Source organism: Salvia splendens, chromosome 12 (assembly GCF_004379255.2).
Source record: "Salvia splendens isolate huo1 chromosome 12, SspV2, whole genome shotgun sequence".
NCBI classification, from domain to species: Eukaryota; Viridiplantae; Streptophyta; class Magnoliopsida; order Lamiales; family Lamiaceae; genus Salvia; species Salvia splendens.
In genome coordinates this window covers 7,263,420-7,334,179 of record NC_056043.1, presented here as the reverse complement: position 1 = coordinate 7,334,179, position 70,760 = coordinate 7,263,420, and the positions used below count along the sequence as shown (strand labels likewise).

The 70,760-nt window shown below is 37.0% G+C and overlaps 4 protein-coding genes and 1 long non-coding RNA gene across 7 annotated transcripts; 3 read left to right on the top strand and 2 right to left on the bottom strand.

Moving 5' to 3' along the window:
- Positions 1 to 22,722: 22,722 nt before the first annotated feature.
- On the top strand, positions 22,723 to 28,731 carry LOC121758749 (lysine-specific demethylase JMJ706-like). 2 transcript variants are annotated; one of them, XM_042154143.1, is made up of 11 exons: positions 22,723 to 23,129; positions 24,447 to 24,825; positions 25,147 to 25,303; positions 25,395 to 25,614; positions 25,952 to 26,005; positions 26,081 to 26,160; positions 26,241 to 26,518; positions 26,598 to 26,996; positions 27,079 to 27,437; positions 27,542 to 27,784; positions 27,968 to 28,731. In XM_042154143.1, exons 1-11 carry the CDS (start codon positions 23,127 to 23,129, stop codon positions 28,268 to 28,270), a joined length of 2,475 nt encoding a protein of 824 aa, XP_042010077.1. In that variant the 5' UTR covers positions 22,723 to 23,126; the 3' UTR covers positions 28,271 to 28,731. The 2 variants fall into 2 exon arrangements, with proteins under 2 accessions (XP_042010077.1, XP_042010078.1); XM_042154144.1 differs by lacking the exon at positions 27,968 to 28,731 and having other exon boundaries at positions 27,079 to 27,462; positions 27,542 to 27,724.
- On the top strand, positions 28,422 to 30,834 carry LOC121757466 (AP2-like ethylene-responsive transcription factor SMOS1; the record flags this gene model as incomplete). The annotated part of the gene is made up of 8 exons (XM_042153007.1): positions 28,422 to 28,575; positions 29,469 to 29,637; positions 29,715 to 29,797; positions 29,895 to 29,903; positions 29,983 to 30,071; positions 30,140 to 30,213; positions 30,275 to 30,328; positions 30,407 to 30,834. Coding segments are annotated over 8 exons (969 nt in total), but the record flags the coding sequence as incomplete, so codon positions are not given.
- A 2-nt stretch (positions 30,835 to 30,836) lies between these two features.
- Positions 30,837 to 35,242, bottom strand: LOC121758752. Its single transcript, XM_042154145.1, has 13 exons — positions 35,086 to 35,242; positions 34,936 to 34,997; positions 34,378 to 34,452; positions 33,890 to 33,968; positions 33,745 to 33,815; positions 33,485 to 33,586; positions 33,050 to 33,139; positions 32,870 to 32,944; positions 32,368 to 32,400; positions 32,121 to 32,198; positions 31,726 to 31,767; positions 31,252 to 31,346; positions 30,837 to 31,125 (listed from the first exon to the last, which is right to left on the bottom strand). The coding sequence occupies exons 1-13, from the start codon at positions 35,138 to 35,140 to the stop codon at positions 31,104 to 31,106; spliced, it is 879 nt and encodes a 292-aa protein (XP_042010079.1). The 5' UTR covers positions 35,141 to 35,242; the 3' UTR covers positions 30,837 to 31,103.
- Positions 35,243 to 42,315: 7,073 nt separating this feature from the next.
- Positions 42,316 to 44,644, bottom strand: LOC121759604. Its single transcript, XR_006041689.1, has 3 exons — positions 43,988 to 44,644; positions 43,813 to 43,864; positions 42,316 to 42,501 (listed from the first exon to the last, which is right to left on the bottom strand). It is a non-coding gene; the product is annotated as an uncharacterized LOC121759604 (long non-coding RNA).
- An 8,721-nt stretch (positions 44,645 to 53,365) lies between these two features.
- Positions 53,366 to 57,902, top strand: LOC121758162 (homeobox-leucine zipper protein HDG5-like). 2 transcript variants are annotated; one of them, XM_042153599.1, is made up of 12 exons: positions 53,366 to 53,538; positions 53,927 to 54,147; positions 54,229 to 54,386; positions 54,470 to 54,587; positions 54,949 to 55,137; positions 55,360 to 55,851; positions 55,940 to 56,041; positions 56,131 to 56,343; positions 56,444 to 56,612; positions 56,683 to 56,951; positions 57,032 to 57,127; positions 57,209 to 57,902. In XM_042153599.1, exons 2-12 carry the CDS (start codon positions 53,992 to 53,994, stop codon positions 57,614 to 57,616), a joined length of 2,370 nt encoding a protein of 789 aa, XP_042009533.1. In that variant the 5' UTR covers positions 53,366 to 53,538; positions 53,927 to 53,991; the 3' UTR covers positions 57,617 to 57,902. The 2 variants fall into 2 exon arrangements, with proteins under 2 accessions (XP_042009533.1, XP_042009532.1); XM_042153598.1 differs by having other exon boundaries at positions 54,226 to 54,386.
- Positions 57,903 to 70,760: the final 12,858 nt, after the last annotated feature.

Here is a 70,760-nt window from a genome sequence, read left to right as displayed (position 1 = left end):
CGACGGGCAACAGCTCCCGCGACGCGAATACTCATCGTTGAGGAACTCCTTCCGTAACAAAATGTCTGAGACATAAAACAACATTTCACAATTTTGTAGTCTAAAGTTTCAGGTAGTGCATCTTGATGCTCACTTTAAATTATATTTGATGATTTAACTTTTCATTGGGTGGTTTACATGTAGTTTGCTAATATTTTGTTAAGGGGTTTAATCCATCAACAAGGATACGAACGATAAAAAGGAGTCGCGATGACATAGAACCTCGACGATCAACCGAAATTGTAGAGAAAAAAAACAAGATATAAAATTAGGCAAACTTGTTATTTCATAAAAACGAAGAGATAAATAACAAGGCCTATAAATACTAAGGATCCTAGGGTTGATTCGACCTACGATTCGGGAAAGAATCAATAAAGAAAATCCGAAATGGAGCCCATAATGGTGCTCGACCAAAAATAGCCTTTAATTAAAAGGAAACAATCCATGCATAAAATAATTAATAAAAATAGATTAAGGAAATTAATTAAATAAAGTCTTCTAGATGCTTTGGCCTCTTGCTAGCTCGTTGGAGTCTTGAACCCCTTGCCTCCCTTGATTTCTCTGGAGCCGACCTCTCCACCGTGTCGAATGACGCCACCGGCTCCAGCTCCGCCGACGGTGACTCTTCTATCTCGGCTGCCACCATTGATCTCGTATCATATTTTTTGTCCTTGTATCATAAAGACAAGAATTATATCTTGTGAATGAGATACAATATTTTAATCAGTTATACAATTGACAAAATTACTTCTTTTTTTTTTGCAGTGCATAAAATTGAGAAAAAAAAAATTGATGGAGCAATAATTTTTGGGCCATGATGCACCTTAATTTATCTTCTATGAAGTAGTAGTTGTTTTAAGAATACTCAACGAGTGGAAATAAGAAATGATCAATTGGTCTATGTCATATGCTATACATGTATGTTTGTGTATGTGAAAGACAGTACAATAGATGAGGTCATCCATAACACCGTTCCTATACCGTTCCTAAACCGTTCCTTAAACTACTATTTGCGGGCTCACTGTACTTTTTTACTCCATTCCTTAACTAAGGAACGGAACCTGCAACCCTCCGTTCCTTAACCGTTCCTTAAATTACTATTCATTCAATTTCATTTCTTATTTTTATTTCCAACTCAATTCAATTAAAACAAACACACTTTATTAAAAAACACACAACATTAAAAAAAATTACAACTTAAACTTAAAAAAAATAAAAAACACACAATTAAAATCCTAAAAAAAAAACACACAATAAAAAACACACAATTAAACGTGGGAAAATAAAAAAACTACTCCGCCGGCTAATCATCCTCCGGAGGCGGTCGAGGTTGAGGGGGAGTCGGAAGGCCAAGTTGTGCTGCCATATGCACAATTCCGTTCCACCAGGCCGCGAATTGGGCGTACGAGAAGCGGGAAGTGTCCGCCATTGTGGCGATCATGTACCCCACCATAAGTGTGTCCGAGCCTCCCCGCGAGCCCGATCCTGAGGCCGGCTGGCTTGATTCGCCTCGGCCCTTTCTCACTCTAGCCGCCTTCCACCGCCTCGGCCTCCTCCCTGGGTGGGTTCAACGGGGATATCCTCCCGAATCTGGGACAATCCCTGAGAAGGCCGCGAGGCGGAGGGTCGAGCATATGCATCCACATCGAAAGTGGGTGGTTGGTAACCACCCGGCGTCGCCGACCCCTGGGTGCCCGGCGTCGACGAACCGGAACCACCAAGTGTGTTGTACATGGTCTCCCAATCGCCGAACGCGTTGAGATCCCACCCACCGGAGCTGCCATCGCCGTAGTTGCCGTCGCCGGACATTTTGTGAAGAGATTGAATATGAAAATTGGAGAGTAAATGAAGTTGATTTAGGAAGAATATATGTCTAGTTGTGTGTGAAATGATGATGAATTAGGAGTATTTATAGAATAAGAAAATAAAAAAATATAAAAAATAAATAAACGGTAAAAAAACGGTAATAATACCGTTAAATTTTTTTTTATATATATAATCGAATTTTTTTTAAAAAAATAATTATTGCGTCAGCACGTGACGTCGCCCACTCTCGGGCCGGCGAGTGGGTGTCACGCACGACGCGGGGGAGAGCCGCGTCGCCGAAGCGCGTGGCGGCACAGACCGTGCCGCGAGTCGTGCCGTCGGCACCCGGCACGGCATGGGAACGGAACCTCAACGAAACCATGCTCCGCAACGCGTTCCGCTGCAAAGTCGTTCCGGCGGAACGGCACGCGGAACGCCGGCGGCCCTCGTTGCGGGTGCTCTCGTACTTAAAGTATTAGTATTGTAGACGGGAATAATTAGAGTAGGAACAGTGTATTTGATTGAATGTTCTTTTGATAATAAAAAATGGAGGTTGTTGTTGTTGACCAATTCATATTGAAGTTCACTAATTTCTGAATTTCTTCACAAAAGACAAATTGCAGATAATTAGTAAGGAGATTAATAGTAGCATCTTTGGAGAGATTTTGAAATTTCCCTTGTTATACATATACGTTGTTGCAATATTATTCTTAGTCAACTAATAGCAATAATAATTAGGGATATTGATATCTAATATCACAAAACTTTCAAAAAGTTGGATTTTCCCACGAACTTTAAAATTGGTAAATAATATCACGAACTTTACCCCAAGTTTATTTTTTCCCGCGAATAAAAAAATTCATGTTATGTTAATAGATTGAAAAACAATTTTGGAGGGTGTGCTTCAAGAAAAACTATCTTCAAAGATTGAAAAACTTGAAACTCTCAAAATTGTTGTCGAGAAATTCGAAAAAAGTTCGTATCATAATATTATTTGTGGGAATTTTTTCATTCGTGAGAAAAAACAAACTCAGGGTAAAGTTCGTGATATTATTTGTCAATTTTAAAGTTCGTGGGAAAAAATCAACTTTTTAAAAGTTTTGTGATATTAGATGTCAATATCCCTAATAATTAATACTCTTATAATCCTAAAAAATACCAATAATACACTTAGTCAAATGATATATTCGAATATTCTATAGGAAATAATGTGAATTGCATTGGGATTTGAAGATTCTGAAGATGGGATTGAGATTCTATAATCACAAATTACTGTAATCTTCTCTGGAAACGTATTCACAGAAGGATAAAATATTCAAAATGAAATAATACTATATACTAAAAAAGCCGACTATAATAACCAACGGATAGTAGCACAAGATTAATCGGATTCTGTCAAAGGCGGGTTCGGTACACCTTTAGTCAAACCAAAAATAAAAGACGACTAATAGTGTATAAGTTCTATTGATTTTTTTACTTACAAAAATACTATCCAAGGGAGTATCGAATAAATAAATATTGTCGCAAAAATTTTTGTCAGATCATTCAAAGTGAGAAGATTTATGAATTATGAGACTATTAATGGGGGACGGGGAAAAAGGTCTGGCCGCGATGTAAGAGGTTCAGTCCGGCTTAGCGTGTTTCTAAGTGAAGCGAGGTCTATTGCTCGGGGTCAATGTCAAAGACTGCTTAGAGAATTTAGAAATAAAATACGTATTTTGCAACTAAATCAAGATCTCAAAATATGTGTAGTTTGATTTTTTATTTAGTTGTTAGGATTTAATGTAGTAATTAAGTGACCATTAGTTATTTTATTATTTTTAAATTATTTAATAAAATTAAGTTGTGTTGTTATCTGAGGTATGACTTATGAGGTCACTGAATTCTAATTTGGGGAAGTGGAAATAATGATTTAGCAAAATTATGGATAATTGGATATACCGATGCCTGTAGAAGTACTATTACCATTCAACACTACTCCATTTAATAGTATTATCTATTAATTAGCATCATTATGTTCATATCCAATCTAATTAGAAAAATTGAAATGAGATTTCGAGAATCTATGATTGTGGTGACTGATAAAAGTAAATGATTGGGTCAAATAAAAATGATACATATGAAAGCCGAAATTACCTCTAGTCGTCCATAGCAATTTAGTAAGCGACAATAAAGCATTCTTCCTCTTTTGGTGTGACCGAATTCTTTATGTTAGTATCTTTTCAATGGTATTTCAAACTTCAATACATCTTGTCTTACACCATATTGTGCAAAAAATATTAAATACTAAGAATCTCGAGAAATTTATTGACCACTAGGCACTACCTGCTTTAGAAAATTACTACAACTTTAAATAAAATGAGATATGAGTTGGACTCTTTGTATTACAGACATATTTTTCTCATACAATAGTACTTGAACTCTTTCTATTTGGAAACCTTTCCTAACGTAAGAGATGAATATTGAATATTGAATATTGAATATTGAATGTTGAATTTCACCTACTCGATAATGCCGCAAATCTACCACTCATATTTATTTATGGATAGTGATAAATTACAAAATTGGATATTTTGGTATTTTACATTTACAATAAATTTATGGTGATTAACTAATTTTATGTATTACATAATTAACCTTCTATGACCATTTAGGAAACACTACGTTTTCCATAATTATCATTTACACATTTAGGAGTCTTAATAATCAATTATGTAAGATACCGTTGCATAATTTCTTCTTCTATTAACAAGAATGTGGATATTTTTTTTTCATTCCACTTAATTTCTTAGTGTTACCATTAAATGAAATAATCATAATCACTCACATCAAATTATTTTAATATTAAATAATTTTTAAAATTTCAATATAAAAAACGACTACATCCATATATACTTAATTTTTTAATGTATCATTAAATGAAATCCATTTGAATCAAATTATTTTATTAGTATTAAACAATTTTTAAATTTGTAAAGTATAAAAAATGACTACATGTATACTCAATCTCTTAGTGTTACCATCCAAATAAATAACAATAGTATTTCGCATCCAATCATGTATTACTATTAAATATTTCTTAAAACTCTAAGTTATAAAATGACTAATGCGTATATACTTATTTCTTAACTAGTGCTATCATCAAACAAAATAATCATAGTCATTCGCATTCAGTTATTTTATTATTAAATAAATTTTAAATTTCTAAATAAAAAATGATTGCATCATATGTACCTAATTTCACATCTAGTTATTTTATTATTAAATAATTCTAAGTTATAAAAAACAATTATTTGCATATATACTTAATTTCTTAGTGTTAACATTCAACAATTTAATCATATAATTCAAAATCTAATTATTTTATTATTAAATAATTTTTAAAAATTTCCAAGTTATATAAACGACTACATATATTTATATATACTTAATTTCTTAGTATTACCATCAAATGAAATAATCATAGTTATTCGCATCCAATTATATTTAATTATTAAATAATTTTTGAATTACTAAATTATAATATGACTAGATGCCTATATACTTAATTTTTTAGTATTATCATCCAAAGAGATAATAATAGTATTTCACATCCAATTTTTTATTGTTAGTAATTAGAGCCAAATTATAAACTATAAAAACAACTACATGCATATATACTTAATTTCTTAGAGCTATCATCCAACAATTTAATCATAGTCATTCACGTCGATTTATTTTATTATTAAGGAATTTTTATAATGTTAAATTATAAAAATGACTACATGCATATGTCCTTAATTTCTTAGTGTTACCATCAAACGAAATAATCATAGTCATTCATTAAATAATTTTTAAAATTTCAAGTTATAAAAACGACTACATGCATACTAGTTGGAGATGGGTGGATTGAGTTTCGCGTGAGTGGATCAAGCTATATGGAAGATAATTGAACCGGATGGATCAGTTAGCAAATGTCGTTGCCACTTGATTAAGGCGATCTCGCCCTCGCCAGCCAACCAATGTAATTTATATAACTCCCGATTTGCACTACTTTAACAATAAAGTGGCAAGTTCGGGGTCGATCCCACAGAGAAGCGAGTGTATCGAGTGTATGTGTAGTGAATAGGGTTCGGCTGCTGCCACGCTTTAATTTTGGGAGTTTTAACTACTGAGTTTACACTAGGCAACAAGTAAACTATCTACTGGATCAAGTCACTGATTACTACTGGATCAAGTAAACGGCATGCTGAAAATAAGAACTCAACTAACTAAGCATGCTACGGAAGACATGAAACACCTTGCCACTCAACATGATTAAACGCTTGGTCAAGATTAAAAGGCTAAACTGAACTTGAAAACAGTAAACACGAGAACAAAAACAAAACAACTCGATTTTATACTAAAAACTCAGAACAGTACAGCGAACATGCGGAATGTAAAAGGATCGAAACTTTAGCTAGAATGCGAGATTTAAACTAAGCTAACTCTTCGGAGAATAAAGCAAGCAAAACCGAGAGGTCCTCGGCGGGAAACTTGAGATAACGCCGACAGATATCGAGAATTCTGTAGCGCTTCCTTCGGTCGCCCTTTCTAACCAAACATTTCTCTATCTAAACTATCTCTCGAACTGGGAAACTAAACTAAAACGTAAACTAAAACGTAAAAAGGAGATCTCTTTATTATGGTGGCACATCCTCTATTTATAGGCACTTCACACAATCTCCAGCTGGATAACGATCTTGGTAGAGGATATTCGCTCACGCTGTGAGCGAGCGACTCAGCGATTGCTACGTGCCTTCCTTCTAGAATGACGTCGCTTTTCAATAACAGATTCATGACTCAGCTCCGTCCTTGCGTCTCATGTATCAGCATGTATCCCTCTTCTAGAACGTCGTCCTTGCTAACAGAATGATGCCCACCATCCAGCTCATTAGCCTCACGTGTCCTCCTTCTAGAATCTAGTGGTCCCCTCCTTAACTGCTTGATTACTCCCCTTGATCAACTCCCCGATTTTGGCCTTTTTTCGCCTGTTGTACTTGCTTGATCAGTTTGGCCTTGTTGCCTTGGTCAAACGGCATTCCTGCACAATTAACACTTGCTTTTGCGTGATAAACCGATCAAGTAGCGTACTTTTGACCCCTAAACCGATGCATGAAATAGGTCTTATCACATACATACTTAATTTCTTAGTGTTAGCATCAAACGAAATAATCATAGTCATTTGCATCCATTTTATTATTCAATAATTCTTAAATATTTTAAATTATACACACGAATACATGCATATATACTTAATTTCCTAGTGTTATCATCCAACAATTTATTCATAGTTATTCACATCCAATTATTTTATTATTAAATATTTTTAAAGTTCTAAATTATAAAAATGATTACATGCACATATATACTTAATTTCTTAGTGTTACCATAAAAAAATTATCATAGTCGTGAACATCCAATTATTTATTTTAAATTTATTTTTAAAATTTCAAGTTATAAAGATGACTACATGATTATAAACTTATTTTCTTAGTGTTATCATCCAATGAAATAATAATAGTATATTTCACATCCAATTATTTTATTATTAAATAACTCATAAATTCGAAGTTATAAAAACGACTACATGCATATATATACTTTATTTCTTAGCGCTATTATCAAACAATTTAATTATAGTCATTCACATCCAATTGCTTTATTATTAATAATTAAAAAAATTTAAATTATAAAAATGACTATATGCATATACATAATTAATGTGTCAAGTGAAATAATCATAGTCATTTACATCCCATTATTAAATATTTTTAAAAATCCCATGTTATAAAAATGACGACATGAATATATACTTAATTTCTTAGTGTTATGATCATTAAATGAAATAATCATAATCATTCGCATCCAATTACTTTATTCCTATTAAATAATTTTCTAATATCTAATTATAAAAAATGACTACTTCATATATTTTTAATTTCTTAGTATTTTTATCAAACAAAATATATCTGTATTTCACATCTAATTATATTATTATTAAATAATCTTAAATTCTAAATTATAAAAATTACTACATGTATATATACTTAATTTCTTAGTGTTATTATCCAACAAAATAATAATACTCCTACCATTTTGCATTCAATTATTTTATTATTATAACTATTAATGTTTAAGGCAAATAATAGTGTTATCATCCAATTTCTTAGTGTTGCCTCAATTTATGAGATTCCCCATAAATAAATGTCACCGTTTTCTTTTTGCATTGATCATCCATGTTTAATAGCATTTCATATTTCCATATATAAACTATATAATTTGATATTGATTAACTTTACAAATATAAAAAAAGGGTAATTAAGTAAAGGAATAGTAGTTAATAAGAAAACCGGTTTAAATAAAAATTCGGTTTAAAATTAAAGGGCATTTTGTGTGTACAAATTTTGTTAATATATCTTTACTCTTTATTTATTATGTTCAAGTTGTTAGGAATATTTCTAATTCATGATAATAAGATAGATAGTACGTAGTTGACTATTTTTATGTGATTTACTAAATTTCTCCATTTTACCTTTTAATAGGATAAAAATTAAGTATAATTAACTTAAATTATAGGAGTACTACTGTAAGTGATCACATACAGTGGGACAGCCCAAACTCTAATCCTTGAAAGTAAACAATGAATTAACTTATACACCCTCCGTCCGAGATATTTAACCGTGTTTTGACTTAGCGCGGATTTAAAAAATGTGAATAAAAGTGAGAAAGAATATGAATAATAGTAGTATTTGACAATAGATAGACTTAAAAGTAGGTCTATGACATATCTTATCTCACATGTTGTCCGAAAGCATGCCACAACATTTACACACTTTTTAAATATTCTTTCCATAAAATTGCTTTCTTTCTTTGAATACTTCGTTTGTAGTTCAACCACATAATATAATTTGGAATATATAATAATTCGTTCAGTACTTTAGATACATTAAGATCAAAATTATATAAACTATAAAGTAACCTGTAACTCTCGAATATATTTAGTACACCCAAAATACATTTAATTAAAAAGCGAGATAGATTCTTTGACTTGAAGTTTTGGAAGCATTCATTTGTACCAATATATTTAGAGAAATAGGTTTGGTCATATTCAAAAAAGGATAAATAATTGGAAATATCCAATTATGAATTTTTCTCCATTGTCTCATATCCAAAAATTCCCACATCCTATCCATCTTTGGGCATTTTTTTTCTACCAGAGTCTCTAAAGAAAGACTTACAAAACAAGCAAAAATGTTAAGACATAGTACTACAAAAAATGAAGACATGTAAGGCACTACATTTTGGTTATGGAACAATTTAGAAAATTGTCAATATTATAATATAATTTATTATATTTTAAAATTGCAGCACTGACCAGAATTTTTCCAAATAATGATTTTTCTGACAATTTATCCAATTTTTTTTTTCTCATTCTTGTTTTGGATGGATGATACTCTCGATGGAGGATAATAGTACTACAGTAGTAGCAATAATAAAATAATTTTGAGCTGTTTGTAGTCTTTTAATTACTTGAATAATTTTGAACTGTTTGTTAATGTAATCATCCAAATAATCAAGTATGCACAAGGTCAATTTGATTCCAAAAAAACTGTACTTGTAAATTATTTTCACTCTTTTTCAGTAAAATTCGTTCTTGTTATTGTCTTGTGCCAAAATCTTAGTATCAATTTAAACGACAAAGTACATCAATCGATTCAATCCAATTAATCTTGTTATAAAGTATCAACAAATTGCCTACAAACAATACATTATTATTATTAACTATGATTGAAACCTAATCATAATTGGAGCTATAAAAGAAACTAAATTAAATGAAAATGTGAACTTGTAGCTGTTGAAATTATAAATTTTATTTAAATCCTACTTAGAGCATCAGCAATGGCACCCGTCTCGGCAGAATTCTGACCGGCGAGCCGGAAGTCCGCTCGGGACGTCCGCCATTGTGCAAGGGAGGCACGGATACGGACATCCGCTGCGGACATCGGAGTTCCGCGGCGTTCCGCGGATATCCGTCGTCCGTGCAGACGTCTGCCATTGCGTTGACTCCCACGGACGTCCAAGCGGACGTCCCGATTATTGCATTAATTTTTTTTATTGTGGGAAGTCCGTCGGGATGTCCGCCACTGTGTAGTGGGATATCCGTATGACGTGGCATCCGCAGTGGTATGTTCGTATGACGTGGCAGAAGGTGTTTTTGGGATATCCGCCGGGACATCCGTACCACTGCTAATGCTCTTATAACACATTCTTCAGGGCATCTACAATGGGACGCCCGATGGCACGCCCGATGCGTGCCATCGTCCGCCCCATTGTGGGTGTCCGCCATCGTCCGCGCCTACTCCCACGCCCGATGCATCGTCCGCGGTTGAAGCGCGGACGATGGTATATCGTCCGCGCCATTGTGGGCTAGGCGGACGATGGGCTATCGTCCGCGCCATCGGGCGCCCCATTGCGGGATCGGCGGACGATGCCACACGTTTTTTATTTTTGTATAAATACTCCTACCCCGCCGAAGCCGAAATTCTCTGGGGGTTGATCGATGAGTTGCGCCGGAAGTTGGGAATTGCGTAGATTAGCTAACTTGAATCGTGTAACTTTTGTGTATTTATTAATGCAATATTCGCCGGTTTTTGGTTACTCGTTGTGTTTTTAAATTAGTTTGCATTATATATTTGAAAATATTTAAATTAATTAATAAAATAATATTAAAATATATAGGGCGCGCCTTAGGGTGCCCCATTGCAGGTGGGAGGGTAAAAAGATAAAATTGCTGACGTGGCGCGCCATAGTGCGCGTCTTAGGGCGCTCCTCGTGGATGCCCTCATTAGTTAATTATGCCAATAGAATACAAGCACATTTGCGAGGTTGGATAGCCCCACGTCACCAAATCTTGTTTATCTGTACTTAATTACAATACTATTATCCACATCCATAGGAATTGAAACCAAATAGTCAATCGATCATAAAAATTGGGATTCTCTTATACAGTAATGTTTTAAAATCATTAGAGCATCTCCACTAAGACTGGACGTCAAATAGCCCTCACATAGCCATCACACTGCCACATCATCAGCACTACAATTCTCCTGCCACATCAGCTTGCCACATCAACTGGACATCAAATAGCCCTCACATAGCCTTCACACTACCTATCCACATCACTAATAACAATTATATAATTTAATTTACACTCGTATCAACATACGAAATTTAATTTACGAGACAAATACGGAAAATTCGAATAATAATATTAAAACTTAAAAAGTACATTAATTTTTAAAAAAAAGTACAATAATTTAAAAAAAGTACAAAAATTAAAAAGTACATTAATTTAAAAAATTTAAAACAAAATCACTACTCGCCGCCGTCCTCGTCTCCGTCGTCGCCCAGCGCTTCTTCACCGTCGTCGCCGCCGCCACCTACGACGCGGCTATTCCCGCCGGTGTCCCTCCTCATCGCCTCCAATTCTTCACGCTGGCTCTGGAGCAATACACGAAGAAAATCCTTCACCTCGGGGTCCACCGCCGCTTGGAAGTCGGCTAAGGTCTTCACCATTTGAGCGCGCGTTTGTTGGCACGCGAAGAATTTGAGCTCCTCGGTAGACCTGCCGAGGGGGGATGTCGAATGGACCCCCTGGGAACTCGGGGTGCCCCCCCTCGCAACCTGTTGCGCCCGCCTTTGGCCAACCGGGCGAGGTCGGCGACCGAACGAACGAGGAGTCGGGACCTCCTAGGCCGTCTCGGGGAGGTCTGTCGAACCACCGCTGCTGCCGCTATAATCTCCGGTATAGTTCAGTTTCTGCCTCTTCGGCCAGCCAGCGTCGACGCCTGCCCGGAATTTCTCCACTCGTTGAGCACAACGTAGCAGTTCCAGTAGGTGAACTCATAGTACTTCTTCTGCGGATCGGGGTAGGCTCTCTCCGCAATCCTCCTGCAGTCTTCCTCTGTTTGGCCACTGGTCTGCATGCGGAGGGCGTTGGCGTACAAACCCGAAAATCGAGAGATGCCAGACCTGATTCGGTCCCAGCACTTCCGGACCTCCTCCCCGGTGCACGGTCTCCCTTCAGGGCAAAATGCCTTGTAGGCTGCGGCTATCTTGGCCCACAAGTTGACGATCCTCTGGTTGTTCGAAACGAGAGGATCTTCGCAAACACTCACCCACGCCTTGGCAACCGCAACGTTCTCCGCGTCCGTCCACTTCCTCCGGCCCCGGATTTCGGCCTCCGGCTGCGACTACTCGCCGACCTTCTTGGCCTTGCCCTTCTTCTTACCCTGCCCTACTCCCTGGCTTTGAATGAGAGTTTCCGGAACCTCGTTCATATCAAAACCCAAGTCCGCTAAGGAGAAGGTCTCCGTATACTGTGCATCCGTTGGGGTCGATGTGTGCGAAGAACCGGTGGAAAAATCAAAAGTCGGCCGATAGGCGTTGTCCCCCCGTGCGTCCCCTGCGCCGGGGGAATCATCTGCTGCACCGGTGGAATCATCTGCTGCGCCGGTGGCTGCATCCCGGGTGCCCACCCCGGCATCATCTGCATAGGGGGCTGCATGCCGGGTGCCCACCCCGGCATCATCTGCTGCCACGGGTACATGTTGTAGTACCCGGTCATCGGAGGCCAACCACCTCCCCCAGGAGCCGGGGAAGTATGGGACCCTACCCCGGGAGTCGGGGGCGTCTGAGACCCTACACCGGGAGGCGGGGAGTCTGAGACCATCCCCCGGGAGTCACTGGAGTACCTTCGTAGTTGTTCTCCATTGCTCGTTATTGATCTTGAACAGAAAGTAAGGTAGAGAGAGTACTCGTTAAAACAAGTGGTGCGAATGAAAATGACGTTCAAAGCGCGTATATATAGTGTTTTCAAAAGAAAAAAAAATAAAAAATAAAATCTGACGCTGATCCGGGACCCACAATGGCGCCGTGAGGATCGGCGTCGGAACCGGCGTCATCGCGCGAATCGGCATGGCCACGCCGATTTTGCCGACGCCGGTTCTAATGGTTCGGCGTCAGAACCGGCGTCGGCGAAAAATCGGCGTCGCGATTTTGACGCCGGCATTGGAGATGCTCTTATAGATAAAATGAAAAAGTTGGAAGAAATGGAAATCCATTTAATTTCTTTTCTGTAAAGAAGTACTCCAGATTTCACGCACAAAAAAGAGATTACACACATACACTATATATATATATATATATATATATATATAGATGATCAAAATAAAAATACATTTAAATCTTGAAACACAGCCCAAATCTTGGCATTAGGATTAGATGATAATGGTTAATAATTAACTAAAAATACATAAGGTCATAATTAAGTAATTTTTGGTCATATTATAATATTTGGTTTAATGTCATGCTAAGATCATTTTAGAGCATGACCTAAAAATTAACTAACTATGAGCTAAAAGTGCCCTACGTATGATATTATTCTTCGTTTCTATATTTAAATCTAGTTTTGCATACATAAAAATATATATATATAAATAAATTAGGAGAGAGAATATGTATTGTGGTGGACTGGTGAGAGCTTTTCAACAGGATAGGGAGAGAAAGGAAAAGGAGCCACGCGCAGCGTTCGTGAAACCGCTTTTAACGGCCAGCTATATCTGTCCCAGCAGTCCACAACACGCACGCACACAGTTTACAACGCAAACCCACCGCCACTTTTCCCACTGCTTTTTCTCATTGGTCCACGTCACCTCAATCATTTCTCGTAGTCAGAACTGCTTTCAACCAATCCGCCGTCAGTATTCAATTTTCTAATTTTAAAATTCATCACGCTTTCTATTTAATACAACTACTATTGAGTTAGCAATTAGCTCCCCTCATAAAAGTTGGCGTCTCTCCATCATTAATGAAACCATCTTATGCCGGTTTTAGAAGTTTAAAAATGGGGAGGGGTAGACCTCTTTCTTGTTTATTTAAGACCACAAGGGGTATAACTTAAAGTAGCAGCCTAATTACTATGGGCGGTGGTTACTAACATTTATTTGACTTGATGGTTAACTAGTCATTCTTCATTTAGAGTCTGTGTTCTTATTTTTGCAGTAATTACTCAATTATTATTGCTGCCAGTTATTTAAAAATCACCCATCCCATTAAATTACTCTTTTTTGTTAAGTGTCCCAAAATTTTAGTCCGGTCTATTAATAGCATCCACAATAAAGATGGATGTCCTGGCGGACAAGCCCACGGACATCCCAAAAATACATACGGTCATGTCATAAGGATATCTCATTGCACTGCCACGTCATAATGACATCCCACTGCACAATAACGGACATCCCCAAGGACATTCCGACGAACAAGAAAATGCAACAATTTTTTTTTTAAAAAAATACCTAATTAGATAAAAAAAATGCATAATTCATAAAAAAATACATCCCAAAGCTTCGACACACGCGGCCCCCGTCTCACTCCTCGTCGTCCCCTTGGCCAGTCCCGGCGACACTCCCGGGTAGGGGTGGGAGCCCCAAATCGCGCCTCTTACTGTTGATGACCCCCTTCAGCATCTCCTTGTGTAAGGGGTCATACGACGTTCTCCACTTTTCTATGACGTCAATCATGCTCTGCTGCTGTTGGATGCGCGCGAGGTGGGTGAGCTCGGGACTGGGCGCACTAGGAGCTGCCGATTGGACCTCGGGGGACCCGCTGGCACTTCCCCTAGACATCTGAATCGCTGTCTTTTGCCTAACCGGGCGACGGCGGCGGGAAAATGAGGGAGGAGTCGGGGCCTCTGAGGCTTTGTCGGTGAGGTCGTGGGACCCGGAATTGCTGCTGTACTCGCCAGAGGCACTGAGCTTCGTCCGCTTCGGCCAGCCAGGTTCAACACCAGCATGAAACTTGACAGATTCCTGCAGCACAAGATAGGCATCCCAGTATTTGAACTGGCTGAACAGCCCCTTCTCGGGGTACTGCTGCAAAGACAAATTCTCCATATACTCCATGGACATGCCGCTGGTTGCCATGCGGGTGTAGATGCCGGCAAATCGGGTGACGACCCTCCTCACCCGCTCCTACTGTTTCTAGCACTGCTCACCCCCCGTGATACCTCCCACTAGGTGGGCAGAATTTGACTAGCCCCGATAATGGGATACTCGACTAAAACGACCCAGGCCATTGCCAGAGCGACGCACTCCTCCGCGCTCGAGACGGTCCTCTTTCCCTCCTCCTCATCCTCCTCCCCGTCGCCCCCCGCCTCCCCCTCTTCCTCCACACGCGAGAACTCACCAACGTCCCTACCTCTGCCCCTTCCCTTGCCCTTCTTCTTCGACTTCCCTGTCGAAGCCCCCCGTCCACCTACCGCCGGTTGACTCTGAGTGGGAGTCTTCCTAATCGGTGATAAACCTAACTCCTCCAAGGAGAAAGTCTCAATGCCGGTGAACTGAGTATCCAGTGGACTGCTCTGGGAACCAGCATACAATAAATCCATGTAGGGTCGATAGATATTGTCCCCAGGTGATTGGGGGACCCCACTCTGCCCCCCCAGCAACGGCAGGCATGCCCTGCATCTAGGGCATCATGCCCCCCATCCCCGCCGTTATCCCAGGCATCATCCCGCCCATCATCCCTGCAGCCATCCCCGTCATCCCCCCTCTCACCCCAGGCATTTGGGGCACCATCCTCCCATCCCGCCCATCCAAGGGTACATACAGACGTCACCAAGGTTCGGGAACCGGCGGTTCACGGTTCGGAATCGCCGGTTCCGATTCGAAAAAAAATGGAACCGGAACCGAACCGGCGAAGGATCGGCGGTTCCGGTTCCGGAACCATGAACCGCGGAACCACCTAGGTTTGCCCGGTTCCGGGCCGGTTCATCCAGTTCGGCGGTTTTTTTTTTTTTTGCATTTTAAATTTGTAATTCAAGTAAAATATGTAGATATATTTGCATAAATAAAATTAGAATAAAGCGATGTTCAAATGCAATTTTATTGATACAAATTACAACTTTAAAATTACAAATTACAACTTTAAAATTAAAAATTACAACTTTAAAATTGCAAACTACAAACAACTTTAAAATTACAAATTACAACTTAAAATTTACAAATTACAACTTAAAATTACAATTACAACTTATTACTTAACATTACAAATTACAACTTTAAAATTACAAATTACAACAATTACAAATCGAAAAATTTAAATACAAGTTACTTACAACAATTACAAGTTACAACAATTACAAATCGAAAAATTTAAATACAAGTTACAACAATTACAAATCGAAAAATTTAAATACAAGTTACAACAATGACAAGTTACAACAATTACAAATCGAAAAATTTAAATACAAGTTACAACAATTACAAGTTACAACAATTACAAATTTACAACTTACAAGTGTTGACAAAAAAGACTTTGAAGATCACTAAAAGATATTCCTCATTTGATAAGTATCTTATTGGTGAAAAAGTGGGTATCTTTGGGGCATATGGTACTGGAACACAAATTTATATATGGAATCTGGATGAATGAGGATCAGATTATAGTTTAAAATGGGAAGCTGGGTTCACTGGCGGGAGTTCGTTTCATCGTCGGACTCAGATGAATATACCACCCTGATGGCCTGATGAAACGAACTCCCGCCAGTGAACCCAGCTTCCCATTTTAAACTATAATCTGATCCCCATTCATCCAGATTCCATATATAAATTTGTGTTCCAGTACCATCTGCCCCAAAGATACCCACTTTTTTCACCAATAAGATACTTATCAAATGGAGAATAGAGAAATTGAGATTGAGAGAGAAATTCTTATTAACACAGTTACACAAGAATGGGGTGAGTAGAAACGAAGAGGATTGGGGGATATTTATAGGGGAAAATTGTGATTTAAAATTTTTTTTTGAAAAACACGGCGGAAACCGCCGGTTTACCGCCGTAACCGCCGGTTTTCGGGTGAAACCGGCGGTTTAGGCGTCCGTTTGAATTTTCAAAATTTGGAAAAAACGGCGGAAACCGCCGGAACCGCCGGTTTTCGGCGGAACCGGCGGTTTTGCCGGTGGAAACTGTCGGTTTCCGCCCATGGTTTCGGTCAAATCCGACGGCCGCGGGCCCGGTTTTTGAAAAGGCTAGGAGTAGGCCTGAAATTGTGCCGGGCACCGCCGAACCGGCGGTTCCGGTTACGGTTAGCGAAAAATTGGAACCGGAACCGGCCCGGCCGAACCGGCAGTTCCGGTGCCGGTTCGAACCGCCGCCGACGGTTCCGGTTCCGGTTCGGAACCGCTGGTGACGGTTCCGGGCCGGTTCGTCCGGTTTGGTTCGGATTGGGGACCTCTAGGTACATATTATAGTACCCACCCATCATTCCCGGCATTTGGGGCATCACCCCGCCATCCCGGGCAACCCTGCATTCACGCCAGCGTTTCCCTCACCTCCAACAGAGAACGTCGGCGTTTGTGACTCGCTCATGGCGGGAGAATCACTGTCGTTCTCCATTTATCTTCAAAATAAATGAGAGTAGAAAAAGAGAAACTCGTTAATACAAGTGGTGCAAATGAAATGAAGTTCAACGAGCAGTATATATAGAGTTTTTTTAAAAAAAAATCAGAAAATGGGACGTCCGCCGGGACATCCGTCATCTCACCACAATGCGGACAACACGACGGATGAGAAGACGGGCGTCCGCTCATACCCGCTGACGACCTCTCGTCCATCCTCGGCTCGTCCGTCACAATAGTGGACTTTCCCGACGGACGACCCGCTCACCGGTCTGACATCCGCCGGGACGTCTGCTATAGTGGATGCTCTAAAAGGGCGTCCACAATAAACTATAAAAAAGTACTCCTAGTCAGAACCTATTTTTGTCAATGTTAGTATTTTTAAAATTTCAGCCACATTGCAATATGCAAATTATTAAATAACCACAATGTATTTCACCATTTTGACTATTTTTGGTTAAATTTTTAAAATTAACAAATAAATTATGCACAATAGTAAAACATACCTTAATAGTTAAAAACGTACGTATGACTTAGTAGAACAAAAGAAAAAAACACATCAAGAATATCTCAATTTTGTGCGAAGCCTCCTGTTGGCAATTGAAACTAAATACACAAATATAACTATCCCACATCGGTGCTCATAGAAAACTGAAATCACTATATAAATTTTATGGGTCTCTTCTCCTATCACCCTTTGGTTTTAAGATGGAACACATGAATTTCTATCAATAACATCGTTGTACATTTTCCGTATATCCTCGTCTTAGGACTCCTCAAATATCTATATGGTGTGGATCAACCTCTTCGTTATCGATGCCTTGGTGATCGTCTGGACGTTGGAATCAATGGGTGCCGCTGCGGGTGGCTCGGTCGCCTTTGTCTTGCTGGTGTACTCGACGACAACGTTCACCTTGGTCCTCTTCGGGCCACTAGCCTTGCCATCCGACATGAATTTCTGGAAATCCTTCACGAGGAATAACACGTCATAGTACATGAAGTCCTGCATCAAATTGTCATTGGAGTACGCCTTCATGGCGCTCTGGCGGATGTCTTCCAAACTTTGGCCACTGCCCCACGTCTTTTGGATGATGTGGTAGATGGTGACAAATTTGGAAATATCTTGTTGGACCCGACCCCAATGCTTGCAGAGGTTGTCCTAGGGGCACACTAATGCCCACTCGGGCTTCATCTAGTAGTACTTGTCCGCAATCTGCATCCAGAATCTGTTGACCCTCTGTTGGCTCGCGAAGATCGGGTCATTGGAGATGTCGACATAGCACTGGGCCCGAATGACCGTCTCCTCTAAGGTATACCTCTTCTAGACGACGGGGTGAAGCTTCTCATTCGCTTTGTCCTTCCCCTTTTCGCACGAGCCACTAGCCAACTCTGGAGGGGACTGTTGGGGTTTGCACAGCTGAAATTGCAAATTAAATAAATTCACAAAAGAATCTATTTAGGAGATTATGTGAATCGATTCAATTTCATGCTTCAACATACAGAGACAAATTATTACGCAATTAATCACATAATATTATACTCCCTCCGTCCCGTGCTACTCGCACGTTTGCTTTTCGGCTCGTCACAAAGTCCTTACACTATTTATAATTTAAGTTAGAATTAATCCATTTAATTAATATGTTAGTTTAAGTTAAGAGCTCTTTTATTAAGTGATGTCTCATTACACCTAAAATTCTTTTTTAATTACACAAAAAAATCAATTCCAAATTTACGGCCTAAAATGAAAAGTGCGAGTAGCATGGGACGGAGTGAGTATTAAATTATGATATTGAATCTTACAATTTTGATTCTCCAAAGAATCAAAGTGGCTTGCTACTTCTCCACGTGTAGATCTTGAAGCTTTATTGCAAAACCAAAGATCTCCTAACCTATTACCCAACTCTAGATCTAACTTCCTTGTGGGAGGAGTTTATTAGAAATTATAAGGATCTTGAAGGAGAAGACAAGAAAAACCAATTGCACACACTTTGCAATTTCAAAATCTTCTATTAGTGAGGAGCTCGAAAATCCTGCAAGCTTGGAGGCTAGGTTTAGGTTTTGTGTGATGTGTATTGTCACACCTCCTTCATCCCTATTTATAGAGTTTGTGATGGGCTAAGTTAGGGATCTATGGGCTTGGATTGAGCCTCCTCATTTGGACCTTCTTTACTAATTGAATTATATCCCATAATTTAATATAAAGTCCAATAAATATTTCTTGTGCCACTATAGAAGAAATACAGACCGCCCATCCAATCCGTGATTACAAGCAATCCGGGTTAACCTCTTTAATATATTATTTCCCGTGTTTAAGACTTTCTATATCCATTAATTAATTTATAGTCTGCTATGAACTTTAAATTAATTAATATTTTATTTCCAAGAGTTTGTCTAGTACGAGATGTATATTAAAATAATATACTTTGATTTACTATTATTCTTGGATTAAATCCAAACCGGACGGGTTTCCGAATAATAGTACTTTTGTCGAACACCTCTTGGGGATATAGTCAAACCGCGAAAGTACACGATTCAATGTAATAATAAAACTGACACCGTACTAGTTATTAATTACTACTACCCAAGATATCAGGAATATTGGGTTGCGAAAAACCCGCACCTACTGATAATTCAAAGCACCGTATGATTAATAACATATGTCCTATATTATTACAATGATTAAGAAATATTAAATCTCCAAGACATCGTCTCTCAGTAGATAGCAATAAAGACGTGTCTATACTTTAGATCATTTCAATGCTATACCACACCAATGTCACTAGTCATTCTCAAGGTAAAGATGACTTTCGGATGGACATTGCAACCTTTTGCGATAGGTAGCTAAAGCGTATCTAGGTTGTGAAAAAGTTTTACTTCTACAAGGTTACGGCTGAGTCACCTACTGTGATGACCTGTTCCACGACACAACCTTCAGTATAGAAGACTTAGACTGATTTTACTTTTAGGCGTTTTAATTAAATATAATTAAAACGGTCAATGCCCATTAAAGTAAAATACACAGAATGAAGAAAACATTTATTATTCTCATTAAATAAGGAGAGTTTACAATATACAAACAATTGATCAAATTTATAATAAACTCGAAAAATGTTTTTTTAGTATACATGTTCCAACAGGGACGTCATATAGCCAAAATAGTTGTCAGTGTTAATCGAGAAATTAGCGTTCGGGTCGATGATGGAGCCATGCGTTCTTGGGGTGCCTAGATCTAAGGTATCCATGACCGACCGATACAAGTCTTCTTTATTATGCGTACCGACATAGTTGTGATCCCACTCCACAACTTGACAAAAGGCGTTGTAGTCTTGCCGAGCAACTGAATTTCATGGTCTCATTGGTTGACTGCTGGGGAACATTTGGAAACCACCATGAAACATTGGAAATCCGTCAGGATTTTTTGGGCGACGACTGAGATTCATTTTTTGTGAGTGGAAAGAGATAATAAGATGAGAAGAGATTGGAGTAAAGGGGGTGAAGAAATGAGATGTGAAATGAGGGTATTTACAGAGTAAAAATAGTGAATAAAATAGAAAAAAAGTAAATAAAAATAAATATTCAATCTGCGGCGGCTTTCAACCACAATAGGGCCGCAAAACCCACCGCGCTCGCGTATGGAAATGCTCTTCTCGTTTGCGCCCTAAATTTTATTGTAGATGCACTACCTAAATCTCTCAAGAAATTCAGAACATGTTATCTCCTAGAAACTAATCAAAGTCGTACACCCAACCCAGATCTAGATAACATTTTCGTGTGTCTTCTAGCATCCACATGAGTATGTTCACCGACCAATACTCAAAACTACAACACAAGGATACATTGAAGGTGATTGGGGAGGAGCTCCGAGTACATAATATTATTTTGAACAACATTCAAGAAGAAGATTGAAAATATAGTTCGTAGAATTTATTTCATTTTCTATTAAGTCGTAGATTTTGTTTTATTTATATGACGTTGTAATTTATTGGAGTATTATTTATGAAGTTGTACTCCCCTGTCCTACTCTAAGTGGAGCAATTCTAATTCGGTACGAGATTTTACGTAATGTTATTTCTTGAGTAAAGTGGAGGAGAGAATAAAGTAAAATTGATGGAAAAAGTAGAGAGAGTGATGATTCTATATTTATAAATGAGCCATTTAGAGTGGAATGTATCAAAAAAGTAAAATGTAATTATCACTAAAGCAAAAAAAAATATATATTATATACTCGTATTTCAATTTTAAAGTAAAAAATGAATAATAGTACAGATCAATATGAGAGACGTGGCTTATTGTTAGAATTTTGGCTCAATGCATAAAAAGAGGAGATTGATAACGTGGCATGAGGTCGTCAATTTGAATCCCTGATAAACATATTTGTTCATCTTATAATTTGCTCCATTAATTGATTTTTTTTTGTAATACAGGACACACACCTCAGAGTGTCCACAGTAACGCCGCCGCGGTGATCTATTGCAGGGACGGAGGGCGTTGCGGCCATGGAGGAAGAGCCGCGTATGCGGCGGTGTGGTGGCGGAGGCGGCGGTTGATGGGGCGGCTCCACGGCAGCCGCCGCTCCCATTTTTTATTTTTATTAATTAATAATGTGATAAATAATGTGATTTAATTTTGTGACTGTGATGATGTGGCAGATGAGTTTTTTTAACTGTGATAACTAGGCAGATACATTTTTTTATAACTGTGGCGTGGTTGTTCCGCCATACCGTGGATAGTGGATACTCTTTAGCTTGAGACTATTGACATAATTTAATGACTATTGATTATTAATTATTTCATTTTGTATATATTTGTTAATAGTGATGTGGATATTATGTGGTTAGGCTATGACTGGGCTATTTGCTTGTTTTGATGATGTGACAAGAGGATTTTTAGTGCTGACGATGTGGCAGTGGCTAGGCTATGGCTGAGCTATTGTTGGGCTATTCCTATTGTGGACGGTCTAATGGAATAGTAGTAAATAAAAGTAAAATGGTCTGTGGAGCGCCGGACTTGGTCAACCGGTGTGTATACGTGTCAAACGTGCGAACTTAAATTAGAGTCAACGTGAAGATCCGACGGTGTACAAACACCTGCCGCACGTGATTATTTAACAAGGAACATTTCGTCTCTTTAACACCGTCACATCAGTATCAACTTTTAACCCTCGAAACCACCGGTTTCCCGATCCGAATCCACCGGTTTCCCCATCCTGTTTTGGGGGTACATTCGGTATTTCATTAGCTGGTCAGAAACGGCGTTTAGTTCAACTAAACTAACAACTACTACCACTTTCCTTCGTAGTTCACACTTCCTTCCCCCTATTCGTCTTTTCGCTTAAATATTAATTATTAAACCCTTTTATTCGTTTCCAAACTGGCTCTAATTGCTTTATTTAATGGAAATAAATAATTACAGTAACCAATTTGTTGAGATGGGACAATTCATATTCAAACTACAAACGATAATTCATCCCTTCTTTTATAATTTTCCTAACTTCCTGCAACCTTCAAGTTTCTCTCTCTACACCTCTCCCAATCTCTCTCTCTCTCTCCACGGAGCGGATTCCTCGTCCAATTCGCAGACGCCGGCGAGTGAGTCCACTCGCTGTCAATTGCATTTTCGGTAATGTAACAAATTGGTTATTCTATTTTGAACGTGACTCGCATCGCATCGCATCGCTTCGATCCCGCAGTTTGACTCGGTCCTAGAGCTACTGTGTGAATGCGGAAACTATAATTTAGTTTGGTTGGTTATTTTTCATCCTTCGGAGAATACGGAGGCGTGGGATATACATTTGGCGGATGAGATGGTGATTTTTCTGTTATAGTTTGGTGCTTGATTTGTTGTTTCAATTTTCTGTGGTTAATGTGTGTTTCTCGTCGATTTCTGGACTCATTTGAAGATCAATTTCTTATGTGCCGAATAATGATCTGCTTATTCTGAAAATTCCGACCTGTTGATTAGAGCTTATAAACTACTGTGTTTTCTGCAATTTCGCATTGGATGAGTCGCTGTCGTGGCCGAGAAAATCAGGCATTTGATTCTCTGTTCGGCATCTCTACTATGCCCTGTGTACTATGAGTTATTGTATGCAACATTTGATGTTCTCATGTGGATCGGTGTTTTTTTTTCTCACTGTAATGTTTTATGTTTACATATAATAATATACTCCATATGGAATGCAGATTTTGTTAATTTATCATTGTTTCGATTTGGGGATGAACGCTCTTTTTTATTTGTTCATTGTTTAATCTTTCTTTATTCAGTTTTTTTGGGATCTTTCATTTTCTATCTGAAACTCAAAGTACATACCCAGGAGTTTTGGCTTTTGAATTTGTCTGGTTTCTGTGCCAATTATCGATTTTTCTAGCCTACCTTTTTGACTTGATTGGTGAACTTTAAGGATGTTTCGTTTTTCTGGAAAATGAGTATATACTGATATCTTTTTCTGGAAATTTATTTTTCTATTTCTGTTCTCATGTTTGACTTTTTTTCATATCCTATAAAAAATGGCCACGGTGCTAATTGGTGTGGAGACATTTAATGTATTCTTATTATTTGATAAAAATGGAAGAGAAATTAGGATCAATGGACATTTGCTGCAATTTTAGTGGAGTCATCATCTTCATTATATGTTTTAGTTGATCATCCCATGAAAATCTATGATGTTTCACATAAATATTTTGATGTGATTACACATGAAACAACAAACCCAATTGATGATATCATATGGATGTTAAGAGAAAAGAAAATCTGACATCAAAATGACAAAAAGATGTTATTTCTTACACGTTTTAACAATTGAATGTTTTACCCGTCATGGGTCTGGGTATGGCATGTTTTATGTGTTATTTTGATAAACAAAAAAATAGTGCGTAAAGTAACTACATTTTAAAACTTGAATTGAATTATCATAGATGCTGCAGGCCTTTTTTTTTCTTACTTTTCTTAAATCTGTGAAACATATTGATAAGTTTATTTAATTGTACTAGATTTTTATGTCGTTTTCACTTCCTATTCCTGAAGCAGGTTTGCTTTTTTATGCTTTATTGTATTGGCCAAATGCTTTAATTCAAATTTTCTTTCTGCATGTTTACATTAATGCTCATGCTTTTGCATTATGCAGGTGGAGGGAAGAGTTTGTTCTTCTAGAGAAGCTAAACTTGAATTTTTAAAGCATAAAATGCTAAAAAGGAGGAAAATAGAAGCAGAGAATGAATCTTACATTGTTAGCAAGACCCTGAATAGGAGTGGTGGTGATGCTTTACGAACTTCTTCTCCTTGCGGTGATAGTTTGCACAATCAAGCTGACCTATATTCAAGATTTGGCAACAGTGCCACTAAGAATAATGTTTTCTCAAAGAGAAAAGTGGCTAAGTTTGACACTTTAGACCTTGAATGGACAGAGAAAGTTCCAGAGTGCCCGGTTTATCATCCAACTAAAGAAGAATTCCTGAATCCCTTAGTGTATATCCAAAAAATAGCTCCAGATGCCTCTAAATATGGTATGCTCAATGCCTATCTGTGACATTTGAATTTTATGAGTTTTTAAATTGGATTGAATATTTGAAAGTTCCTTCAATTCTATACTTGATTTGTGGCATTAAAATTCAGTGATTCTGTGTCTTTTCTTTAGCTGATAGAGTTCTTGTTCAGTAACTTGTTGTGCTGTACTAGTTGGCTACATAATAAATGGCAGACATTAACTACTTTCTTTTACAATGGCTTCCTTTTTTTAAGATCCCAGACTTTTGTCCTCCATAATATGCCTATCCTTAATGTTTATTTGGATATAGAAACAGCTAAGGATATGCTTCAATCTCCAGGTATTTGCAAGATCATATCCCCTGTAAGTGCTTCTGTTCCTGCTGGTGTGGTTCTTACAAAAGAGAAGGCTGGTTTCAGTTTTACAACTAGGGTACAACCACTTCGTTTTGCAGAATGGGATACTGATGACAGGGTCACCTTTTTCATGAGTGGGATGTGAGTTTTTCCTTTAATATCTGCATTGATGTACTTTAATATTAGTATATTACTGTCATTTCAGGCTTTAAACTTGAGTGTTGTTTTTCAGAAACTACACATTTCGTGATTACGAGAGAATGGCAAACAAGATTTTTGCTCGTAGTTATGGTAGTACTGGAGGCCTTCCTGCCAAATTCATGGAAAAAGAATTTTGGAATGAGATAGCTTGTGGAAAGACTGAAAGTGTCGAATATGCATGTGACGTTGATGGAAGTGCATTTTCATCATCTCCGACTGATCCGCTTGGAAACAGCAGATGGAATTTTAAGGTGCTCTTCTCATAATAAATGTTTTAGTCTTTATTTTCTGCATGAATGGAATTTGTATAACAGATGAACTAAATGTTTATTAGTACAAAATAGATTCTGAATGTTTGTGGTTGTAGAACAATATTTTATAAGAAAATCCTTGTTGAGACACTTCCTTGGAGTGCAATTAGCAATGATTTCTGCTCTCTCTGTCACTCATCTAGACATTGCAATTTTATGTCTTGCCTCTCTATAGATCTCATGTCCTCTTTCACTATGTCATTTTTGTATGCATAGATTTCTTGATCTTTTGTGGGAACGTGACTAGTGATATCTAATGTATCGTACTTGTTTACAGAAAATTCCTCGGCTGCCAATATCTACCTTGCGTCTTCTTGAAACAGAAATCCCGGTATGTGCTTAATATTTCTTGAAAATAGTTTTAACTCTGTTGTCACATTCCTGACTGATATGTGGTTCATATCAGGGTGTCACTGAACCTATGCTTTACATAGGGATGCTGTTTAGCATTTTTGCTTGGCATGTGGAAGATCATTACCTTTATAGGTATGTATTATTCTACTTAAGCGGTATGGTGTCTGATATGATTCTTAGATTTTGCTGATTGGAGTTTTATGTGTGTACAGCATCAATTATCACCATTGTGGAGCTGCAAAAACTTGGTACGGAATTCCCGGTCATGCAGCTACTGCTTTTGAAAATGTGGTGAAGGACCATGTTTATGCCCATGATATCTTACCTGGTGATGGGGAGGATGGGGCCTTCGATGTTCTTCTAGGGAAGACAACTCTTTTCCCACCAAATATATTGTTAGAACATGATGTCCCTGTTTATAGAGCCGTACAGAACCCCGGGGAGTTCGTAATAACTTTCCCTAGAGCTTATCACTCAGGATTTAGTCACGGTACGTGATAATTATGCTGCTGCAGGTTGAGATTGTGCAGTTCTGAAGTTCGGTCAAGAAATAATTTCTTATCTTTCAGGTTTTAATTGTGGTGAAGCCGTTAATTTTGCAATGGGTGATTGGTTTCTCTTGGGATCAATAGCAAGTCAGCGCTACGCTCTGCTCGGAAGGATGCCTCTCCTTCCCCATGAGGAACTTCTGTGCAAAGAAGCAATGCTACTACATTATGCAAGATCCGAACATGATAAACCAGAGTACACACATGGAGATTTGATATCACAGAGAAGCATAAAGGTTTCTTTTGTTAATTTGATCCGATATCAGCATTATGCCAGATGGTGCCTGATGAAATCAAGAGCATGCACAACCGTTTCCTCTTTTTCCCATGGAACAATTCTCTGCAGCCAGTGCAAACGTGATTGTTATGTAGCATATCTAAACTGCCAGTGTTACTCGCACCCTGTATGCCTCCACCATGGTATTACAAAGTTCATATAGCTCTGGTTTTTCTCAGAATACCTTTAGTTAGAATATTTACGTATCCTTTGGTTCCATAACAGATATCCGATCACTTGATTGGCCTTGTGGAGGGAATCCGACGCTTGCTGTAAGAGAAAACATTGTTGAAATGGAAGTAGCAGCCAGACAATTTGAGGAGGAGAAGGATATATTGCAGGAGTTCGAGGAGAAGTATGGGAACAGCAATGACTTTGGTTTACTGTTCCGCATGTTCTCGCGATCTGAAAATGATAGCTACATCCCTTATGGAAAGATTTCTCTTGTATCAGATGAAGAAATATCTGGATACCCATCTGTTTTAACCAGTTGCAGCGAAAATACTAGGACTGAAATCACGGATGCATCTGTTTCCTGTATGTCATCGTCGAAATCAACTAAAAGCCTCAACATGATTGCCAAAGTAAAGATTCATTATCCTTCTGAAGGTTTTGTTATATGTTATTCTTTTACTAAAGAATCATTGAAACGTAATGAAATGTTGAACTCACATGTTTACTTTTGCAGTCTGGACAGGACCATGGGAACTCCAACTTGGAGACTGATATATATGCAATGCCTTTTGAGTATTCCCAACCCTTGAACAGAAAACCTAGATCAGAAAGGAAAGTTATTCAGGCGGTGAACACTAGAAATGCAATCTATGAAGACGAGTCAGATTTTGAAATGTTCAGGGTTAAACGAAGATCTAAGAGCAAGATGGAAAGAAAAACTGCACGTGATTTTACATCCGTAAAGACTGCCCAGCAGGTACTACATTTCATGTCTGAGTTGTTAGCTGTATACTTTTCTATTCTGCAGTTTTGTGGTTAAATTTTACTCTGTGATTTACTTTTTGCAGTAACGGTGATGCTTTTCTGTTGATAGAGTGTTTTCTTATTGATATGATAGAGTGAAATTTCAAACTAAAAATTGTGACTTTGATTATGTCAGGGTTTCAAGCGACTAAAAAGGCAGCAACTGGAAGTTCAGTGTGGGAGCTTAACATCATCAAACTATCCTATCCCTGATGATCAAAGTCGTCATTCTGTTATGAGCTCTACTGAATCTAAAGAAGCTACGGTTAATTCTAAATCATCCGTAAGACACACCTTTCCTTCCATTAAGTTCAAGAAAAAGCCTAATGAGGATTTAGGTGGAAAACTGCACGGAGATCAGAGGCATCGCCATGAGTCAAGAGAAACCCAAAAGCAAGAGCGACATAAAGCCAAGAGTAATGACAGTTTTAGGTGGTGATATAAAATGGAAGTGAATTAGGTGATAGTTGCTGAATTTGACTGGGTCTGCAGCTGAAGAATCTTCAACCTAGCTAACTCGGCTAATGATATTCTTATTCGGGAATCTAACAACAGAGGAAAGTTAGAAATACATATTGATGAAGCAGTGACATGAAGTTAACCAAATATTAGAAGTTAAGTCATTCTTTGTGCAAGCTCCAATATGGGACAAATTGCACAGTGATTCTTTTGCGATTCTCGGCTGGGGTTTTAATCTTTGGCAGGAGAACTCTCTTAGGTACATACCAACAGATAGTTTTTTAGGTCAGTTCTTTTTAACCTTATACATTTGTTCATGTGTAGGCAATTCCCATTGATGTTGTCTCACTTTTGCTGCTTCCATTGTAGGCTTCTGTTATTCTTTCTTGTAGCTATTGACATTAGACTACGTCAACAAAATTTGAGAAATTCCTTGTTTCATTCTGTGTTTCCACAATGTGTTATGCTCTGGTCACTGATTATCATTGATTATTCGTAGGTCTTGTTCATGTAGTCGTTCTTTCTTAATGTATAAATGGGAGATTCAAAAGTAAATTGTGGTTGTGGAAATGACCAAATTCAGTAGAGCATTTTGTTTTTGTTCATAGGAAATCAACATTGGGTGCAACTAATACAATGGTCTGCAATTGTGTTAATATAATGCCAAGTGAAGTAAATAAAACCAAAATGAGAAAAAACAGGAAAGAAGTGAAGAAGCCAAAATAAGTTAAGGTGGACGAAGACTCCAATGGGTTTGATTCACCAATTTGTTATGTAAACAGGAAATGATGCCTATTTGGCCTTACACTTGTCATCTCTGGGTAATACAATCTTTTGTCTGTGTTAGAGATAAAGTTAAATATATCCCATAGGTTATGATGTTAAGGTCCTTGACCATATCCATATTCCTTTTGCACTACTAAATTCATTTTTTTTGGAGAATGTTGGTATTAGTTCAAGTGTGGAAAACATCGTTTGGTGAGTAAGTGGGGCTGGAATACTAAATGGCGAAAAGGAGACAGCAAACATGCTACTGTGATAATCGATTTTCCTGTCCTTTTTCCCATCAAGACAAGCTGTAGTAACAAGAAGAAAACAAGCACACGACATCGTATGCATGCTTATAAGAACCTTTGCACGCAAGTGTCAAAAACTCGTATTTTCCTCCATGGCTGAAGCTGATGCTCAAGAAACTGTGTGTGTGAAGAGACGACGCAGGTCTCCGTCTCTACTGGCACTCTGTAATGAACAACGACCTCGACAGTCATTCCATCTAGATCACACTACTACTACGACTACTACTACAACTACTATCAAGAGGAGTTCAAGATTTCGTGGAGTTAGCAGGTAAATCTATTCATTTCTCATAGCTTTGTTATAGCAGGTTATAATGAATTTCCTTTGCATTTTCTATTTTTCTACAGACATCGGTGGACAGGGAGATTTGAAGCTCATCTATGGGATAAAGGGTCTTGGAATGAAACTCAAAAGAAGAAAGGAAAACAAGGTTCATTCTTTTGTTTTGTACTATTCATTTTGAACATCATTATTATATACTAATATGGAGTATTACTGTGTTGGCTGGAATTCTTGGTGTGGAGCAGTATATCTTGGTGAGTTCCTCAAACTTCATGTGAATCAAACTTTTGGTGGCAAACATGTTCTCATCATAAACATCGATTTTGGTTGCAGGAGCATACGATGAAGAAGAAGCTGCAGCGAGAGTGTATGATTTGGCTGCAATCAAATATTGGGGAGCCTCAACATATACTAACTTCCCAGTATGATTCTCTCTATCCCTTATTTATCAGATATGGCATTACAAATGATGAGAACATTTTGGTTACAGATATGTGATTACAAAAAGGATATAGAAATAATGCAAAACATGAGCAAGGAGGAATACTTGGTCTCTCTAAGAAGGTAATGATTAATGATTCAAGGTTTTCGTTGCGACACTTGGTTATAGAGTTGAATCGTGCAGGAGAAGCAGTGGTTTCGCGAGAGGGGTGTCCAAGTACAGTAGAGGTGTTGGAAGGTGAAGATTTCATTGCATTTTAGCTTAAAACAAGTAGAGAGTTGGATGTTTAATGTGGTGATATTGGTTATGGTGAAGGTCAAAGCAGTATCACAAAGAAGAGTTGAGCAACTATATTAGATGGATGAGGCCTCAGACTAACTGCTCGGATTTGTCGAGTGGGAATTCGTTTGCAATAAAGAATCCGGCAATATCAGACAAGCATGAGATCATTGAAAGGAAAATGCCTCTCACCCCTTGGAACAAGCCCACCACCCCAACAGCCCTCAGTCTGCTCCTCCGTTCTTCCTTGTTTAAAGAGCTCGTTGAAAAGACGACTACTACTGCTACTACTATTGGCGGAGATGACGATGATGAAGAAAAACCAACAGGATGGCCGTTTTGGAACACATCGATGCAATGTGTCAAGTATTAGATCTGAGAGCTATGTATGAAAAATAACACTGTAATATGGTTGAAATAAACCAGCTCTGAAAATCAATTCAAATACAGGGTTGATACGAATAGATTATGTAAAGAATATAACCTTCTTCCCAGGCTTCATTTATTCAATGTAGCTTCTAATTACCATTTACACAAATTCCAAACCAACAAATTAACAAATCCATGGGCACAGCACACATGGTAACTACAACATTATTTCTGTAACAGTATACAAAATATTTACTTGTATATGTGATAATCGAAAAGATTATGTTGCATTGAGAAGACACTAAAACCGCAGCAGCTAGCAGTACCTGTTTGAAGTAGTAGTGAAAAATGTGGAGCAAGTAGCTCAACACTTGTTTGAAAAAGTCCTGCATGTCAAATACACTGGTCTTAAATGCGTGAAAATAATTGCATGTGTGCATATAGATATCAATGAAGTAGAATTCAGACTTTGAGAAGAAAAAAGTTAGCTAATTATAATCATTTCAGTAAACCTTGTTATGGTTTTGTTGAGTTTCTCAGAAGAGAAGTCTTGAACACTCCCATCTGTCAATAAATTTTCAGGAGAATCTACGATGGCTCTAAGACCCTGAAAATAGTTAAACAGAGCAGTAGAAAGGAATTCAGGAATTTCACCAAGAACAAAAAAGATTCTTCGCACTGTTTCCACTTCCAATGTGTAGTGTTGCAATTAACCTATATCGAAGAACTTCTGACTAGACTAAAATTTATTCAATGCCCCTAGCTGGCTTTAAATTGTTCAAGGATGAATTTTTTTGTAAAAACAGTAATCACAAATCATCAGTAGATAAATTCGTGAAGCCTTATTCAAAGTCCAAGCATAGCATGTAAAGGGCTAAAGGCTCATCATTAACAAAATCATGTATATCTCCTTAAAAAACAAAAAAAAAGTAATGGACTCCAAAAGCTTAGCATGAGGAAGCATTTAGTAGAAATAAATGAGGTACCATGAGACTTTGCATTGAATTTCCAGCAAGTTTAAATTGATCCTGCACCAAAACATTGAAAACAAATTATTAATTAGTAAAAACAGGTTGCTACCAACTACTGGATTTTACAGTTAAGACTTATTTACTACATTAGATATGCTTCCCAACACCCGTGAAGAAAAAAGTATCAATATATCTTCTGAATAACAACTGAAATGAGCAAGAGGTATAAAAAAAACTGCACGGCTCAAATATTTTTTTCTTGCCACAAAGGCCATCATACCTAGAAATGGGAAAGACGAGAAATGGCATTCTATAAGAAAACATCAGATGAATTCACCAGAGAGAAAACCTGATTTTGATTATAAAAAATAAAGGAGAGAAAAAAACACAGGCACAAAAGAATAACCAACCTGAATTCTGTCTGGCATGGGCATCCTTTTTCCATTTACAATGCTACACAGGTACATCACCCCAGCATTTGCAAACTCCTATAAACAGCAAGAATGAGCAAGTATTAAGTGCTACAGAGGTGCAACACTGAAGCACCAGCATTGCATTCTAATAGTACTTGGTTGTTGGAGAAAATTCAAGCCGGAATAGTAACTTGCTGAGCAAAAAAATAAAGAGACTAATACTCAATTGAAAGAAAAATATTACCTGCTTGTCTTCTAATGAATGGAGCTTGCCATCCTGCAATAGAACACACGAGGTAAGAGTCAAAAAAGGAAAAGCACTACAAAAAAATAATATAGCAATGCAATATGCGTGAAACAAACACGTAGAGATGATGAAGCAACACCCCAGACAAAGTCCCATGCCTTGAATGTGTTAAATATAAAGCAAAACTAACTTGAATTGTCTTGCAAGAATGAAGCAATGGAGCTAGAAGGTATGTTAGATGGATGAATCAGCTATTTCTTGTTGGATTCACAAAAAGGTCACATAACTTAAATATGCAAAATGATAATGGAACATTTAATATATACCTAGCATGTATAGGTGATGATTCTAAACATCAAGAAAAATGTAAAACGACATTCAACAGATGAACAAATCTACATGTGTGGCACCTTAATGACTATAATTAACAAAAGCAACATCAATATTTCTTGTACTGGCGACAAAATTGAAGAAATAATAGGACAGAACAAAAACTAACCAACCCAGACACCATCCGATGCAAATCGTTCAAATCAAAGCCAATTTGAGAGAGATCAGCATGTGCATCATTGACCTGTTTCGAGAGTATAAATTGTTTTAAGAAATGATAATATTCTTTAGATTACTAGTTAGTAGCTAACAGAACTGAAAAATAAATCAGTAGTTCTATTGCATGTACCTCATTTCTAATCAATTTAGAAATCTCTATTTGCTCATCAATTTTTCCATCCAGGTTCTCAATTCTCTGAGTCAAGTGTCTTTTTGCTGCCTGCTCAGAAATCATATCGAAAATCAATCTACGTAGAAATTTCATATGCAAAATAGTCAGATCACCAAGGTTGTAGCTATTATAATGTTTCAAGTTCATGTGAAACGAGGAATATATTCTGTTACAAAGCAACATGAGAGTAAATAAATCTAAAGCAGATTAGAAAGCAAAGGCATGTAATAAAGAACTATTCTTGTTCCGTCAATCATCATGGGAACACCATTACCATACAGGCATAAAGCAGACACAACAAACTTCTTGATGCAGGTAATCACAAAAATGTACGGATTAAGGAAAAGAAAATATGGGTCCAATAAATACCTAAAAGAAATTGCTTATACTTACGGCAAGAGCGTCAGAAACATGATCCAAATGTTTTGTCAAGTTTGTAACAGCATTTGCCATATTCTGCTTTGTTACATACATCAGGTCTCCAAAGGAAAGACCCTGACATTTTGAAGATGGGGAATTGGAGGGACCATGTCATGAAAATAGGTATCAGTTAGGTTACTAAAGAAGACATGCTGCCAGAAGAAAACAGGATGCAAAGAAGAGAATTAAGTAATACCTAGGCATGAAAATGAATGTAATATATATGTTTTTACCTTCCACCACATGTAGCCATATCCCACAGCTCCAACAGCAGCAGCTGGGACAACTAGAGATGCTAAGTTACCTACGATAAAGAGAAAGTGTCACCACTTGCAAAACTATAAGCGATATGCTCTTACACAAACACAAGATACTGACTCTGGGTAGAGTTCCCATTTAGAACTGTAATCTGCCTGGATGAGGCCAGCTGGCGAACCTCCATGGCCAGTCGACGGACCTGAAAATGCGCAAACCATATATTAAATCCGTAAAGCACATAAGATAATTTTAACAATAATATCCCAAGTGCACTGAGATCCTTAATGAAAAAGGAGGGTGAGAAACCCAACATTTTCTGTGGATAAGGCAAGACCGTAAATTAAAAGCCATTTGCATGTGGAGAAATGTAGACAAAACCTCCCAGATGAAACACATGAAAGAGGATGATATCATAGTTCTAACGATAACTTCGATAAAAATGAATGATAAGCATCAAGATCCATTAGCATTCCAGTCAAAATAATTTGCTAAACCATCATACAAGCCATTAATCGATTAAGTGACCAAAAATTACTCCATATAAAATAACAATAAGCTCTAAATCATTAACGTCAAGATGATAATTCCATCTGTTACCACCCACAAACCTGGGTAGCAATGGTGTCAGAATGATCCGAATCCCCCTCCAACTCGCCTGATTTCTCCATGCCTTTAACCAAATTCTGCAAAATATCCAGGAAACATTTCAAAATCAACCTTGAATCACAAATTCACAACTAAAAAAAAGATTGCAGCTCAAGAACCTTCAAATCACTAGGGCTTACTAGCAAACACTCATGATACCACTAGCATCAACTAAGAAATACTCAAACTTTTATGTCACCTTCAACTATTAAACTAGTACTATAATTTATTTCCAGAAGAAGAAATAACTTCTCAAAAATTATTCTAAGAACTCAGAATTATTTTAATAGCCTTCGCAGATTGAATTTCGTCCATATCAGGAAAGAATACGAACTTTGACATGCATTTGGACCAAATTACAAAGATGCGGGCCAACTAAAGCGTGAAGAGAATCTCTCCAGCGCATGTAACAGAAGCAACACTAAATTGAGATGATACAACTCAAAAATTCAACAAAATCAAAAGAACAAAATATCAACACGGAACTAATCTGAAAGGAATGGAGATGGGAAATTCAATACCTGCAACTCCCCCAATATATCTGATAATTTCCCATTCTTCAACAATATAGTTCCCGTGTAACCTAATCACACAAGAAAAAACCAAAGCAAAATATACCCCTTTCCTAAAATCAAACTACAAAAAATGGTAAAAAAAACGCAATAAATTACCAGCTCCAGCAATTAGAAAGATCCTGGATAATCCGATTCCAGCTTGCATAGCCATGGCGGGCGATCAATGAAATTGGAGCTCTGACGAATTTTAGTTCAAAAGAGAAGGCGGTATACGACTTTGAGCTTTATACGTTTGCTGAACGTATCGTGCGACGTCGTTTCATATTAGGTACTGTACTTATTACGTGTATAAGTTCAATAGTTACGAAAAAATTATAGGAGTACTCATTTAAATATATTTGATATGGTTAGTGATCAAGATATAACTAATTTTAAGTGTATAACTAGAGATCAAATCTCAACCACACATAACAAATATTATTTATTTTAATAATCTAAAATAGGCCAAGGGTATTTTTGGAAATTACATTATGAAATTTCACCGGCTCAACTTCCATCACCGTGGTGGTGAAAGACGGTGGCCTCAAACTCATCCAAGTCTCCGACGACGGTCATGGAATTCGAGTAGATCCTTTCTCACTTTTATCCCCCTTTCCTGCACAGTCTTAATTGTGTGCTTAGTGCGTGTAGTTGGCGTCTCTGTGTGTAGTGTGTTCTGTGTTAGTTTACAGTTGTTCTTGTTGTGGATGTTGGAGTTTTAGATATTGTTATGAAATTGGGGAAATGAGGAGGAATATATAATTAGGTTAGTACGTTGTGATATGCTAATTAAATAGCATGAATTGGAAAAATAATACCTCGGCAAAAGAATAAAATTTGAAAAAATATGTGGAGCTAGTCCAAGCTGAAGCAGGCTGCAACCCGATTGAGCTCCCCTAGTTCGATCGGTGCGTAATTTGAATATTATTGAACTTTCAAAATATAATCGAACGTCATAGCATAAACTTGTGCAACCACGATAATTAAAGTACAAAAATTGAAAGAACATATATACCCTAAGATAGTCAAATTTCTAGCATCATCTCGTAAACGTACAATTTGAAAGATCATATTTCATTGAGTATAAAACACATCACTCTTAGCATTATATTACTTCACTGTTGTTTACAAAACACTTCACTCTTAGCATTATCTTGCTTCACTGTTTACAAAACACATCACTCTTAGCATGATCTTACTTCACTCTTGTTTACAAAACACATCACTCTTAGCATGATCTTACTTCACTCTTGTTAACAAAATACATCACTCTTAGCATGATCTTACTTCACTCTTGTTTACAAAACACATCACTCTTAGCATGATCTTACTTCACTGTTGTTTACAAAACACATCACTTTTGTTTACAAAACACATCACTCTTAGCATGATTTTACTTCACTCTTGTTTACAAAACACATCACTCTTAGCATGATTTTACTTCACTCTTGTTTACAAAATACATCACTCTTAGCATGATTTTACTTCACTCTTGTTTACAAAACACATCACTCTTAGCATGATTTTACTTCACTCTTGTTTACGAAACACATCACTCTTATTATGATTTTACTTCACTCTTATTTACAAAACACATCACTCTTAGCTTGATTTTACTTCACTCTTGTTTACAAAACACATCACTCTTAGCTTGATTACTCTTAGCTTGATTTTACTTCACTCTTGTTTACAAAACACATCACTCTTAGCATGATTTTACTTCACTCTTGTTTACAAAACACATCACTCTTATTATGATTTTACTCCACTGATGTTTACAAAATACATCACTCTTAGCATGATTTTACTCCACTCTTGTTTACAAAACACATCACTTTTAGCATGATTTTACTCCACTCTTGTTTACAAAACACATCACTCTTAGCATGATTTTACTTCACTCTTGTTTACAAAACACATCACTCATAGCATGATTTTAGTTACCCCTATTTCAATGTCCGCAAAGTATGTTATTTAAAATCAGTTTTTTATGTAGAATAGATAATACAGAGGAAACATTTACTTTATGTAAAAGAGAGAGGCACACGCACAATCTATTGACAATGATCATTTGTTTATATGATAATGCTATGAACATGAGCGCGCGTATTATTTAATACACGGACACGGTGACTCTACAAACGTATCAATACATGTTGATTTTGTTTCTAAACTGCTAATCAATATGCATTTTTCAACCTCTGTTTTCATCTTCAACTCCAATTCCCTAATTTGATTTCGATCTATGAACAAAAAAAACTAATAAAAACTCTCTAGATTCCTGGAATTTCCGATTCCAAATGAGGATCGACAGCCCCAGAAAATGGACTCAAAATTATTTACAGCTGAGTGGAAGAATGAATCCATAACCTCCACAAATGGTATGCAAACTCAATCAATTGAGGAGCACAGAGCCTTCGTTAATCGTGCTGAGCCTTAATCTGAAGGATCGAACTGCCAATTTCGCTCGTCGCATGTGCATCTTCCTCACGGAGCTGGATCTTGGAACGCCGCCCAACGAAGACTTCCTTCCGTTTTTAACCTGAACGTACGAATTTCCGTTGATTTTGATCTGATGAATCGACTGCGGATCCTCCTCCGCCGCCAAAACCGGCGCGATCCGAGACTGCCCTGGAGGTTTCTGATGAGCAGAGTTGGACTGAAAATTTCACTCTATGCAATGACCATTATACCCCCGCCTTGTTATTGTGGAGTAAATTTGTGATTGAGGAAACTAATATCTCATTAAATTCGAAAATTAATACTAGCCCTTGATTTATTTGATCTTGTGGCTATGATTTGTTCTCTAGTTATTTGGTTAAGGGGCATTTTCCATAGATCACTACTCTATATGATATTACTTATTTTTTTTATATTTGGTCGCAGGTTTAGAGTTGACAATTTTTTACCTAACCTGCGACGCGAATACACATGAAATTAATCCGAAACTGACATGCAATTTATGGGTTTGGATCCTTATAAGGTAGACCCAATAAGAACATGATGATATCAAGTTGAGTTAAGGTCGGGTTAGGGTTGAGTTTGGTAATCCGTTAAGAAATAAAATTATTATTTATTAATTAAAAAAATTTAAAACTTTAATTTTGTTATATATATTTAAATCAATATAATTTTTAATCATGTTATAACAAGTTTTAATTGTGTAATATCATATTTTATGGTGTAATATCAGGTTTTAATCATGTACTATCATGTTTTGGTCGTTCTCGTATCGTGTCACTAAATTGTACTCCCTCCGTCCCGCACTACTCGCACCTTTCCTTTTGGGCACGGAGATTAAGGAATGAGTGACGGACAAAGTCAACAATTACGGCTGTAGGTATAAATTGTTACTAAAAATGGAAAGAGTGCAAATAACTTGGGACGCCCAGAAAGGAAATAAGTGCAAGTAGTGCGGGACGGAGGGAGTATCATGTAACTTACTATCAAAGTCCCTAATTCCTTCTAGCCCGGAGCCATCGCCACTTCCGTATACCTCATAAATCGTTTGCTCACAAAAATACTCGATCACAAAAACCCACAAGTGCTATCCACATTAACCAGTATACCACTAGCTTTATCCCTTGATCACCGCGTCTTTGGATGTTCGGTCTTTGTTCATGTCCCCAAACATGAGAGAAATAAATTCTTCACTTGTGCAATTAAGTGTGTTTTTATTCGGTATGGTGTTAACCCGAAACGATACATATGCTATGATCTTAAAAACAGGCAGGTTATCACCACGATGAACTGCACTTTCCAGAAATAGAATTCTTTTACAATACTCTACTTACCAGTCAAGGGACGAGGGAAATAAATGAAATAATAACGGAAGACATGATAAGTTGGCTGCCTATAAACCATGACCATGAATCCCCTTCTATAGATCCACCGGAAGTAGTAAGTCCTATAACCGAGCAAGTTTTGAAAATAAGTCGACCAGTGGAATCAAGTGCTTCCCTAACATCTTGATCCAATATCCGAGGTAAACAATCTTATTGAGAATTCTGATATTGTTACAACTAACAGTACATCCTGCCCCTTTAGAGCACTAGTGGGATCCTACTCAAACAATACTCCCTGGAAGGAGTACGAATACAACCAAGGCACCTAGTAGGCAGTATGGCAAAAGCAAACCTGACGAAATTGGCTAGAGCTTTTGAGACAGATTTGTACAGAGAATAAGAGATCCCACACACAATAAACGAAGCCTTGAAGATTCCACACTGGAGAGAAGCAATGATGGTAGAACTGAAAGCATTGGAAAGGAATAGGACATGGTTGAAATGTCGGCTACCAAAAGGTAAATGAACTGTAGGTTGTAGATGAGTTTTCACCAACAAATGAAGACTTGACAGAACCATTGAGATATACAAGGCTTGCCTTGTAGCCAAAGGGCACACCCAGACCTATGGAGTAGATTACTCTAAAACTTTTTCACCAGTGGCAAAAATGAATACAGTTCGAGTACCACTCTCCATTGCATCAAACAAAGACTGACCCGTGTACCAGTTCGATGTGACTAATGTGTTCCTACATGGGAGTTAAAAAATGAAGTTTATATGGATGCTCTCCTGGGATTTGAAGATAGCTTTGAAGAGGGAGAAGTATGCCAGCTGAAGAGAACCTTGTATGGGTTGAAACAATCTCCAAGGGTGTGGTTCGAGAGATTCACCGAAGTTATGAAGAAATACAAGTACCAGCAGAGTAATGCATATCACACACTATTCATGAAGAAAAAAGGGATAGATCATTTGTCTTATAGTCTATATCGATGACATGATCATTACAGACGACGATCCAAAAGAGCGTAACTAAAGAAAAATTTGGTCACAGAATTTAAGATGAAGGATTTGGAGGCACTCGAGTATTTTCTGGTAATTGAAGTTCAAAGATCAACGGAGGGGATCTTTATCAACCACAAAAAGTATATTCTGGGTCTTCTAGCAGATACTGGGATGATGGAGTGTAAACCAACATATACACCTATCACTGTAAATTATGGCTTCCAAATCACAAAAGGAGTTCAACTAGCTGACCGAGAGAGGTATCAAAGGTTAGTAGGAAAATTAATCCATCTATCACACACTAGATGTGATATAACATATGCAGTCAGTGTGATAAGTTAATTCATGCATCAACCCCAAAGTGATCATCTTGAAGAAGCATTGAGAGTCGTCAGATATCTCAAAAGAACGTTTGACTATAGAATAGTGTTCAAGAGGGGTGAATATCTGGAAATTCATGGTTATAAAGACGTTGACTATGCTGAAAATCCAGTCGACAGGAGATCCACCACTGGATATTTCATATTCGTTGGGGGAAATATAGTTACTTGAAAGAGCAAGAAGCAGAAGGTTGTAGCGTTGTCAAGTGCACAAGAGGAATTCAGGATTATCAAGAATGGGTTGACCGAGGTGCTATGACTTAGAAGATTGATGAGTGAATTGAATTTCGCGCCACAAAGAACCAAAAACTTAGTGATAACGAGGCCGCAATTAGTATCTCAGAAAATCCGGGTCAATACGATTGAACGAAACGTGTGGAGGTTGACAGACACTTCATAAAATAACATATTGAAGCTGGAATTGAAGAGTTCCTATTTGCTCAATCAGAGAATCAACTTGCAGATATTCTAACAAAAACAGTGAGGTCGAAGAATTTTTCCGAAGTAATTGACATGTTAAGTATCGAAAAATTCTGTTACTCAACTTGAGGGAGAGTATTGAATTAAAGAAGAAAGATCACACCAAATATATATGACGTGATATTCAAAGAAGAAATTTGGGAATCTCTTACCTTTTATGCATTGTTATTTATTCTCTCAATCCCTGAAAATTTGTCACTTATTTTTATTTTCGTTCGTTCCTAAAAATTTATTACATTTCACTTTTACTATTTTTAATAGTGGACTTCATATTCCACTAACTCGTTCTCATTACATTTTATTACTACTGTAAACATACTTCATATAACATGCCAATAACTTTTTCAACCTATTTTTTATTACATTTTTAAAAATGCATCCCGGGTCAAGTGGTGACAAATTATTAGGGACGGAGGAAATATGATTTATTCATTGAAATACAATATAACCGATTCAGTACAAATTAACACAACTTGCCAATAAAATTTTGTTATTTAAATTTGAGTTCAATTTTCTAAATATAAGAAATTAATGTGAACATGTGTTGTTCAATCAATTTATAGACAAGACAGGATTAAAATTACTAGTATAGTTTATTTAACAAATCTACTTGGATAATCGCTCTTACAAATTATCGTCCAGACCAATGGGGCATCATACACTAAATTTTTTCTACTTTGATTCCAATGTTGACTTTCAAGATAGATGCATTAACTATAATTAACAAATTAGGAAAATCTATGTAAGAAGTTAAGCTATGACTCCCGAGTCTTTCTCCTTTTGTTTCGACTATACTTCTATTCTGAATGAAGCTAAACTGAAATACAATTATTGACAGAAAATTTAATTTTTCATTATATAAAACATCTATATATGCATCCAATGATTTGAGAACAATATGACAGGCCACCTCACACTACAAAAAAATGGTGTTTTGCAAGCACCAAAATGCTGACAAACAACCAAATATGCTCGCAAAACCTCATTTTGCAAGCACTTTGCGAGCACGAAGGGTGCTACCCATTTAGCTCGTCGCAAAAATTGCAAGCATTTTAGCAAGCACATGCTGAAAAATTTGCGAGCACATTTACCGGTGCTCGCAAAATGGCTTCAAAATCTAGTGGTCAAATTATTACTTTGCAAGCACCTTTTTTGCTTACAAATTTGCTAAAACCTCTTTTGTGCTTACATATGTGCTCGAAAAATAATTCCATTTTCTGAGCTATTTGCTAGCACAGCTATGCTCGCAAACTGAGTACTATTTCTTTCTAAAAATTTTGTAATTTTTTGATTTATTATTATTATTTTCAAATTAATATTAGGGTTTATTTTTTAAAAATTATACAATGAAATTATTATTAGGGTTTATTTTCAAAAGAATGACAAAATTTAAATTTTACATAAAATTAAAAATATTGTTTTACACTTTAAACCAAACGAATGATTTGAATCTTCCAAAATGATACTCCCTCCGTCCCATATTATTCGCACTTTTCATTTTAGGCCGTAAATTTGAGATTGATTTTTTAGTGTAATTAAATTAGAATTTTAAGTATAATGAAACATCACTTAATAAATGAGCTCTTAACTTAATCTATCATATTAAATAAATACATAAATTCTAACTTAAACTATAAATATTGTAAGTAGTTTGTGACGAGCCGAAATGGAAGAGTGCAAGTAACATGGGACGGAGGGAGTAACTGTCAAACCACTATTTCATAACTTGCAAACCATGAAGCTAGAGTAGAAAAAAAAACTCTCTTTTCTTCCATAAACATAGATGTCAAACCTAACACTCCCTAAATCTATGCACTTCTTCTCATCCTCTCTTGAACTTGTTGACTACGGACCTTTACCAGCTCCCGCAATTTTTCGATTTCCTGCTGCATTGACAGAAATACTCATATTAGCATAATCTAGGTTTAGGACCAAGAAGATATTTACTTCGTATGTGGCTCCATACTTTCACTGAGATCAAGGAAACTCTCAAGAAATTAATACATATAACACAATGTGTAGGCTGCCAAAATCAGGAAGTTTAAGATCAATTTTCTGGTCTGACTGAATGGTAGTTAAGGAAATCACACACACTCAAAGCATATTCGTTCATTTGCAGAAACATGAATTTTGCAAATGAGAAATGGTACAGTTAGGAGATATACCTATTACCAGTTTGCAGCTTGAAAGACAGCTTCAAAATGAAATCTCCCCTTAGAACTAAAATCAGTGAGCTCAAAAATCAAATTTGGTTTCTACCGCACATAAATCTTAGTAAATCAAAAGCTTTAGCAACTTATAAACTTCGAAACGATGTTTGTTTTCCAACAGGAATGGACTCTTACCCCTTTGAAAACTTCTCCAAGTTTTCCACATCGTTATAAGTAACACAGAAGTAAACAAATATGCAAATGATGAAAATACATCAAAAACAATACGAATAAAAGTGAAATCTCCAAAATCCACATGGAAATAACTAAACAATTGAAAATCTAACCATAATTTCACCTAGAAATCAAATAAGTGTGTAAACAGATTGAGGATTTTGTAGTATTCACACAGTTGGCAGCTCCTAATCAGTGAGAAACGAGGTGAGTTGATTTTATTGGGTTAGTTATATAACTTTGTGCCCTTTTACATAAGCACAAATCTGCAACATGATATATTTTATTCTCCATTTTATGTACAATCACATGAAGATATTAGATCAATACTAATGTGTTTGTTATGATTGTGAGAAACAACACATAAACATAGCTGGAACAATAGTGAATCTCCTTCAATAATCAATACCTATATTTATGGTTCTGTTTCTTAACTTTTCTTATAACATTTAATCAACCTTTCTATTCCAGTCAAAATTTTAACTAGAGAGGGTTTTAACAATGAACGGATGACTGTAAAAAAGTATAATTGTAAGTGAGCAGTGAGCAATCCATAGCTAACATATAGCTAAACGTCACCTCCATATTTCTCAATATTGTTTAATGTATAGTTAACTCAATTATCTAATGCTACTAATGATTTAATTTCCAGTTTACAATGTAAAGAGTAAACAACATCATCTGAACATCACAATTGCATCTAACTCAGTGCAATCTCAATCACGAAAGCAGTTAACCAGCTCAACATTCCACTCAAATATGAATCACATATCTACATAAATCATTACAAAAGTCCAGAAGTAGTTTACTCACCAGAGTCTCGGCTTCACATGATCCAATTACTCATTCTCTCAATTCAAACAATCTGAAAAAAAAGCAACAACAGAAACGCTAGAATCGTGAATCTAGGTGATAGATAAAGTAGATCGGAAAAAGCAATCTGAAAAAAATCAATAACAGAACGCTGGAGACCTGGAGCATAACATACCTGCTCTTCGAGAAGCTTTGCGCGGCAACGTTTGATCCTCTGATCGAATCTCGTCGTTGATAATTGTTCGAAGGCGTAGGGATGAAATGAATCAGAGCGCAACACATGGTTTAGTGAGAGATGATACGAGAGAGGGGAGGTTTAGGGTTTCTTTAGGGAGAGAGATGGGCGGTGAGAATTTTGAGAATTGGGAGAGATGGACAAGAATTAGGCGGTGGGAGATTTTGAGAAGTATTTTCAGTGTAGGGTTTGCGGCCCATTATTTCACTGAGGAAATCGTAAGCAAGAAAAGAGACATAGAAAAAAAAGAACGGAAAAAGTGAGAAAGAGGTGGAAAAAATGAGGAAGATGGAGTAATAATTTTGCAAGCACCATTAATTGTGCTCTCAAATCTGCAAGCAGTGTAGCAAGCATAATTCGTTTACTAGAAAACTATTGATGCAAAAACTAAATTGTTGTTTGCAAGCACTACTTGCTGGCAAAATAGCAAGCACAAGCTTTTTACTCGCAATTCTGCCAGAATTTGTGAGTACATGTTGTTCTTGTAAACATGTGCTTGCGAACAAGCGTTTTTTTTTTTGTCAGTTCCATCTAAATTGAAATGAACCATTTATAAATCCAAAACAAACACCAATATATCTATGGTGAGTTGGAGAATGTTGTTTAATTATAAGAGCGAGCTTGCTGCAATCCCTCCTGGACCTTTGCAGTAGGCAGTACTATTCAATTCCTTTTTTAATGTTTTTCAAAATCAAAATTAAATCGCACCATCTCCCACCAACCTTTATTAATTACTTGTACGATCATGCTTAATGGATGGAATAGATGCCAAAATATATACTACAATTAAATATGTAGTCGAATTATAATGTTACATAAAAAAATACAGTATCATAGTTACTAAAAACTAACAACTTATAAAATCAATAGGATTATAGGTTGAGCAAATAGGAGAAGTATTTAAGTTCAAGATTCCAAAAAAAAAGAGGGAAAAAACACTTCCCAAATCAAGTGAACAAAACTCAAGGCAAAAAACGTAGCCAAAATTGACATTTTAGCATAAATATATTAATCCGAATGAATTCCTAGTTTCTCATCTAATTAATCCTTTTCCCATCTATTCACACGCAACAAGCAACAATGTATTGCCAATTCTTTAAATCACCATTACTATCATTTATGATATTTCTGTTGAAGTTATTAATACTTTTATATATTCTGCACACGGCTTGAAAATAAATATGCTGCTAACGAACTTACATATATACAATCACTTTCGTTACAACTATATTTATTATAACAGTAACATAAGAATTGCGAAATCAATGCTCCTTACTATTAATATAACAATTGAAGAACAAGCAACATACCTGAAATTAATATCCTACCAAAACACATTTAATTTGTTTTTCTCTTTTTCGCCCATGAATGTTCACTAACGATATTTCCTTTACATAAACGCGTAATATTTATTATTTGTGTAATAAAAACTTGATCTAGAAAAGGCCAAAACTATAAAGTTTAATTATGTTAGTTAATAGGAAATTATATTTTGGTACCACATATGGTTGAAATTGTACCATTGCATAATAACATATGCCTATGAATTATTAATTAAATGGACATACACTACAACAAAAAAATCCGTTAAAGAAGTTTTATTTATATAATTAAGGACGTTAATTTGTGTTTCTAAATATACCACCAACAGTTTAAAAAACGTTCTTATAGTTGGTGTCCCAACTAAAATTAGAGGATGCAAATAGAAGCGTTCTAAAAAAACAAAATATTAAGTTAATTTGTTCTCAATTTAGGAATGGTTTCTTTTGCGTCCTAAGTTGTTGTTACTTTTTAAAAACTTTCCAACGCAAGTAATTGCGTCTCGTTTTGTGTCCTTAAAAATTACTCCGGGCTTTTGGTAGTGATATTTCAAATTTTCAGTATATTTAAGAGCCACGACTCATATAAAAAAAATCATAACTTGGCTCTGATTTTTTTTAGAGAACCAACATTATCTATGTTCTATGCTAATAGTGTATATATAAAATTAAAATAAAATCTTTTTCCTAAATTTTGATTCCGAACTACATATATACATTGAAGAAAAAAACAAGACAAAGACACCTAACACCAATACATAAAGCACAATGAAAAAAAATATAATTGCGATCATTAAAGATAAAACACACAAGGACAATAGAAGTAAGATGGTTACGACAAATGAAGTATTGGTTCTTCAGTTACTTTATGATCACCTTCTAACTTTGAGCAACTTGTCAAATATATCTATTAGCACAAAAGAAAATCTAGCCACCATCACTTAATTAATTCATGAACCAAGATATTTAGAAAATGTCCATCCAAATTTAAAAGCATGAGATCAAGTCTTTAAGCAAGTTGATAGTGAGATTCCATCAATTGCTACCACAAGATCTTTAGATAGTTTATACCCACAATTGGTAGGTTCTAGTTTCTCGCTTTATCTTGCAAAAGAAACAAAGATCAAATTTCACAGTTAAGACAATTATCAACCTTTTTTTACAATTATTTTATTATTTCTAATTTAGTCAAGTTGTCCGTTGAACGATGTCAGTTTGACGTTGTCTTTTGCTTTTTTTTTCCCTTAAAATATATAGAAATTTTTCTTGGGTACAATACAATGAAACTAACCATATGAAACAAAGTTGGAAAGGAATTAAATTCACTGTTTGGGGGAAATTTCTTAAATCAGTTAATTGATAAATTAATATAGTTTATGCTCTGAATTTCGAAGCAATTACTCTCTAAAATTTCAACACTTATTTTCATTTTTGTCATTTTTAAGTAGTGGACCTCATATTCCACTAGCTCATTCTCACTCGCATTCTAGTATAAAATATGACCCACATGCCACTAATGTTTTCAACCCATTTTCTATTACATTCCGAGTCAAATGGCGGACTCACGGAAGGACTAGAAAATATCGGATCTTACAACGTCTCAAATTCGAATGTGTACGAAACAAATATTGCAGCTTCCATAGAAGTTTGGGACAATCTTTTGCATTTTCTAAAGATCGGATCGTTCTACAAATTCCATAACTTTTGCATTTTTTAAGTTTAGATTAATTTTGCAAATCACTCTAAAGTCAAAACTCTCATCAGGTAGTAGCAATTTCAGAACTTTTTATTTGGGGTACGATATTTAATAAAAGTGGCTTGTTCCTTAAAAATTCGACCGATCAATTTTGGTTTGTTAGATTCGTGAATTCATTGTCTTGATAATAATTATATAGTTATAAAAGATAATAATTGACATAAATTATCTAAGAATGATAATAAGAACGAGAGAAAAAAAATATTTGGAACTCTAATAATAAACTAAATATTAAATTTGAGAGAAGTAATGAAAAAAAAGAAAAAAAATTATGGAGTATTTGACAAAAGTATAGAAAAAAATGAATATTTGAGATAAGCATAGAAAAATGAAGACATATATGGAGTATTTGAGAAAAGTAAAAAAAAAAACAAATGAAAATGCAGTTAATGGGAATCGAACATATATGGAGTATTTGAGAAAAGTACAAAAAGCGGAATCGAACTCGGGTCTAAAGTATTACTTAGATGTTTCTTACCGCTGAGCCAAATAGCACTTTTAGGCATTTGACCATCAAAATAGTATATAAAAGACTATTAAGTGGCTGCTAACCAGTAAATACTGGTGCTTGGTTTGATATTTAGTGTATCTAAAAGACCCGATGAAAGGTCGAAGGCCCAAGCTATGGAGGCTGAAATGAGTGGTTTCCCTATCGGTCTAATTGGGTGCGATATGTATCAGGATAATCTAGATACACTGAAATTTCTTAGTTACCCCTTTCTTTGTGCAACTATGCTTTTCTATTATTTAGATTTTATTCAATTCTTTAGAAAAGCAAGCCGATTTGAAACTATGAGATAATAATCTCCATCGCTACCAAGAACTCCAGCCGACCGGCTTCGACCACAATTTGAGGATGTAGTACCGGCGCCGACCAAGAACATCCGGCGACGGTAGTCGAGCTTTTACTTTGTGCAATATTGCCTCCGACAAGGAACACCAACAGATTAGATTCAAACTTCAAAGTCCAAATCATTGTATATATCAACATAAGGAAGAGGTAAAAAGATGCATTAAACACCGTGGTCAAGGTATACCACATGGATGATGTGGTATGTCTATCTTCCCAATAATATTTTGACAAATATGCATATACATTAGCCTCACCTTCAACTAGAATCATACATGGACAAGTGTGGAATGTGCAAAAATTTCCATATATTGCATAGCCATGTATACTTCTAGTCGGAGGTGGGGCCAATGTAAATGTTTATTTGTCAAAATATTATTAGGAAGACGTACCACATTATATGATCCATGTGGTATACCTTGACCAATGAATATTTTCTCATATTCTAAGACTACATGTTCATGTACGATATCCAAAATTTAATTCATATTCAATGACTTTATTCGTAAGGGATACTTATAAATTATAAATAATAAATTAGATTCGTAGAATGAATTGGATTCACTTGTCAACATTGTCATAGAAAAAAAATTTCTAAAATGAGCATTCTAAGACTTATCATATGACGTGATGAGCATTTGCTTTTAAATGGACCAGTAAGAGAAATTTTTACATATATATACTTTCAATTTTCGTAATATTGGTATACACTTTCTGCCCCATGTCAGCCAATCTAAACTAGACTATCCTCAAGATCATACACCTCTCAGCTAGTCTACTTTTAATCTAAATTCTCTAACTAACCGTTGATCACACAACTAATTAGGTTACTCAAATTGTATAAAATCCAACATTACACTTCGAGAATACGCTCATCCAAATAAAAAGGTTAATTAGATCTCACAAAGTATTGGTTTAAGCTTCACTTGTTATTTGTCCCAATCAAATTAATAAATTTACCTAGACATAACATTACAAAAAACTCATCGTTTAGTGACAGAAAAACTATCACTAATCATTAAATTTTCAATGCTAAACAGTAATGATGGATTACCGCCGGATACACGCCATACCAATAAAAAGTATTAGTGACAAATTTGTCTATCACTAATATTACCCACAACCTTACCAAACATATTGAGCGTACTTAGAGCATCCTCATCCGTGCTCTTGCCAACGAGCATGGATGTGGGCCCGGACCCACTTTTACTTCATGTCCTTAGGCAAGAGCACAACACCCACATTCATGCTCTTCCGCAAGGACAAGCTCAAGGGTCCCACCATTCTATTATTCAAATTAAATAAAAATATTTCCACAATATTAAAATGCATTAAATTACCAGGAATACTATTACAAATTATAAAAAAAATAAAAATTATATAATTAAAATTCTAAAAATTAAAAATTACAAAATTAAAATCCTAAAAATTAAAAATTACATAATTAAACTCCTAAAAAATAAAAATTACATAATTAAAGGCTAAAAATACCCCGTGGAAGACTATTCATCCGACTCTACCCCTAATGTTCTTTGGAGAACCGTATCATTGCCACATGCGATCGAAGTTGCTCGGGGGTCATAGTTGACCTATCGGCCAAATTGAGTTGGGCCAAAACCCCTCACAACGAGTTGGTGGGGGTTTGAGGTGGCACAAAGGGAGCGGGAGCGGGATCGGGGGCAGATGGAGTCGCGGCGCGACGACGGTTGGCCTTCGACTTCTTCCTTCCTTGCGGCCGGCGTTGGGAACTACTCGGGCCGGCGTCGGGGCTACCCAAGTTAGCTTCGGCGAGCTGGGTGGACACCTCATCAGAGTCGGCGTCGGATAGGGATACCGACCTCGACCGTTTGTTGGAGGAGCTAGAGGAGGATGATACGCCTCCCCTATACTTCGGATGCACACGCACCTCCTGCCAAACATTGAGGTACTTGAACGGTTTGTAGTGTTGGGATTGGTAGGTCGCCAACGCGGCACTGATGATGTCGACCTCGCTTCTGCCGCTCCCCGCCGACCGCTCTTCCTGGAGGTAATACCCCTGGAACTTTTGGATTTCTTCGTTGGCTCTGTATATGGCATTATGCACCATACTCTCGTTGCGCTCGATTGTTCCAGCCGGCCAATTTTGATTGTACCGGTGACAGACGCGCCATAAAAAATGGTCCCCGGATTGGTTCGTGCCAATCTCCGAATCTTCGGAGATAGACAAAAACGCTTTGAATAATTGATCCATCTCCCCCGGAGTGTACGGGGTGTGGACACCACGAGTAGGAAGATGAGGAGTTTGAGAGTTGCCGCTCCCTCCCGCTCTAGGTACGGGTGGTTCGGGTACCCACCCATATTGCCCATCGAGGGCATCTTTGTCGTCCACCGGGTAAGGCCGATAGCCACCCGAAGCTTGCGAACTTTGGGTTTGAGGAGGGGCCGAAAATTCCGTTTCCGAACTAGGAAATGGTTGCGAGCCGAACTATTCGTGGTTTTATCCGCGGGAGTCGGAGGGGTGATCGCCGGAGCCGGACATTTTTTTGTTGTAAGAGTGAAAGAAAGATTGAGAATTGTAAGAATGGAAATGGGAGAATTTAGATGAGAATTGTTTACTGTGGTGTGAAATTTTTTGTGTGGAAGTGAGGGTATTTATAGATGAAAATGTGAATTTTTGGGGAAAAATTGAAAAATAAATTAAAAGTGGAGAGAAAACGGATATAAATTTTTGAGAAGCGGGAAAATATTTTTTATTTTTAATCGGATTTTTAATTAAAATCTGATTTAAAAAAAAAAAAAGAAATTCCAACGGCATTGCCGTTGGCCAATCAGGCGTTGACACGTGTGCTGCTCGCTGGCACAGACGTGCTCGATGCATCGAGCAGCGCCGCGCCAGCGGCGAGTAGCGGTGCGCCGCGCCGCTGGCACGGACGGCGTGGTGTCACCGCTGCGGATGCTCTTAGACTGTAACAAATGAATTGAAAAGGTGATTTGGCAAAGTTCCCTACAAAAATAGTAGAGTAAATCTAAATCGTGAGTGTTTCACGATGCACACTCAATGCATCGTCAAACACACATTAATACGAATTGTTCATGTTGGGGCAAATGCTAGTTTTGTTTTTGAACACTTCTCAAAAGGACTCATACTAATAAAGTTGGGTAGTCCTTATACATTGCTTGCAACTTTTTTACATATTCCTTGATTTGTGGTTTGCACTTTGCACCCCAAAATTTTTCCCTTAAACCAAGACCACACAAGCCACTAGTCACCACAGGTCTTGATCAAGCCTACACAAGAACTTCTAGAAACGTGCAAACCAATCGACCAACCCGAGCCACACATGCACGATCCAAACCAAAGCTTTGATATCACTTTTAGGGTTTGATTAAGATCTATGGTGACATGTGTCAGTGTCAGTGTCATGTGTAGTGTGACATGTGGGTGGTATTGGTTCGAGAAGAGGTTTATTGGGGTGCAAACCACATCCACATCGGGGAATAAGTAAAAATTGCAAGCAATGCATTAAATTACCCTCATCTCCATTAATATGATGCCCTCTGGAAAGTGTCCGAAAATTAAAACTTACCATAAGTTTTTGGCCAAATCCGAATAATATCATACAAATGTGTGTTTAGATGTGCATCTTTCTTCCTTTCTGGCATACTATTAGCCACATCACCTTCCTTCATAAGGGAAATTTTAATATGTCTTTTAGTTAGATCAATCTTTTTATTTTCAAGTCGAAAGGTCCAGGAGGCTTGTAAATGTACCTTCCCTGTCCAGACTAGCCATTTTGTCAAAAGTGTCTTCTCATACAAATAAAATAATTTGATTTAGACAACTTAAAAAGCTAAAAGCACAAAAATTGAGCTCACATCCTAAAAAAATTAAATTTAAAATAAAATAGTGGAAATATAAGAAAGTAATTGATAAAAATTTAGAAAAGTATTGAAATTAAGAAGTGTGGTTCGGATACGAGAAGAGGGCGAATGCGGTATGTCAAACTTTAGAATATTTCATAATGTATTAATTAAGTTTATTAAATCATGAGTCATTTGCTCATTGTTGGATTAATTATTGGTGCCGCACGACGGTAGTGTAGTTTGTTGTTAATTGTTGATATTATGGTTGAATTGCTGCTGATGTTCTTGAATTTGTTATGTCTTTTTGTTGGTTTAATTTCTTGGGCGTGGTACGGCTCTTCCGCCCGTTAATTGAGTTGTGATCTGAATTTTGTTGTTGTTGTTGTTTTCATTGATTTCTGAACGTAAATTCTATCTCAATCTCTTATAATGCTTTCAAATTATAGTACCTAATTTTTCAATTTCTTATCTAATCTATCACCGAATTCAATTTCCAGTATCATATCAGTGAAACGGTATGCAAAAAGCCTATGTAATTGTATAGATATATTACGTGAAATGAACTATGGGCTTTTATACGTGATTGTTGCAGTTTTTTTTATATTACTATCTGATACAATAGTGATAGATTTGTATACAATTTTGAAATTTTAATTATGGAGCGGAAATTATTTTTTTTTGGGAAATGACATCTAGGATTTTATTTGACACATTATTTTTAGTTATTTCTAGAGGAGAATATACATATAATATGATAAATAGAAATTAAATCTGATGACAGATTTAATAAAAGATTGAAAATTAGATAGTGGAGTATAAATTTGATATTTGAAAAGTTGGGATACATTTGAAAGGATGGATAGAATCTATAATTGACCCTTTGAGTTTCACTTGCTTGTTTTGCATTGACTTATTTGGAATCATGAGCTGTAGATTTGTTTGTTTTTGATTTGAACTAATGAATCTGAACTGTAAACATGCCATGGTATTAAAATAGAAAATAGAATTGAAGTTTAGAGAATACAACATTGATAAGGAGCTGTATTGGATATGGGTTTTCAACTAAAGTTTGTATTTCTCTCAACTAGTCAACTGTATTGATTTTTTGTTTCTATTATATTTACTATTTATAGGAGTAATTCTTATACTACTACTACTAAAATATGAAATGTAAATAAAAAACACAATAAATGTAAGTCTCAATTTTTTTCTTTTCACAATTAGACTCTAATTATAGAAGATATCTTTCTTCATAAACTCTATTCTTGCCTTCATTACTAAAAACATCAAAATATATATTCCTAGTAATATTACAACTTAAATAGGTCAAGACGGTAAATAGTAAAAATAACCTAAAACGGAATGAAAAGAAGCGTTTGAATAGAGAGAAAAGAAAAAGGTTTGACTTGTGGGTGTGGGGGCTCAGTCTCACATGTAACGTGTTTTACAGCCAATCAGAATACGGCCACGTGTCGGCCAAACAGCCATGAACCGGTTTGCAGTTAAAGCTCGCATTTACCTCGCCATCCCATTTACCAATTACTGTTACACTCCTTCTTAGAGAGAGAAAGAGGAGTGAGAATCGCATTAACAGCTGCTCTGCAACGCTGTTTGAGACAGAAACGACAAAAGATGTGTGTTTGGTGAAGAAACATATATAGAAGGAGAGATTGCGAAGAAGAAGAAGACGCAGCAACAGCGACAACAACACCACTCTCCCTTGGTATTTACTCTCACTTCTTTCTATTAACGCCTTTTCTTATTCGATTTCATTTAATTTCGCTTCGCATATTCAATTTTGTTATGTTTATTTCAACTCTCCTTCTTCTTCACTACTCCACTCTTCACATTCTTATTTTTCTGCATGTTTTTCGCTAAAACCCTCAGTTTTTTTTTAAAAAAAATCTATCTAAGGCGTTTGCTACAAAATTGATTTGTGATTTCACTTTGATTGCTATTTTCCTTTTTTCTCTTCATTTTAGCCTTTTTTGTGCAGAAAGCAAATCCCGGGGGGAATTGACCGCATTAATTTGGACTAATTATCACACTTTTATTGCTATTTTCCGTTTCTGCACTTTATTAACAATATTTTCATTTTTCCAACTGAGAAGACAAATTCTGAGGGAAGATTGAGATCGTCAAATAGAAGGAAGGAAAAAAGAAAAAAGGAAGAAGAATGTATGGAGATTGTCAAGTTATGTCGTCATCAACGGTGAGAGGAAACCCTATGTCATCAGATAACTCATCTCAGTACAACTCCACCATCCAAAACCCCAACTTCAATTTCATGGCCAACATCAGCCCTTTCAACATGTTCTCTCCAATTCTCCCAGTAAGCGCTTCTAAAACTATCGATCTCCTCTTATTTTGTTGCAATTGAAAACAATGGCTCACTGATTCTAAAAAAAAGCAGAAAGAAGAGAAAGCTAAAGAGGATTTATTGGAAAGCGGCTCCGGCAGCGAGCACATCGAAGGAGCGTCGGGCAACGAGCAGGAGGCGGAGCAGCAGCCCCCCGCCAAAACCAAACGCTACCACCGCCACACTGCCCGCCAGATCCAAGAGATGGAATCGTGCGCTTCTCTCTCTCTCTCTCTAGAAATGCAATTAAATTAAAAAAACATTTAAGTAATCAATTAATTTCCACGTGATCCAGATTGTTCAAGGAATGTCCGCACCCAGACGACAAACAGCGCCTCAAACTCAGCCAAGACCTCGGCCTCAAACCGAGGCAAGTCAAATTCTGGTTCCAAAATCGCCGCACTCAGATGAAGGTGAGTGAGAGCTTCTTTCTCTCTCATCAGGAGCCCTAGAAAAAAAAATTCCTTTTTCTTTCTTTTTCCAGCTGTTAGAAAAGGTCAAAACGAAATACCTAACAAGCTGTATTGGGGATGGCGTATGATAGCTAGCGTGCACCCACCATCCTCCATGAATTCCTACCTCATTAAGTTATGTTACTTTCAAAGCCTGGCATCGCCATTAATGCCCCCAGTGGGTGGTGCGCAGTCAACCCCAACTGCTGCCTGCATGGACTCCCCTACACTTTAATGAGTGTGGTTTAGGGTTTGTCTTGGACAAATCACCCCTTAATTTAATCCTAATTTGTTAATTTGCTTAATTAATTACGTGTTTCAGGCACAACAAGACCGGCAGGAGAATGTGGTGCTTAGGGCGGAGAATGAGAGCCTCAAGACGGAGAATTACCGGTTGCAGGCGACGTTGAGGAACATTGTGTGCCCCAACTGTGGAGGTCCCGCTGTGCTCGGGGAGATGGGCTATGACGAGCAGCAGCTACGCATAGAAAATGCACGTCTCAAAGAGGAGGTACCCTACCTAATTCCACCCTTTTTAAATCTTGAATAAATTACCTATTTAGGTTTTAGTGGCACAATTAGGACAATGTACACAATTAGGTTTTAATTCCACCCTACAATCTTGAATAAATTACCTTAGTAGATGAATTAATATTGAATATATAAATATAGATTTACATAAAATCAATTACTAATAAAAAATCTAAGGAAGGAATGTACATATGCAATGCAGTTTGAGCGTGTATGCTGCATGGTCTCGCAATACAACGGGCGGACAATGCAGGCCATGGGGCCGAATTCCGATATGATGCAACAACAGCCTCATTCACTGGAACTGGACATGGGCGTGGGCGTATATCCAAGAAAGCTAGATGAGCACCACATGAGCAATTGTCCTTCGGACATGATGCCTCTTCCTTTCATGCCTGAAACCTCCCATTTCGCAGGCAACACTCTGATCTTGGAAGAGGAGAAGTCTCTAGCCATGGAGCTGGCCATGTCGTCCATGAACGAGCTGCTGAAGATGTGGCAGACGGACGAGCCTCTTTGGGTTCAGGAAGCGGATACGGGCAAGTATGTCCTCAATCTTGAGGAGTATGCAAGGATGTTTTCTTGGTCTGCAAACCTCAAGCAGAATTCTCATCAGCTGAGGACTGAAGCAACCAGAGACACCGCGGTTGTTATCATGAACAGCATCACCCTTGTTGATGCTTTCCTTGATGCAGTAAGCCATACATTCATATACATTGAGTCTTTTTTCTTCCTTGAATAAATACTCATGTTTTGGATTTTTATTATCTTTTTGGTTGTAGAATAAGTGGATGGAGTTGTTTCCTTCTATCGTTTCTAGAGCTAAAACACTTCAGGTAGTGCACTCAGAGGTTCCTGGCCATGCTACTGGTTCTATTCACTTGGTAAGTATTAGGAGTAGTAATTAATCTTCATCCAAACATAATGACTTAAAATAGTTAGAAATATGATTGTGATTTGTAATTAATGGCAGATGTATGCTGAGCTACAAGTACTCTCACCCTTAGTCCCCACGCGCGAGGCTCATTTCCTCCGCTACTGCCAACACAACGCGGAGGAGGGAACGTGGGCGATTGTTGATTTCCCAATCGACGGCTTCCACAATGACTACTCTTCTTCCTTCCCTTTCTACAAAAGGCGCCCTTCTGGATGCATCATTCAAGACATGCCTAATGGATATTCAACGGTCATTGCCTATTCATTTTTGACACATTGATTTATACTAATTGATTGATAGTATATTGCATTTACCTTAAACGCCCGAGTGTATGTTTATGTCATTACAGGTAACTTGGGTCGAGCATGCTGAGGTTGAAGATGGACCGATCAACGCTGTCTTCAGCAGTCTGGTCAGCAGTGGCATGGCCTTTGGGGCGCAGAGGTGGCTAGCCGTTCTGCAGCGCCAGTGCGAGAGGCTTGCCAGCCTCATGGCCAGAAACATACCTGATCTTGGAGGTAACTGTTTCAGTTTTAAGATAAAATTAAGTGCTACTAATTATTAATGAATTTTACATGATCATGACAGTGATCCCATCGCCTGAAGCTCGAAAAAGTGTGATGAATCTCTCACAGAGGATGATTAGGACATTCTGTCTCAACATAAGCACTTGCTATGGCCAATCTTGGACAGCCCTCTCTGAATCTGCTGAGGATACTGTTCGAATCACTACCAGGAGAGTCACTGATCCCGGACAGCCCAACGGCCTCATTCTTAGCGCCGTCTCCACCACTTGGATGCCCTTTCAACACAAGCAGGTTTTCGACTTCTTGAGAGACGAACGCTCCAGAGCTCAGGTTCCATTTCCTACATCTCTATCCATTTTTTTTCATTTTATTAATCTATGTAACTAATTAGTTTTGAACTACTTTCACAGCTTGATGTGCTCTCAAATGGGAATTCACTAAATGAAGTAGCTCACATTGCCAATGGCTCAAATCCAGGAAACTGCATTTCTCTTCTTCGCATCAATGTAGGTCCAATTAATTAGGGTTTATTTAATCTATTTATTCATTCCTTCAATTGTGGTCATCCTAATCGCATATATACATAGGTTGCTAGCAACTCATCACAGAATGTGGAGCTAGTGCTGCAAGAGAGCTGCACGGATGATTCGGGGAGCTTAGTAGTGTACGCGACAGTGGACGTTGATGCGATCCAGATGGTGATGAACGGAGAGGATCCATCCTGCATCCCCGTCCTACCCATGGGATTCGTCGTCGTCCCAATCACCAACAGCAGCAATGATTCAACTAAAGAATCCGGATGCCTCCTCACAGTCTGCCTCCAAGTCCTAGCAAGCACAATGCCGAACGCAAAGCTCAATCTCTCAAGCGTCACCGCCATCAACCACCACCTCTGCAACGTCGTGCAGCAGATCACAGCCCTTCTCAACAACACCAATGCTGCGGCTGCTTTCACCACCGATGCTGATGCCCACACCCCCGCCGTGGCTGATTAAAGTTTAACATCATCGGATATTTGTTCCAAGTCATTTTTATGTTTGGTTGGTGGGATTGAGGTTTTTGATATTGAAGGAGACATTAAAATTAGGGTTAGAGTGAGTAGGAAAATAGGAGTCAAGAGCGCACCAGATGGGAATCTAAGATACAAATCCTTGCTACATGTTAAGGCTCATAATCAAACTAGTTAATTTATGGCCTCACCACATAGCAAGGGTTTGCTTGGTTCGGGTATTGACTTCTTTTTCTCATTCATTTATATCAAATATCCAATATTTTCTCTCACTTTCTTGATTTTGCTATATTTGCATTTGCTTCGCTTTCTTGATTATTGGATTGTGATTTAATTGTGCATCTAAAAAGAGATGTTTAAGGTAGTTAGTTGCATGGTTTGATTAATTATCGTTAGTGATAGTAGTACTCTTCTTGATCACAAGTACCGTTGTAGTATAATGTTTTGTTTAAGCTATATTTTATACTATGAACAAATGAATTTGTCTCTTTGTACCTTTTTCTTACCACAAATAGAGGAACCTTGATAGTACTTCCGAATTTATAGGCCACAGATCTAATGTTGTGATGCGTCAGTATGTAGTACCACATTATTTGTCATTCTCTACACCATAGTGTTATCTAATTCAATAATTGAATATATAATGTGTGCATGTTTCTAGCAATTTTCTGTTTTGGAATGTGTGCATTTTCGCAGAGTGGGTAGGAGGAGTCTTTGCGGTGGGTTGAAATGTATGTCCAGAATAATATAGTAAATAAAAATTAGACACAAATGTATTTGCTTTTCAAGGCAAGATACATAGACATATTGCAAAACATCACTCACTCTCAATGTTAAACTATTGACTTTGACCAATTAATTACTATACATGTATAAGAGACTAAGAGTGAATTTATTTAATGTTACGTAATCTCATTGTTTATATTTTTTTTTCAAATAATTCACCCCCAACATGACATTATTTTCAATTTACGTGGCAGTAAAAGAAAGTTTTGGTTTTACTGTTAATCTGTTATACACATGTTCTTTTCATAAAATTTGTGACGATTCTACTCAACTTTTAGGCACCAACAAATTCATATGATAATAGATTTGCATATATTGGATATTCACCAGTAAGTCTATCGATAATTCAGAATATAATTGAAAAAATGACGAGGATTTATTGAAGACATTTTTATTTATGTAGGTAAAGCGGCGGTGGACTTCTTATAAGTTGGGAAGTAACTCTTTGGTGGTTAATTAAGAATTATAAGAATAAAAAATCAAAATTCAAGGCTCAAGATCTTAATGTATTTACTTTTTTGAATTGAAGACTGATATAAATGGGTACATGAAGAGGAAGGGAACATCCTTTCTCTTTTAAAGTTTAGGGTTATGTTCCATTACTTTTCCTAGCAATGTACAGTTTAAAGTTTGGACCATATGTTGTTCATGGAGGGAAGTTTCAAATTTTGAATTCCTAAGTTTTGCATAAAGAATCAAGCTATATTACATCCACATGAAAAAACAATGAAATTTGTATATTGAAAGTTGTACCAATTTAATGTCCCTGCCATCCATTATGCAGAGTACTCTAGAGAAATTATTAGTACAACTTTAATTTGTTCTCTAATAGTAGCCTCCCGTGTGATTCTTAAAAATCCATGAAATTTATTTTTGCAATTCTATGCGTAACTTTGCCTGAACTACAGCTTGAATTGTATAGCTATGATTACAATCTCAAAACTTGTTGAAGAATTGTGGGAAAATTCATTTTATTTAGATATACTAAGAGTCAACGGTGGAAAATAGTAACCGCTAGAATTTAGTAATTGCCATAAAACCTGTGATTGCAGCTGAAAATTAGAAAGATATAAATATAATGCCTTCATCACACTAAGACGCTTTTTTATTCCATTGAGGGCACTCGTTAAATACTCAATCTATCTAACAAAAATATAAACTCTTTCTATTTTTAGCCGTCCTGTAGAAATAACATACTTCTATTTGTGGTAATTCATTTCTCTTTAATGAAGTAGGCTTAATTCTCCTCTATCAATACTCCAATTACTTTTTACTTTTACTTTTTGTTTTTTTTATTTACCAATTCTGCATTAAAACATGTATGGTCCCAAAAGTTTCTACTTTTATGGAAAGAGGGAGTACTAAGTATATCGCCTACGGTTCACAAGGCGTCCTTATTTGTGGTGTGCCAAATTAGACACTGATGCAAAGAGGAAGTGTTTAGGGTTTAGAGACACTATTAAAAACGGCTTTATATGCAACTTAGAGACTATTAAAAATGTCTCAAATTGCAACTTTAAGACACAATTAAAAAACGTCTCCAAATGCAAATTAGAGACACTATTAAAAACGTTCCGATTTTCAAACAATGCATATCATACTAAAACAAATGTATATTCTAGAGAAGTTGATTGCATTTCAAAAAATCTGCCACTAAAAGAGAAAAATATTAGATTGATAAGACATAAACTAACTAAAGAGTAAATATTTTAAATCTTCAACTAAATCAAGCTAAGAACACAATTTTTTATATTTGTGGAAATCATTCAAAAAACACCTTATTTCTGAACATGCTCCAATCCTTCCGGCCATCAATTTCTTATACTTTGCTACAATTATAATATCCTTAATCCAAAACATGCATTATTTTGCATATTAACATATTTTATTGTCATTGTATATTACAAATATTATTTGCAATAGAAAATACTAAATTAGAAGCATCAAAATAACATTTTAATTAATTATGTGAAATTAATATGGTTGTAATGCACATATATGTGTGTGTTATGTGTTAGTTCAACTTTAGGATTAGTTATATGTAGTGATCTTCTCTAATATTATATAGGTGATTCTAATTTTCTTATTATATACTTCCTCCATCCTCAAAGAGTATGAACTTTGCGTTCGACACGAGTTTTAATGCATTATTGATAAAGTAAGAAAGAGATAGATAGAAAAAGTTTTTTTAAGTATTGTTAGTGGAGAATGGGTCTCACCTCATTAGAGAGAAGAGAGTTTCCAAAATTGATGATGGGGTTAGCAGCGGAAGCGTGCATACAAATAAATCAGATAATGAAAGCGATCTATTTAGCAGATTATTTAGACAAATTCTATTCACGTAATTATCACATGTATCAAGCTCATAACTTGAATTAAACATGCTTTAAGTATAATTGAAACCTAAAACATGCTTTTCTATGGAGTAGGAATAATACCTTGTTGATTCTTCAAAGAATCGACGATAGCTAGCCCCTTCTCCACGGGAAGATCTTGAGTACTAAACCACGGATCTTCTGACTGGTTCCCGGACTGTAAACTGATATCAGAGTGGGCTGATCTCACCAGAATACTAGGACTTAAATAAAGAAGACGGAAAACCTATCTCACGGAGGAGAAAAATCGTCCCCTATGAGGAATAGGAGGGGGACGAAATTTTTTATGAAAATAAAGTGTATTTTCTGTCTCCTTTATTCGCCTATTTATATTAAGTCACATATTGGGCCCAGACAGGGATCTATGGAAGGTTTTGGATATTGGCTCCCCCAATTTACTTTTTACTAATTAAATTGAACCCACAATTTAATATAAGCTTTAATTGGAATATTACGAGCAACTACTACAAAAGTAATATTGAACTCCCCATCCAAATTCGAAATTACAAGTAATCCGGGTTTCTGTTTTAACTTTCATTTACCGCGCTTAAGATATAAATGTTCATTAATTAATTAATGTCTGCTATGGACTTAATTAATTAACTTCTTATTAATTCCAAGAGTGGACTTAGCATGAAACACTTATTTATTATTCATAGAGTAATCAAACTCCAACTAGCTAGGTTCCGAATAATAAAACCTTGTTTCGCGCTCCTCTTGAGGACATTATCAAACGAGACTCACCTCTCACACATTTCAACATAATAGCAATCCTAGCACCGCTAGATATTAATCATCACTACCTAATATATCAGGATTATTGGGTTGCGAAAAACCCGCACCATTTGATAAGTTAAAGCAGTGCATAATCAATACTGTATGCTCAATGCTAACATAGATTGATTAAGAAATAAACATTTATCAAGACCTCGTCTTTCAGTAGATAGCATAAATCCGTTCAATGCTTTACCACATCAATGTCATCTTATTTCAGTAAGGCTTAAAAATATGAGGACTGACATTGCAACCTTTCACGATGGGTAGTCTAATTCCATCTAGGTTGTGAAATTCTCATTTTTCTTTGTTCAGAACTTACCGTGTTACCTTAAAGTGGACGTCGCCCACAACCGGTCTACTAAAACAAAGACTTAGACTTTGTTAAGTTACTTATACATTTAAACATGTGATAAACATCCATTAAATGTAAAACATAACAACATTATGACAAAAATAATATGTTTTATTCCTTGGAAAATAAAATAAGAATTTTACAGTATTCAATCACTCGAAAGGTGATTTCTAATATACAAACTCTAAAAATATAAAGTTCATACTCTTTGGGGACGGACGAAAAAGGAAATAATGCATACTCTTTAGCGACGGGGGGAGTATTATTTGTACATATGAGAGACACCCAAGTTAGAAAACGTTTTATATTGATAAAACTTTAGATGTCATAGTATTTTAATAATATACTCTCTCTGTTCCATAATAGGAGTCATTCTTATTGTGGGCATGGGTTTTAAGAAATTTAAATAATAGTGGGTTTGGAAAAGTTAGTGGAATATGAGACTCATTTTTTATATTGGTTTTATAATAAAATATGAGTGAAGTGAGTTAGTGCAACGTGAGATCTACTTACCATTTATGGTAAAAATGAAGTGCGACTCTTATTGTGGGACGGACAAAAATGGCAAGTGTGATTTTTATTGTAGGACAGATGGAGTATTTGTGTATGGAATGTGATGATACGTGGGAGTTAGAGAAACAATGCATGTCTTTTTAATTGTGTGGACTAATTTAAAGCCTCTGACTAAGCTAAGTGCGGACACTTTCGTATTGGAGAGAGTATAATGATCTGTGATGGTCTTGCCCTGGGTCTGATATCAATGGCAATAGACCTACGGGTCATATACAATGACAATGGATCAACGAGTCATGTATACATAATACAATGACAATGGACCTTCGGGTCATATATATGTATACAACACAATGGGACCTTCGGGTTATGTTATACAATGGCAATGGACCTTCGGGTAATATATATACATATGTACAAAGGCAATGGGACCTACGGAGCGTATACAATGGAAATCTCGGACATATATCATGCTTGATTTGTCACAGAATAATAAATTGAACATAGAGGCATATACATATGCATATGGATATAAAATTGTTGATGATATTTAACGTTATGGTTATGTGTCCTGATTTAGAATGTTTGTAAATAAGCTAATAAATTATGAATTTTGTAACTACAGTATTTGGACTGTGATGTAATTGATATGTGATTTATTTACTTTAACTTGTATTTTGTTTATTATTAATATATACTCCATCCGTCCCTCTGTAGCTGAGTCGTATTCCTTTTTAGGTTGTCCCACTGTAGCTGAGTCATTTCTTTTATTTTTTGGCAAAAAGTATTGTACTCTCTCTTCATCTCTCTACCTTTTACCTTTCTATTTTATTCTCCTTTTACACAACTAATTTTTTTTAAAATTTCTTAAATCCCATGCTAAAAATAAATGCTTCTACTACAAAGGGACGGAGAGAGTACATTATAGGAGTTGGGGTGCGACAACAACCTCTTTTCAACAAAAACAAAATGTCATAAATATATTTTATAATATACAAGTATGTCTTATCTATAACATACTTATAAATTAAGTTAAGCTTGCTTATCCATTAGCTCCATTCCTCCATTAAAATATTAATGATATACTATCCTTATCCAATAGCTTATCCATTAGCTTGTTCCTCCATTAAGATATTATTGATATACTATTATTCAAGTGGAGTGAGATCTCTTTTGTATTTCATTTTCTACAATGAAGAATATTACCATTAAGATACTAATGTGTGATATGTATACGACAATAACAAGAACCAATATAACATGTCAAAGTAAGATTACATACAAATTTGCATTTCATTATGGCAAAACTCTAGCTGAAGTGTGAGGAGATACTTGATAACTTTAACAGAGGAGATACTTGATAACTTTAACAGGGGCAAATGTGTATCACATTACCTTCCCTTTGTTAGAAATCCGTTAATAATGAATGGGATCAATTCATTACCGATGGGAGGCCTTCCCATCAAGCACGTATTTAGCTTTCAAATCTGTAAGTATATGTGACCATAAGAGCAACACATATTCGGCTGGGAATGCATGAGACACCAGACGTGGTGCATGACTTATGAGTCGCATGTGGGAAGGCATAGAGAGTTAGTTATAACTGCCACTTCATTGCGTGTGAGGAGAATAGAGTATATATAGCTCAATCTCAGCTCTCATTGTCACATAGACAGAGTGTAGGGATCAGACGAATTCCGGATTCACTATTTACCGAGACCTCTTTGGTCTTGTTACAAGATGGCTCAGTCAAACCACCAACCAAGCGACTGATATATACAAAGAGTCCAGCTATTACAGTCAATGAACACAACAGCTATTACAGACTAAGTCCTCGAACTTAATCACTCCAAGATAAGCTTCAAAGAACCTGCACACTCAAAACCCTCGTTAGAAACACAAGGAAACAGATCCACTCGGATCAAGTGCAAAACGATTAAGAAATACAGAAATAGATTGCAAAGAATTATAGATCGAAGACTATGGCTCAGTCACCCGCCAATAGTGAAGATCTATTCACAAGAACACAGATCCAAGGGAGCACAGGAGGTTTCAACCGTGAATCACCTCACACACACCAGAAACCAGCCTCTATCCTCTCATACACATCAGATCTGTCAATCTATCCGAAAGGATCTCACTACAACTCTCACACAAAGAAACCCTAAGTTTCCAGAACTCAGGAAACCGAAATGGTTACCCTCCACACTTCTCACCAAAGATCAAACACCACTAAAACATGAAGGATCTCAGAGAAGAACTCAAGAAATCATCACAAAGATGAAGAAAACACCCGGAGGAAGGAAATCGCCAGAGAGTGAAGAGAGAGAGTGAAAAGAGAGATAATGAAACGGCGCATAGGAGAGGAAATCATAGCCTAACAGGTAAGCGGGCTAGGGCAAGTAACAAGCCCAGTAACACTTGGGCCCAGATTATTAACAGCCCAAATGATGTCCACCAAAATTAACAGCCCAACAAACCAGCAGAGAGAATCTTTGGTAACAGAAGGAGTTAGAAGAAAGGCGGAGGAGAGTTCTTGCGATTCAATCTTGTGAATAGATTGTAGAGAGCCCGAGCGTGTTTGTTCTTTCTTGTTCCACAATCTGAATAATTTCTTGAGTGTAATCAATACATCTATAGTCGATTCTTCCCGTGGACGTAGACAATTTTGTCGAACCACGTAATCCCTCGTGTTGTAGTTTACTTGCTTGTGTTCTTGTTTGGCGTCGATCAAAATATCAAATCCCAACAAGTGGTGCCCTATGTGGGAACGAGAAGAAATATCGATGGCGATGGCGCGATTCGAAACGGAGAAGTTCAATGGCAGAAACGACTTCGGTTTGTGGCGAATAAAATGCAAGCATTGCTTACTCATCAAGGTCTGGATGAAGCTCTTGAAGCGACCAAATCATGTGACAAACCGGATGCAAAGCAGCTCGAGATATTGAAGAAGGCTCGCAGCACACTTATCTTGAATCTAGATGATAAAGTTTTGAGAGAAGTCGCTAGAGAGGAATCTGCCGCATCGATTTGGAAGAAGCTCGAGGAGCTCTACATGACTAAATCACAAGCTAACAGGTTATATCTCAAACAACTTCTTTACTGTTTTAGATTAAGTGATGATAGAGCTATTGGCGATCAACTCGATCAGTTCAACAAGATCGTTGATGATCTTGAGAACGTGGAAGCCAAGTTGGAAGAGGAGGATAAAGTGATAGCATTATTGAATGCTCTTCCAATATCGTTTGAGCAACTCAAAGACGCGATGTTGTATAGCAGAGAGAAGGCCATTACTCTCGTTAAGGTGCAATCGGCATTGAAATCCAAGGATTTACAGATATCTGGGAATAATCAAGCTGACACTTCATCAGAAATCTTGAATGTGAAGAAATTCAAGGTAAAATTCGAACCTAAGGCAGCCGGCTCCAAGAACCCTCAAGATAAAGAAAAGGGGGAGAAGGAGACGAGGACCTGTCATTATTGTAAAAATCCAGGGCATAAGAAGAATTGTTTCTCATGGAAGAGAAAGCAAGTGGCTGAAGGCAATGAGGCTGGATCTTCTAGTGTAGTTCAAGAAGAATTGCCAATGCATTTCATGAATGTGGCTGACATGGATATTGGTGAGAGTTGGACATTCGATTCTGGATGTAGTTTTCATATTTGTCCTCACAAAGAGTGGTTCAAAGAATTTGAGCCATCTCAGGGATCTGTTATACTAGGGAATAATCAAGTTTTCCATGTAAAAGGCATATGAGATACCTGGCTGAAGTTGGCAGATGGATAAGAAGTTATGCTCACAAAAGTCAGATTTATTTCAGAATCAAAGAGGAATCTAGTATCCCTTGGAATTCTTGAAGCAAAGGGATATGGTTTCAAGTCTGAAGATGGGCAGATGAAGATATATTTTGGTTCAAGAAATGTGATGCGTGCAGTCAGAAATAGAAGTCTATACTATCTTGAAGCTCATGCAGTGGTTGATTTGATAAATCACACAGATAAGGGAGACTCTGATTTCAGGAAATGGCATGTAAAATTGGGGCATCTAGGTATAAAAGGTATGCTACAATTGATCAAGAGGGGTCTCGTCAAAGCTGATCAGACGGAGAGCACAATCAAGTGTGAGCAAAGTCTGATGGACAAAAGTAGCAAGCAGTTGTTCCCAAAAGGAAACACACTTCCAAAGCTGTACTGGAGTATGTTCATAGTGACATTTGGGGTCCATCACAGCCCCCTTCAATGAATTGAGGCAAATACTTCATCACCATCATAGATGATTTTTCAAGGAAGCTATGAGTTTGCATTTTGAAAGAAAAGTCAAGTTTTTTAAGGAGTGGCATTCTATGGTTGAAAGGGAAAAGGGAGTCAGTCTCAAGTGTCTCAGAAAAGATAACGGATTGGAGTATTTGTCTTCTGAATTTGATGGATATTGTATGGGCAAAGGCATCAAGAGGCATAGAACATCTCCAATGAATCCCCAACAAAATGGAGTGACTGAAAGAATGAATAAGACCATTCTTGAAAGGGTGAGATGCATGTTGCTAAGTTCAAGGATGGACAAGAGATTCTGGTCAGAAGGTGTCACCACAACAGCTCATCTTATCAACTTGAGCCCCTCATCTGCTATCAATTTTGAACAGCCAAACACCTTATGGTATGGAAGAGTTCCAGATTCTGCAATACTGAAACCTTTTGGTTATAGAGCATATGCTCATGAGAAGCGAGGAAAATTGGATTCAAGGGCATTAAGATGTGTTTTCTTGGGCTACCAACCTGCTCTAAGGCTTTCAGACTCTGGTGTACTGACTCAGGAAAGGGAAAATTTATAGTGTGTAGAGATGTGGTATTTGATAAAATGCCTTTTCTGATGCAGAAAGATAGTAGATCAGAGATTGAGGTGCATACATCAAAATTAAATGATTCTGAGCCACGAGAGATTCAAGAGGATGGATCCATATCATATCCAATATCCGAGCCTCAACCTCATAAAGAGAAAACACCAAGGCACAAGAGAAAGACCAAACTGCCAGATAAGTTCTCAGATTATTAAATGGCTTATTTTGCCTTGTGTGTTGCAGAAGCTATAGAGTTTGATGAATCAGCCACATATGAAGAAGCTATGAATGAAAATGAGTGGTTGAATGCCATGAAGGAAGAAATAGAGTCATTGATGAAGAACAACACCTCGAACATCGTCACAAAAAGTTGTGGGCTGCAAATGGATATTTAAGAAGAAGGTGGAGGTTTCTGAAGGAAATAGGATAAGATATAAAGCAAGATTGGTGGCGAAGGGCTATTCACAAAAAGAGGGAGTGGATTTTAATGAGATATTCTCTCTGGTTGTCAAGCGCACATCTATTAGAGTGGTGCTAGCAATAATAGCTCAAATGTCACGACCGCACTTTGCTATGGATAGCAAAGCCTAGAAACCGTGACTAGGGGTGGGAAATAAGAAGAGGGGAACAGAAAGGGGATAGACAATGACTGAATATTCACTTAGAAATGAAGGGGGAAACAATTTCAAACTAACTCTTAATAACCAGAACTTGAATGGAAATCTTACTTTTCAATAAATAATTATTAGAGTATAGGAGAACAGTCGATGTTATCTAGAACCTTAGTACGCAGCGGAATGAATACTGTCATATGTATGGAGACATGCACCTCTACTTATGAGAAGAAAATGATAAACTCTGCTCAGCATTCTCCATCATCACTGCTCAACCTGCACATTTAAAAATATATGTGGGCTGATTACAAAGATACTCAGTGAACACATTGCCGAAATATACACATATACGTTGAAAAATATTGTCATGCCATCACAGTAACACTCGAGAGTTTTCTCTTAAAAGGCCCGAGCTTACTAAATTCTTTGTGAGCTAAAGTTCGATTGATCAATCTAAGTTCTTTCTGTACTTCTGCCATATCTGACACCAAGTGCCGTGGAGATGGTGCTCTCCCACGGTCACCTACATCTTTCTCCAGCCGGGGAGATGGCCACCTCCCAACGGCCTCCACTACATCATCTTTGTGCCGTGAAAGGTGGCCACCTTCCACGGTCACCTGTGTACACTAATCCGAGTAGGAACACCATCCTCACTCGGACCCGAATTCGATTTTTAAGTTCCAACCAAACAAATAGGCTTTATATAAAAATATTTGACATTTTATCCACAATAACATGTAGGATAGAAAAGTTCACCTTTTTCGCTTTTCACTATTCTCGTAAATCATTCTCTTATTTCTCATAATTACTTTCCTTGTGAGTCGCCATTTTAGAAATAGAATAACTAACTAACTTTAGTGTCAAGAAAGATACTAACTTAATGATATGCATTCTATTTTTTTTTTCTGATTCATCTTCCTTTAGCTTTATGTTAATTAAATCGAAGGAGTTAATTATTTGGAGAATTAACACATCCAAGGAATTAGTTTATTCTTGTCGGATTTCTCCCTTAATCATCTCGAATTTCACATTGTATTTTCATAATATAAACCGAAGAATACTTTCTTACTCAAAACCAATAATTTAGATCTCAAAGATGACTTATTAATCAAGATTTAATAACGAAGGAAGTAATTTATCGGAGCTCAACTATTTAATTGAAAATTTGTCCAATGAATTATTTAGATCATTTGACAATTAAAAGCAACCCAATTCAATTGATTTCGAAACTGGGCCCTCTTATTTACTTAATTCCGCAGCCCAAATTAATTACATCCGAGTTGGGCTCCTATTTATTTTCATTTCTGCAACTCAAAATTAAATAAATAAAGGAAATGAATCCAATCCTCAAATTGGCCCAAGCATAATTAGAGTCTTCTTCCTCCTCACAACAAACTCTAACCCCATTTTAGTGAGAGAGACTATCCATTCTCTCTAGAAGGAGAGCCGCTGCTGCCAACATCCGGCGCCGCCATCGGCCTCCCATCTCTTTCCCATCGTTTCTCTCTTTGCACTCTTTCATTTCTCTTTCTCGGCCTCTCTACACTCTCTACCCTCTCTCTCTCTCGTTTCCACAACGCCGCCGCCACTAGCTCGCTGTACATGCGGCAGCTGCCGCTGCCCTCTATCTCTCGACGCTGATGTGCATGCAGCACTAGACCGTCTCTCAACGGGCCAGGACCTTTCACGGCGCTGCCACCACCTTCTCGCCGGATTTCCGACAGGTAAGGGTAGGGATTTCTTTCCTTATCTTTTATTTCAATTTGTTTAGATTTATCTCATAAATTTTTAATATTTGACCCAAAAAACAGATTTGGATGAAGCTGTCTTGTCGGGAGTGACTCGGCTCCGCTGCTGCCGGAGTGCCGTCGCCGGAGTCCGGACAGTAATCCCCCCCCCCCCCCCCCACTAGATAAGCCCTCAGACCGTGCAGTTAATTACTTCCATAGGCCCTCAGCTAAAGATTTTTGTGTTTTGGGTGACTTGAACATATTTGCTGAATCTTCCTAAGTTTGGTGATTTTAAATCTTTATTAATTTCAAACGTGTATGAAAATTTTGTGTAATTAGATGATTTAGGTTTTGGGCATATTCACCTTTTTTCTGCATGTGCTGCTATATGATGCATAATTATACAAAAAGAACTCTATCAATTACTAATAGTACTTACTTAAAACTTGATTAAAGAACTTGCTTTCCAGAAATTCCTCCTTCCTCTCTCTCTCCTGAAAAAAGTGGTTATTATGTGTATAGTGGCTGAAAAATGACGAGACTAAGCTTTTTATACCATCAACAAAGTTTTGATAAGTGTCCCTTTCACAGGTGTCTCCCTTTTTCTTATGACAAGTGCCCATATATTAATTCATACTCATTTTAAAATTTATGGGAAAAGTAATTCTTGAATGGAACCGTTTTCCCATCACGTCTTATTTGGTTTGGGACTGATCTCCTTTCATTATGTGGTGCAAGAACTATTTGAGAACGATCGTGGTGTGATCCAAAGACTGTGTCGGGCAGTAACCCATTTGGGACTTTCGTCTCTCTTAATTTTCTTTGTAAAAATTACATTCATCTCTTTGTATATTCGGACTTTTATTGGACCCTTAATTATGTACTTGTACATTTACCAATTCTTGTTTGTAAGAAGTATATAAAAAGAACCGCAACATAAAATCTTAACTTAAAAGATGTACAAAAACTGGGGTCATTACGTCAAAGGAACTGGGAACTTCATCAACTTGATGTCAAAACGACCTTCCTATATGGAGAATTGGAGGAAACCATTTTTATGGAGCAACCTACTGGTTTTGTGATTCCTGATCAAGAGAACAGAGTCTGTCTATTAAAAAGGAGCTTACTGGTTTTGTGATTCCTGATCAAGA

Excerpts from the sequence above, each read along its gene's own strand:
- LOC121758749 (XM_042154143.1), top strand. Across the intron at positions 25,615-25,951 it reads ACAGCAGATGGAATTTTAAG|AAAATTCCTCGGCTGCCAAT; the intron begins GTGCTCTTCTCA and ends ACTTGTTTACAG. Across the intron at positions 27,785-27,967 it reads CCGTAAAGACTGCCCAGCAG|GGTTTCAAGCGACTAAAAAG; the intron begins GTACTACATTTC and ends TGATTATGTCAG.
- LOC121758752 (XM_042154145.1), bottom strand. The coding sequence starts at position 35,140 with ATGGCTATGCAAGCTGGAATCGGATTATCCAGGATCTTTCTAATTGCT. Across the intron at positions 33,816-33,889 it reads AAATGGGAACTCTACCCAGA|GTAACTTAGCATCTCTAGTT; the intron begins GTCAGTATCTTG and ends TCTTTATCGTAG. Across the intron at positions 33,587-33,744 it reads ATGGCTACATGTGGTGGAAG|GGTCTTTCCTTTGGAGACCT; the intron begins GTAAAAACATAT and ends TCAAAATGTCAG.
- LOC121758162 (XM_042153598.1), top strand. The coding sequence starts at position 53,992 with ATGTATGGAGATTGTCAAGTTATGTCGTCATCAACGGTGAGAGGAAAC. Across the intron at positions 54,387-54,469 it reads CAGATCCAAGAGATGGAATC|ATTGTTCAAGGAATGTCCGC; the intron begins GTGCGCTTCTCT and ends CACGTGATCCAG. Across the intron at positions 55,852-55,939 it reads TTGATGCTTTCCTTGATGCA|AATAAGTGGATGGAGTTGTT; the intron begins GTAAGCCATACA and ends TTTTGGTTGTAG.